The sequence below is a fragment of the Hyla sarda genome, unplaced genomic scaffold, assembly GCF_029499605.1.
Source record: "Hyla sarda isolate aHylSar1 unplaced genomic scaffold, aHylSar1.hap1 scaffold_264, whole genome shotgun sequence".
Lineage (NCBI taxonomy): Eukaryota > Metazoa > Chordata > Amphibia > Anura > Hylidae > Hyla > Hyla sarda.
This window is the reverse complement of record NW_026609332.1, coordinates 72720-144808: the sequence shown is the minus strand read 5'-3', so window position 1 is coordinate 144808 and position 72089 is coordinate 72720. Positions and strand designations below refer to the sequence as shown.

At 49.8% G+C, this 72089-nt stretch overlaps 1 protein-coding gene across 3 annotated transcripts; it reads right to left on the bottom strand.

Annotated features, from left to right (window-relative positions):
* Positions 1-28427: 28427 nt before the first annotated feature.
* PIK3R3 (phosphoinositide-3-kinase regulatory subunit 3) lies at positions 28428-63834 on the bottom strand. 3 transcript variants are annotated; one of them, XM_056553254.1, is made up of 10 exons: positions 63345-63834; positions 42709-42811; positions 42531-42629; positions 42133-42313; positions 41925-42050; positions 41570-41706; positions 41315-41491; positions 38005-38079; positions 37752-37922; positions 28428-28785 (listed from the first exon to the last, which is right to left on the bottom strand). In XM_056553254.1, exons 2-10 carry the CDS (start codon positions 42783-42785, stop codon positions 28557-28559), a joined length of 1272 nt encoding a protein of 423 aa, XP_056409229.1. In that variant the 5' UTR covers positions 42786-42811; positions 63345-63834; the 3' UTR covers positions 28428-28556. The 3 variants fall into 3 exon arrangements, with proteins under 3 accessions (XP_056409229.1, XP_056409230.1, XP_056409228.1); XM_056553253.1 differs by lacking the exons at positions 28428-28785; positions 63345-63834 and adding an exon at positions 32536-37147; XM_056553255.1 differs by lacking the exons at positions 37752-37922; positions 38005-38079; positions 63345-63834.
* Positions 63835-72089: the final 8255 nt, after the last annotated feature.

The window sequence follows — 72089 nt, the reverse complement described above, 5'->3', positions numbered from 1 at the left end:
CTGCTGAGGCCCTGGGGGATAGTGAACTGGATGAGGAGATTGGGAGGATCCACAAAGAGGGGGATGCTGTCTCCTCACTGTCCTCCCATGGTGAGAGCGCGGATGAGGACAGTGGGGGATGGGCAGAAACAAAGCGGGGTACTCGGAGGAATAAAAAAAGAGGAGATGTAATATCTTCTCCCACCCGCCAGATGCCAAAGGAAGGTACAACTGATCTCCCTCTGATTGGTCTCTCCAACCGGTTCCGAGCCCTCCGCGACATTTCCTCTTCGGAGGGGGAGGAGGCGGTGGGTGAGGTTCCGGATGTTGCGGGGGGGCTCACAGGAGACGCTGAGTCCTCTCTCCCTGGGGAATCTATGTCTTCAGGGGGGGGGAGACTGGCCCAGAGTCAGGGGACGAGGAAAAAGTATATAATGGGAAAATGGACACATCCATCTCACTAAAAAGGGGTAAACCATCATCTGATGAGGAGGGTGGTGGGGTGGATGGGAAGGATGGTGGGAAAAAGAAAGCTGTCTAACTCAATCACCCTTGATGGCGGCACCCTCTCCGTTGACTCTGGCATCCATTAATGTTGCCAGCATTAAGTCAGATACAGCTCGATTTGCGGCCTATGATTTTTTTGCCCATATTAATGCTGATATTTTATTTTTGCAGGAGACCAGGCTAACAGACATGTCATCTATCTACAAGGCTAAAAGAGAGTGGAGGAATGGGCCCTCCTACTGGTCTCTTGGGGCCGAGCCGTATAGCGGAGTGGCGGTCCTTTTTACCGCAGCGGTAGAATGCCGACGGGTTATCGAGTTAGAAATGGGGAGGTGCCTGATCTTAGATGTCCTCATGAAGGGACAAGAACTTCGCCTTATTAACATCTACGGCCCACAGTCTAAGTGGGACCGGAAGTGTCTCTTTATGAGGATCAAGCCCTATCTTTTTACAAGTCGGCAGGTGGTCTTTGGAGGGGACTTCAATGCTGTCACGAGGCCCCAAGACAGGGGAGGTTCCAGAGACAAGCTGACTTATGATAGCGTCGCCCTTAATAGCATAGCAAGTGAGGCTCGCCTGGTGGATGTCCACATCCGGTACACCCCAGGCCACGCGGGATTCACCTATCATAGGGGTAGTTGTAGGTCTAGGATAGACAGGTTTTATTTGAAGGAGGAAGCCGTCTCTTCAGCAGTGTCTGTTGTTGAGGTGGAGTTCTCCGATCACTGTTTAATTTTGTTTTCTCTGAATGTCACAGAGACCCCCCGGATGGGCAGAGGCTATTGGAAGCTGAATTCGTCTCTCTTGGAAGAAGCGGAGATAAGACAGTCCTTTGAGGATTTTCTTCAGAGCCAGGTACCATTGCTGGGCCTTTGTAGCAGTAAGTCAGAGTGGTGGGAGATCTTCAAGAAAAGGGTTGCAACATTCTTCCGCCAGCTCTCGGGCCTCAGAAGCCTAAACAGGTACCGTTTGTACCAGGGCCTGAGGAAGAAACTTGAGAACCTTGTCTCGACTGGAGGTAGTCGTGATGATATCTCCAGAGTGAAGTCCTTGCTGATGAAGTGCCAGTACGACAGACACGCATCTTTGGTTTTTGAGAGGGATTACGGGAAGTACCGCTCGCCCGACCCTTACAGAAACTGCAAGATGTCAGTGAATAGTAAAATAGTCTCAGGACTGATTGATAGTACGGGATCCTTGAAAAGGTCCAGATCAGGGATCCTGGAGGTCGTCAGATCCTTCTACTCGCACCTCTTGGGAAGGAAGGATCTAAATCGAGATAAGGTATCAGCTTTCTTGGCTGAAACCATCCCTGAACCAGGAGTAGACCCCTCTCTTGACGTTTTGACAGGGATGATCCGGGAAGAGGAAGTCAGGATGGCGATTGATGGGCTTGCCCTCAAGAAGTCACCCGGTCCGGATGGCTTAACATCTGAGTTCTACAAGACCTTTAAGGACACTTTGGTTCCCCTCTTGACTGCGGTTTTTAATGAGTGTCTATCCTCGGGCACTCTGCCAAAGACAATGAGGAGGTCAGCGCTGATCATCTTATCAAAGGGTAAAGACCCGTCCCACATTGAGAATTGGCGTCCCATAGCTCTTCTCAATGCGGACAGAAAGATTCTGGCAAAAGTGCTGTTTAACCGGCTGGTGGAGTTTGCACCCCGGCTCCTTTCGGGGGCTCAGCATTGCTCTGTTCCGGGCCGCAGTACATTTAGTGCTGTGCTCAGTGTCCGGGAGGCTGTGGAGCAGGGTAGGGCTGGCCACTGGAAGGGGTACTTGCTGTCCTTGGATCAGGCAAAAGCGTTTGATCGGGTTAACCATGAGTACCTTTGGTCTGTTCTTCTGAGATATGGCCTGCCGGGGGGGTTTGTTGATTGGCTTAAGACCTTGTATGCAGGGGCAGAGAGTTTCCCGCTTGTGAATGGTTGGATTGGTCGCTCCTTTGAGGTTGGATCTGGTGTCCGTCAGGGTTGTCCTTTAAGCCCTTTGCTGTACGTGTTTGCAATTGATCCTTTCCTTAGGAGGATTGATTGTGGACCGTTGGCGGGGGTGAGAATGGACCTGGCGGTGCCGGATTCGGCTCTGAGGGCGGTAGCATATGCTGATGATGTCACTGTGTTTGTCTCCTCACAAGAGGAGGTCAGATGGGTGATGTCAGAGGTGGACCGCTACTCGGAGGCATCCGGGTCCAAGATCAACCAGGATAAGTGTGAGAGTCTCTGGCTGGGAGGGGGAGATCCTAGTTTTGATCTCCCGGACGCCCTTCCAGAGCCCCAGGAATCTGCAAAAGTTCTCGGCATTGAATTTGGCCAAGGGGATTACCCCAAACAAAACTGGGACAGCAGGCTTAAGATCGCCGCTCAGAAGGTGGATCAGTGGAAGGGTTGGTCTTTGACCCTCCAGGAAAGGGTTAACCTGATCAAAACATTCCTGCTCCCTTTGTTGATATATCTGGGCAGTGTATGTATGTTGCCAGAACCTCTCTGGACCCGGGTCTACAGTGTGTTCTTCCAAATGTTATGGGGGAATAGACTGAACCTAGTGAAGAGGGAGGTTACTTACCGTACAAGGAGACTAGGGGGGTTGTGTATGGTCAACCCCGTGGTATTCCTAGTGAATACCTTTCTTAAGACCAATATAGCAAACCTCTGGTCAGAGAGGGCTCCTCCGTGGGTATCCTCCTGTAGGGGATGGTTTCGGCCTTTCTTCCAGGAATGGGAGACAGGAGGGCAAGTGAAGGATCTTCGCACACCACACGGGCATCTCCCGGCTTATGCTACCCCGGTTCTGAAGGTTATTCGTCGGTGGGGTCTGGGGATGGGGGAGATTAGGACTCTGTCGAGGAAATTCCTTGACAAGGGGGTCCTGTCTTCCCATTTCCAGAGGCCATTGGCGCTCAAGGACTGCCCAAGTCGGGATCTGGAGGAGGGTTTAGAGCTTTTGAATTCTATCAGGATCCCCTTGAAGTTTTGGGACTTGACTTGGCGCTGCTTCCATGGGAAACTGTGTGTGAGGGACAATCTGAAGTGCAGGAGCTCTGATGACCGGGGATGTCCCCGCGAAGAGTGTGGAGGCATGCTGGAAAGCATGGAGCATTTCCTGCTTCATTGTCCCTTTAACACAGAGGTTTACACCAGGGTGGGCGCTTCCATTGGTTGGCCTCGGCTGGCCAGTCTCTCCTATGCGGAATGGGCCTATGGGGCATTCAGAAACCTTGGAGGCTGGGACCGGTGCACTTTATTCCTAGTCAGCTCAGTGATCAGGTACTACACGTGGAACGCACGGTGTTTAGTGTCGACGCAGCGTAAAATCCTCCCTGTGGATGTGGTGGTTAGGAACATTCTCGGTGACCTGGTGAAGGTGCGTTCTCTGGAGTACGAGAGGCTGGGTGCTGGCAGGGCCTCTCGTCTGTGGAGGGGCTCTGCCTTTAAAGTGCCTTAGCCCGTTGTCTCCCCCTGGTGGTGGGCTGATGCTGGCACATTAGTCTTTTTGTTTTGAGCAGTTGGTTTATGGTAATATAGGGCTTGCAGGCGCTGAACTTGAGCTTTAGGGGTTTGTTGTTTGGCTTATAGTGTTATATGTATTTGTTATTGTATTTATTGTTGTAGTCTATTTGTATACTTATGTATTGTATATATTGTTAGTCTGTGTATATTTTATGTAATGTATATACTGTATATATTGTGTGATGCCACCTGGGGTTTGGGTTTAGTTTAGGTTGGGTGGTGGGTTAAAAGGGGGGAGGGGGTTTGTATGGGACTTTTATATATACAGAAAATCCTGGACTGGTTCATGGACGTCTGGTAACATGTACTGGGGGCATGGGATGCGGGACCAGCTCAGGGCCAAAAAAAAAAAAAAAAAAAAGTGGTGTTATTTTGTTTGTGTTGGTTTTTTATTATTTTGTATATATTATTATTGTTGTTGTTGTTATTCTTTTTGGTATATTATTGGTATTGGGTTTTTGGTATTGCAACTGGGCCAGGAAATTCACATTTAGTATTAGTGTATATTAGTGTATATAGTTTATTAGTATGGTATGGGTATTATGGGTATTATAGGAATATGTCTTTTGTAAATATTGTATATATTTGTTTGTGTGCAGGAATGAGTGTGGGGTGGACCGGTGTTGTATTTTATGCTATGGTGTTTGGTTTTACGATACGATATATTGATATGTTCTGTCGGATATGATATGTTTATGTTTTGTAATTTTTTTTTATTGTTATGTTTGAAATTTTAATAAAAGATCTACAGGATATAACTCAGGATCAGTACAGGATAAGTAATGTAATGTATGTACACAGTGATCTCACCAGCAGAATAGTGAGTACAGCTCTGGAGTATAATACAGGATATAACTCAGGATCAGTACAGGATAAGTAATGTAATGTATATACACAGTGATCTCACCAGCAGAATAGTGAGTACAGCTCTGGAGTAGAATACAGGATATACTCAGGATCAGTACAGGATAAGTAATGTAATGTATGTACACAGTGATCTCACCAGCAGAATAGTGAGTACAGCTCTGGAGTAAAATACAGGATATAACTCAGGATCAGTACAGGATAAGTAATGTATGTACATAGTGATCTCACCAGCAGAATAGTGAGTAGTTAGGCCTCCTCTGTGCCCCCTATAGTAGTTAGGCCTCCCCTGCACCTTCATATAGTAGATAGGCCTCCTCTGTGCCCCCATATAGTAGATAGGCCTCCTTTGTGCCCCAATGTAGTAGTTAGGTTTACCCTTTGCCTCCCATATAGAAGATAGGCCTCCTTTGTGCCCCCATATAGTAGTTAGGCCTCCTCTGTGCACCCAAATAGTAGTTAGGCCTCCCCTGTACCCCCATATAGTAGTTAGGCCTCCATGTGCCCCCATATAGTAGTTAGGCCTCCTTTGTGCCCCCATATAGTAGTTAGGCCTCCTCTGTGCACCCATATAGTAGTTAGGCCTCCTATGTGCTCCCATATAGTAGTTAGGTCTACTCTATGCCTCCCATATAGAAGTTAGGCCTCCTTTGTGCCTCCATATAGTAGTTAGGCTTCCCCTGTGCCCCCCCATATAGTAGTTAGGCCTCCTCTGCCCCCATATAGTAGTTAGGCCTTCTCTGTGCACCCATATAGGAGTTAGGCCTTCTCTGTGCACCCATATATTAGTTAGGCCTTCTCTGTGCACCCATATAGGAGTTAGGCCTCCTTTTTGCCCCCATATAGTAGTTAGGCCTCCTCTGTGCTCCCATATAGTAGTTAGGCCTCTGTGACTCAATATAGTAGTTAGGTCTACACTTTGCCTCCCATATAGAAGTTAGGCCTCCTTTGTGCCCCCATATAGTTGTTAGGCCTCCTTTGTGCCCCCATATAGTAGTTAGGCCTCTCCTGTGCCCCCATATAGAAGTTAGGCCACCTCTGTGCCCCCCATATAGTAGTTAGGCCTCCTCTGTGCTCCCATATAGTAGTTAGGCCTCTGTGCTGTAATATAGTAGTTAGGTCTACTCTTTGCCTCCCATATAGAAGTTAGGCCTCCATATAGTAGGTAGGCCTCCTCTGTGCCTCCATATAGTAGTTAGGCTTCCCCTGTGCCCCCCATATAGTAGTTAGGCCTCCTCTGCCCCCATATAGTAGATAGGCCTTCTCTGTGCATCCATATAGTAGTTAGGCCTCCTCTGTGCTCCCATATAGTAGTTAGGCCTCTGTGCCTCAATATAGTAGTTAGGTCTACTCTTTGCCTTCCATATAGAAGTTAGGCCTCCTTTGTGCCTCCATATAGTAGTTGGGCCTCCTCCTGTGCCCTCATATAGTAGATAGGGCTCCCCTGTGCCCCCATATAGTAGATAGGCCTCCCCTGTGCCCCCATATAGTAGATAGGGCTCCCCTGTGCCCCCATATAGAAGATAGGCCTCCCTTGTGCCCCCATATAGTAGGTAGGCCTCCCCTGTGCCCCCATATAGTAGATAGGCCTCCCCTGTGTCCCCATATAGTAGTTAGGCCTTCCCTGTGCCCCCATATAGTAGTTAGGCCTCCTCTGTCCCCCGTTTACTCTGCCTCCCATATAGTAGTTAGGCCTACTTTGTGCCCCCATACAGTAAAGTCCCCCATTATGCCTCCATAGAGTAATTAACCCCTCACACTCCCTTCATACAGTTCTTAGATCTTTTCTGTGCTCCCATATAGTAGTTAGGACTCTTCTACATAAAGTTTAGTAGTTAGGTCCCTCTGTGCCTATATAGTAGTTATTCCCTTCCTTGCCCTCATATAGTTGTAAGGTCTTCTCTTTCCTTTTATATAGTAATTAGGCTTCTTTTGTGCCCCAATGATGTAGTTAGGCCTCCTCTCTGCCTCCACATCAATCTCCTCGCTCCCCCACAGCTCCTCTTCTGTATGCCCTTTTTTTTGGTTCCTGTTAGAGACACTTTGTACCGGCAGCCTCATTACCTAATCCTCTCAACCGTGTGCATTTTAAAGACGCACATTGTCCTGAAAGCTTTTCTTGCCCAGGGATCCAGGACATGGTTGCTTGCCTTGGTCTCATCCTCTGTGACTACTGTGCCCCTTTCTTCCGTGTCCCTAGTACCTACTCTGGATATGCCCCCCGGCCCCATCCCTCCCCTGTCCCTGAAAGTTTTATTAAATTATTTTATGCATTTTAACCCCTTCCTGGGATCTTTGTCAGATGAAATGTATAAGTATAAAGGTCAATGCTGTATGTGCACTATATAGGGGTATAATCTTTGTTCACATTCGGAGTCACACAGCAGCTAATCTAGATTATACTTCAAAGTCTGCACTTTGGGTGGGGTACCATTTATAGGGTCCTCATCTGTCCCCGTGTCGCCCCCCCCTCCCCCCATCTGCTTGGAGACCCCGTCCAGTGTCAGTAGAGCTGTGCTCTACAACTGAAGGTTCACTCCCTGCAGAGCACCACACGGGGGCACTGCTGCCCTACTCATGGTGATGCTTCTCTTGTGATGTTAACCCTTCATGTGAGAGGATTTTGTTTCTTATACTGTAATGGTGGATGTTGGGTGGCTTCAGCTCTGGCCTCTGTGAGCTTCGGGATCTGTTCACACACAACAGATTTGTTGCAGTTTTATGTGTCCGAGCTGTTTCTGTGGTCGGTGCGGATTCTATAAACTCCACCATCCATTATGAACCCTGCAGAGTCTCCGTTATCTGCTCAGTGTCCCTAATGACCAATATTAAGGCTTCTCCTTAGTGCTGCCACGGACATTGCCTGATGGGACCAGACACATCATGGTGGATGGGCAGTCCTGTGGTCTCTGGCACTGCGGGGCAGGATGGGCGCTTGTTGTCCCTCAGTTTGGGCACGGCTCTGCCCCCTTGTGCTGCATCTTTGTATTGCCATGTAAAGGACTTTAATGGTCAATCGGGCGACAATCAGGACAACAATAAATACCATTACGGGCTCCATAACAATAAATCCTCATTACAAAGAAAAGGGAATAATATGGACGATCTGGTGACAGTGACGCCTGTCAGGGAGGATATATAAGAAGCATCTCCAGAGCGGCGGGTCCTGTGGGGTGTCCCCGGTATAAAGGGGTCTGTACTTACCAAAAGTAGCGGTCAGATTCTACAGGACATCACAGCTGTGTATGGGGCCCTGCAGACCGGTCAGATTCTACAGGACATCACAGCTGTGTATGGGGCCCTGCAGAGCGTTCAGATCCTACAGGACATTACAGCTGTGTATGGGGCCCCGCAGACCGGTCAGATCACACAGGACATCACAGCTGTGTATGGGGCCCCGCAGACAGGTTAGATCACACGGGACATCACAGCTATGTATGGGCCCTGCAGAGCGGTCAGATCCTACAGGACATCACAGCTGTGTATGGGGCCCTGCACACCAGTCAGATCACACAGGACATCACAGCTGTGTATGGGGCCCTGCAGACAGGTCAGATCACACAGGGACATCACAGCTGTGTATGGGGCCCCGCAGACCGGTCAGATCACACAGGACATCACGGCTGTGTATGGGGCCCTGCATACCAGTCAGATCACACAGGACATCACAGCTGTGTATGGGGCCCTGCAGACAGGACAGATCACACAGGGACATCACAGCTGTGTATGGGGCCCTGCAGACCGGTCAGATCACACAGGACATCACAGCTGTGTATGGGGCCCTGCACACCAGTCAGATCACACAGGACATCACAGCTGTGTATGGGGCCCCGCAGACAGGTCAGATCACACCGGGCATCCTCCCTATATTAGATCCCACCCTCTTTGCAGTGGGGATGCCACCCCTATGTTAGGCCCCTTCCTCTTTATAGTGGGAGCTCAACCCCTTATTTAGGCCCCTCCCTCTTTATAGTGAGAGCTCCACCCCTATATAAGACCACTCCCTCTTTATAGTGAGCGTCACCCCTCCCTATTTATAGCAGACACCCCACCTATATATTAGGCCCATCCCTCTTTATAGTGGGAACTCCACCCCTAACATTGTGGTCAGTGGGAGGAGCCTTGTCATGGGTGACTGGCCTCTGCTGTTGTACTCTTGGGTCCCCTCGTTCCTCTTTATTTTTCGCGGTGATGTCACTCTGTTCCGGTGGATTCTCCGCACTGGTCATGTGACTCATGTAAATCTCCTTTTCATTCTGTAAATGGAGGCGATGATCGTGGTGAAGCTCCCTGGACCGGCGCCCTTCTTCTGCTGTAATTAATGACTGTTTCACCTACAATACGATAAGGAAATAACAAACATTAACCCTTGGTGTTGCGGTGATGCATGATTTCTCCTCAGCAGAGTTTTGCTCCTGCAGATCTGGAGATGTTGTTGTGGTCGGAGCTCAGATTCCCGTCCTTACACATGGGACATCGGCCATAACTAGAGATGAGCGAATTTTTGAAAAATTTGATTCGGCCGAATTGTTCGAAAAAGCTAGTTTCGATTCAAATTTATTCGCGGTGAATCTATATTAAAAAAGGCTATTTCTAGCCTACATACAGCCTCTATAGGGGTATAGAACACTTTGCTGTGTTCTAACACGCATATGGAGTGTGCTGGGGTAGTGAAATAATACTGTTATTCAGAATAACATGCAGATTACCGGCATCGATTTTAGAATCACTGCCGCACAGCAGCACAATGACAGAGCCTGGTGGTGGCATCAGTGTGAGGAGACCATATAGTGACTGAATGACACAGCGTGGACGTGTTGGCAGCATGAGGAGACCATATAGTGGCTGAATGACACAGCCTGGAGGTGTTGGCAGCATGAGAAGACCATATAGTGACTGAATGACACAGCGTGGACGTGTTGGCAGCATGAGGAGACCATATAGTGGCTGAATGACACAGCCTGGAGGTGTTGGCAGCATGAGGAGACCATATAGTGACTGAATGACACAACGTGGAGGTGTTGGCAGCATGAGGAGACCATATAGTGTTTGTATGACAGTGTGGAGGTTTTGGCAGCGTGAGGAGACCATATAGTGGCTGAATGACACAGCGTGGAGGTGTTGGCAGCATGAGGAGACCCTATAGTGGCTGAATGACACAGCGTGGAAGTGTTGGCAGCATGAGGAGACCATATAGTGACTGACACAGCGTGGACGTGTTGGCAGTATGAGGACAACATATAGTGGCTGAATGACACAGCGTGGAGGTGTTGGCAGCATGAGGAGACCATATAGTGGATGAATGACACAGCGTGGAGGTGTTGGCAGCATGAGGACACCATATAGTGGCTGAATGACACAGCGTGGAGGTGTTGGCAGCATGAGGAGACCATATAGTGGCTGAATGACACAGCGTGGAGGTGTTGGAAGCATGAGGAGACCATATAGTGACTGAATGACACAGCGTGGACGTGTTGGCAGCATGAGGAGACCATATAGTGGCTGAATGACACAGCGTGGAGGTGTTGGCAGCATGAGGAGACCATATAGTGACTGAATGACACAGTGTGGAGGTTTTGGCAGCGTGAGGAGACCATATAGTGGCTGAATGACACAGCGTGGAGGTGTTGGCAGCATGAGGAGACCCTATAGTGGCTGAATGACACAGCGTGGAAGTGTTGGCAGCATGAGGAGACCATATAGTGACTGACACAGCGTGGACGTGTTGGCAGTATGAGGAGACCATATAGTGGCTGAATGACACAGCGTGGAGGTGTTGGCAGCATGAGGACAACATATAGTGGCTGAATGACACAGCGTGGAGGTGTTGGCAGCATGAGGAGACCATATAGTGGATGAATGACACAGCGTGGAGGTGTTGGCAGCATGAGGACAACATATAGTGGCTGAATGACACAGCGTGGAGGTGTTGGCAGCATGAGGAGACCATATAGTGGATGAATGACACAGCGTGGAGGTGTTGGCAGCATGAGGACACCATATAGTGGCTGAATGACACAGCGTGGAGGTGTTGGAAGCATGAGGAGACCATATAGTGACTGAATGACACAGCGTGGACGTGTTGGCAGCATGAGGAGACCATATAGTGGCTGAATGACACAGCGTGGAGGTGTTGGCAGCATGAGGAGACCATATAGTGTTTGTATGACAGTGTGGAGGTTTTGGCAGCGTGAGGAGACCATATAGTGGCTGAATGACACAGCGTGGAGGTGTTGGCAGCATGAGGAGACCCTATAGTGGCTGAATGACACAGCGTGGAAGTGTTGGCAGCATGAGGAGACCATATAGTGACTGACACAGCGTGGACGTGTTGGCAGTATGAGGAGACCATATAGTGGCTGAATGACACAGCGTGGAGGTGTTGGCAGCATGAGGACAACATATAGTGGCTGAATGACACAGCGTGGAGGTGTTGGCAGCATGAGGAGACCATATAGTGGATGAATGACACAGCGTGGAGGTGTTGGCAGCATGAGGACACCATATAGTGGCTGAATGACACAGCGTGGAGGTGTTGGCAGCATGAGGAGACCATATAGTGGCTGAATGACACAGCGTGGAGGTGTTGGCAACATGAGGACAACATATAGTGGCTGAATGACACAGCGTGGAGGTGTTGGCAGCATGAGGAGACCATATAGTGGATGAATGACACAGCATGGAGGTGTTGGCAGCATGAGGACACCATATAGTGGCTGAATGACACAGCGTGGAGGTGTTGGCAGCATGAGGAGACCATATAGTGGCTGAATGACACAGCGTGGAGGTGTTGGAAGCATGAGGAGACCATATAGTGACTGAATGACACAGCGTGGAGGTGTTGGCAGCATGAGGAGACCATATAGTGGCTGAATGACACAGCGTGGAGGTGTTGGCAGCATGAGGAGACCATATAGTGACTGAATGACACAGTGTGGAGGTGTTGGCAGCATGAGGAGACCATATAGTGTCTGAATGACAGAGTGGAGGTGTTGGCAGCATGAGGACAACATATAGTGGCTGAATGACACAGCGTGGAGGTGTTGGCAGCATGAGGACACCATATAGTGGCTGAATGACACAGCGTGGAGGTGTTGGAAGCATGAGGAGACCATATGGTGGCTGAATGACACAGCGTGGAGGTGTTGGCAGCATGAGGAGACCATATAGTGACTGAATGACACAGCGTGGAGGTGTTGGCAGCATGAGGAGACCATATAGTGGCTCAATGGCACAGCCAGTAGTTGGCAGCAGCATGAGGAGACACTAGGCCTTAACAATCCCTAAGATTATAAACTGAAGATTTTGGGTAGCTAGTTCTACCATAACAAAAGCTTTTATTCCCAGGTCCAGCAGCATCAGTAAACCATATATTGGCTGAATGACACAGCCTGGAGATGGCTGACGCATGAGGATACCATATGGTGTCTAAATGGCACAGCTGGTAGTTGGCAGAAGCACGAGGAGACCACTGAAATTTAAGAATTTTAAATAGAAATATAAGATTTTTACATTTAAATTGAGGGTTTTGAAATTGAACTTTTAACTCCCAAGTTTTAGTGTCCCGGGCCCTGGCGTGTGGGTACAAAGGACCAAATCTAACGAGTCACATGGAAGCACAATGACAGAGCCCGGAGGTGGCATCAGTAGGAGGAGAACATATAGTGTCTGAATGGCACAGCCTGGAGTTAGCGGCAGATGAGGAGACAATAGGGCCTCACATTCTCTAAGAATAAAAGATGAATTTTGACATTTCCATTGAAGATGTATGGTACCTAGTGCTACCATAAACATATATAGGTAATGTCCTAGGCTCAGCATCATCAGTAAGCCAAGTAGTTCCTGAAACAAACAGCCTGGATCAGGCGGCACTATGCATACATAAGAGGGCTTCACAACCCCTAACATTTAAAGATCAATGTTGAAATCTCTATTGAGCATGTATGTTTGCTAGTGCTACCGTAAAAAAAATTGTAGGTAATATCCAAGACAGTCCCAGCAGCATCAGAAAGATCTGTAGACTCAGGCTGCTGCTGATGGAGCTGGTACTACTCCTGCCACCCCACCCCTCCCCAGCAGCCATGGCAGTGGAGGGTGAGTGCAGAGGGCCCCCCGAATCAGACCTGCAAGAGGACGGATGATGGCGCCGATAGGCATCAGCCAACTGACTACGTAGGATCTCTCTGTTGTAGGTGAGTTTGTCTTCCCTCTCAGTGGGTGTAAAAAAGACCCCCATTTTGTGACAGTAGCGAGGGTCCAATAAGGTGGGGATCCAGAAGTCATCTCGCTGCCGAATGTTGACAATTCGGCGGTCACTACACAAGCAACTGAGCATGCATCATGCCATTTGTGCAAGTGACTCGGAGGGACTCCCTGCCTCCATCTCCACTGCATACTGCCACAGTGTGTCTGGGTCCTGTGTCTCGCCTTCCTCATAACCCTCTAGCTCCTCTAGTTGATCTTGCTCCTCCTCTCCTGTCAGATGACACCACCCATCTCATGAAACCTAAACTGTGCTCCACTGTGCCCCTCATCCTCCTCCTCCAGTTCAGCCCCCACAGGGCTCATGTGGCCGTGAGATGTAGGCGCAACGTCTCCATTGCCCTGACCAGCCATCGTTTCCGACACTTGTAGGAAATGAAGCAGTGGAATGACGTTGTTTATCCCGTAATCCTGGCAACTTACGTATAATGCGGCTTCCTCAAAGGGCCTGAGCAAACGGCAGGTGTAATGTATGAGCTGCCACTGGTTCACATTGAAGTTACACAGGAGAGTACCCCTATCCGCTTGGATCATCAAGAAATCGGTGATGGCTTTTCTCTGTTCGTACAGTCGCTCCAACATATAGAGGGTGGAATTCCAACGTGTGGCAACGTCACAAATCAGATTATGTTGGGGGATACCGTTCTGACGCTGCAGCTCAGAGGGTGTGCTTTGCAGTGTACGAGTGGCTGAAGTGCATGCAAAGTTTCCTTCCCATTGTTAAGATGTCTTGCAAATGGGGGGAACACTTCAGGAACTGCTTGACAACCAGATTTAATACCTGTGCCATGCAGGGTGCATGTTCTTCCCGTTGTCAGTCACCATGGTTCTCATTTCCAGTTTTCGTGGAGTAAGCCATGCACCGATTTCTTTACGAATTACTTTTAGCAGTTCCTCCCCTGTGTGACTCTTTTCGCCAAGGCAAACCATGTGAAGAACAGCTTGACACCGCCGTGCCCTACACACATGGTACGATGAAGGGCCACTTAGAATTGTCCGGGCAGTGGAGGCTGAGGACATGGTGGAGGATGAGGAGGTGGAGTCTCACACAGTCATAGGACCAACGGGCTTACAGCGTGGAGGAGGAAGTGGCGTGACCTGTCCAAGTTGGTGTTGTTGCTGTGCAGGAACCACATTCACCCAGTGGGCCGTAAAAAAAAATGTATTGTCCCTTACTGTAGTTACAGCTCCAGACGTCGTTGCTGCCGTGCACTTTGGTACACACCGCCAGGCTCAAGGACTGGTGCACAAAATTTTGCAGGGCTGGTATTGCCTTCTTTGCAAAGAAATGACGGCTTGGCACTCTCCACCTCGGCTTGGCACAAGCCATAAGTTTTCTGAAAGGTGCAGAGTCCACCACTTGAAAAGGGAGGGACTGCAGCACCAGCAACTTGGACAGGAGCACATTCCGCTTATGCACCGTTGGAGGAGTGGACACATACTGTTGTCTCTTGGACATGGCTTCGCGGATGGATTGTTGGCGGAATGGCTGACTAAAAGTAGGAGAAGCAGGAGCATCTGGAGCGACAGGAGTATTTGACACACAGCTCGCTTCGGCTGAGGTGGCGGAGCCTTGGCTGGATGAAGGAGGGATCGGATGACCACTACATCGGAGCCACGGTTCTCCGTGGCTGCTTTATGGTCGCAAAGCATTTGTTGACCCAGGGCCGTGGTGCCAACATTGGGACCCTGGCCACGCTTCACCTTTTGCCGACATATCTTGCATGTGGCTATGTGAACCTCCTCCGAATGCTTGATGAAAAACTGCCACACCGCCGTGTAGCTGATTTTTCCACCAATAGTCCACACTAATGCTTTTATGAAGAGGTGAGTAGAAGCCTTGACAGAGGAATGGCTGTGTATATAGTGTTCCTGGATTTTGCCAAAGCGTTTGATACTGTCCCTCACAGACGTCTAACAGGTAAGTTAAGGTCTTTGGGCCTGGAAACTTTAGTTTGTAACTGGATTGAACACTGATCATGGATCGTACCCAGAGAGTGGGGGTCAATGATTCGTACTCTGATTTGTCCCCGGTAATTAGTAGTGTACCCCAAGGTTCAGTACTGGGCCCGCTGTTGTTTAATTTATTTATCAGTGATATAGAGGATGGTATTAACAGCTCTGTTTCTATCTTTGCAGATGACACCAAGCTTTGTAGCATAGTACAGTCTATAGAGGATGTGCATAAGTTACAAGATGACTTGGATAGACTAAGTGTCTGGGCCTCCACTTGGCAAATGAGGTTCAATGTGGATAAATGTAAAGTTATGCATCTGGGTACTAATAACCTGCATGCATCGTATGTCTTAGGGGGGATTAAACTGGCAGAGTCACTGGTAGAGAAGGATCTGGGTGTACTTGTAGATCACAGACTTCAGAATAGCACAATGTCAGGCTGCTGCTTCCAAAGCCAGCAGGATATTGTCATGTATAAAAAGAGGAATGGACTCAAGGGACAGGGACATAATACTCCCCCTTTATAAAGCATTGGTACGGCCTCACCTGGAATATGCTGTTCAGTTTTGGTCGCCTGTTCATAAAAGGGACACTGCGGAGCTGGAAAGAGTGCAGAGACGCGCGACTAAACTAATATGGGGCCTGGAACATCTTAGCTATGAGGAGCGATTAAAGGAGTTACAATTGTTTAGTCTTGAGAAGAGACGTATAAGGGGGGATATGATAAACGTATATAAGTATATAAATGGCCCATACACAAAATATGGAGAAAAACTGTTCCAGCTTAAACCCCCCCAAAGGACGAGGGGGCACTCCCTCCGTCTGGAGAAGAAAAGGTTCAGTCTAAAGGGGCGACACGTCTTCTTTACCGTGAGGACTGTGAATTTATGGAACGGTCTACCTCAGGTCACAGCAGTAACAATTGACAGCTTTAATACAGGGTTAGATACATTCCTGGAACAAAAAAACATTAATGCTTATGCAGAATTATAAAACTACATCCCTTTCCCTTATCACCTTACACCCTTCACTTCAATTCCCTGGTTGGACTTGATGGACGTATGTCTTTTTTCAACCATACTAACTATGTAATGGACTGCTACTGCTGCCGTCTCCAGGAACCCCTGTTCCACTACCTCCCGGGAAGGTAGGCTGCCGCGAAGCAGGTGGTCTCCCCCAGGCATGTTTGGCTCCAGAATTTCCACTTCTGCCACCATGCTGACTGCAAACCATGCTACCGCATTGCTGGCTCAGCTGCTGCTCGTGACTGGCAACATGCAACTCTCTTCTCCTGATGATGATGAAACCCCTTCTGCACCCGGCTCCCAATTGCGATCAGCTTCATTATTATCGAGTTGTGCTTCAGGACCCTGAATCCTGGCAACACTGCCTCCCACGTCACTCTTCGCATCACTACTTGGCCGCCTAGCTGAGCAAGCGGCGCATGTCTCCTCCCCTTCTTGGCTGGACAGTAGCTGCTGACTGTACTCTATTAGGTCGTCCTCAGTAAATAGTGGAGCTGAACCCACAGCATAAGATACTTCTCTAGGAGAGGGAACAGCATAGGACAAAGGCAATGGGAGGACCAGGACTGCTCCCGGGCCCTGCCAACTGAGGGTTGTGTCTGAGGAACCCACCGACTGTTGACTGGGGGTGTCAGATGTCACTTGTGATGAAGTGGATGACCGTGTTAACCAATCAACCACGGCAGATGGGTTGCTGGTCAAGATATGACCGCTAGCTGATAACGGAAGCTCAGGCCTCTCGCTGCGACTTCTGCTGCCACTCGCCCCTAGTCTACTGCGACCTCTGCCTGAAGAATTTAGGCCTCTGCAACTCCTCTGTGCACGTCCTGGCACTTCTCTGCCTGACATACTTAGTGTGTATATGAGGGGAGTACAATGCGCTTCACTACGCTTAAAACAGTATTTGTCTGCACACCTGCTGCTGTTCTAATTTTGGCTGTCCTTTCACAGTATGTAGGCCCTTGACAGATTAACAGGAACAAAATAGTACACTACTTAGATGTAGGTATGCACTGATGAGGGCAGAAAAATGCGCTACAGTACACAAAAAAAAGTATCTGTGTACAACATTTGCAGGTGATTACTTTTTCCTGGACTTTCACAGCATATAGGCACTTTACATATTAAAGGAGTACTCCGGTGCGCACTTTTTTCCTTTTATCCCGTCCGGGCTGCAAAATAAAAGAAAACACTTTCTCTTACCTGCCAACGAGCCCCCGGAGCTCCGGTACAGGTGTTCGGTCCCCGGGCTGTATTCTTCTTACTTCCTGTTAGCCCGGCACGTCACACTGAGCTTCAGCCTATCACCGGCCGAGCGGGACATCGCTGTGGCCGGTGATAGGCTGAAGCTCCGTATGAGACAACAAACAGCTCTCTGCCCCTCTCTGTAATACTATGCTGTAGAAAGTGACTGGGAGTCACAGTCTGTCCGTCCTATCTCGCTGCAGTGTAATGAATGAAGTGGCTGGCCGAAATATGGTTGCCGATTATATAGGGCTGTGACATCACAGGGGTGACTGGCTGCTGATAGGCTGCATCCTGCATGTGATTCAGGGTCATCCTGTCTACTTCCCTTCCCTCCTTCCCAGCATCCCTTGCCCCATGAACTGACATGTGAATCCATCATTTTAGATGCCCTGGAGCCTGGAACGCTGTAAAATGGAGTTTAATGAAATGATTTGTATGATTGAATCGTGGCAATATTCGCATTCATTGCGAATCGAATATTTCCTGAAATTCGTAACGAATTGGGGTTCATCAGCTTCGATTCGCTCATCTCTAGCCATAACCTGCAGGGCCACCTGGTGATCCTGTGGTTAACTGCGCTAAGTGGTGGCCGGGTGTCATCCTCATTTTCCATGGGCTGAGTGATTGGTTTATTGTTAATCAGATTGAGACGCCTTCGATTAAGGGCCCGTTCACTACATTTTAGCTACAGTTTAAAATGTCTTCCCACAATTCCCTTGCTCATCCTGAGCTTTCTTCTTCATGAATAGATTGACAGAACTGCAGTGAAGACTGACACATTCTAGTAGGTAGAGGGAGAGGGTAACAGGGTGGATTCTTTGTCTTTTTGGGTCTGTGGAAGCAGTAATGGCCGCCCTTGTCTGACCCCTAAGATTGTCCTCTCCCGGGATGGAGCACACTGAGCGCGCTGCTTCTCATCATGAGGGGATTTGTGTCCTTGCTGCTGCGTCTCCCATCAGTCATGTGTTCAGCGTCACGTGTCATCCACCTGTTTGGATTTAGGTCATATATTGTCCATGATTTGGTGACTTCCATGTCACCTGGAGGCGCCACACCACCGCAGAATATGAATGGTCAAGGGCGAATGCACCATAGTGGAGACCATGTGGATCCTTCTGTGACATATATGAGAAGATGGTGGACGGAGGGTAAGAGACCTCTACACCCACCCAGGAGCAGAAGCGGCTTCTCTACTCTGCAGTCATCAGCACAAATGTAACGATTCTTTGCGCATCTCATGGACATTGATGGCATTTATTAGGAACGACGCGGACAGATATCGCCTGGAGAGCATGCTGGGAAAATAACGGCTGCTGAACAGTGGAAGCTATGATTGGACCTGAATCGAATAAATATTGTACAGCTGACGAGAAGATTGCGCCACTTTCTCTTTCCTGTGGAGACCCCTGCGCTGCTTTGCCGCAAATGGTGGAAATTATTTCCTTCTGGGATTTTTCTGCTGCTCTTTAGTTTGTCCATTTAAAAGTTCAGCATGTAAGCCATTAGTCGTTGTCATGGTCAGTCGTTTTTTAAAAAATTTTTTTTTGGTCAGTTGGTGTCTGCCCTGTCATGGTCAGACGTTTTTATGGTCAGTCGTTTGCACTGTCACGCTCAGTTGTTGTCATGGTCATTCGTCTGCCCTGTCACGGTCAATCATTGTCATGCTCATTTGCTGTCACTGTCAGTCCCATAATTGTCGCCCATTTCGTCATTGTCACTCCTCTTTTGCTCTATCATCCATTTTACTTTCAGGATCCATTTATTTTCATTGAGCAATAAACATTTTTCTGTAAAGCGTTACGGAGCGACTTTTGGTCAGTTGTTTCGTTTCATTGGACATTGTGTGTGGACGAGGTCTGCACCCCATCCCCCTCCTCCATCTTTGCTTTTGGCTTTGCACACAAGTTCCAGATGTTCAGACTTTGCTGGTTGTTTGGTGAGTTTCCTCTGAATCACCGCGCTCCTTATACGACTCCCCCCCCCCCCCCCCCCCCAGAAGCGGCTTCAAAGCAAACAGCACCCCCCCTCCCACCCTCCTCGAATCTCCTATATGTTCCCTTTGAAATCTTCATCTGTTTATGTTGGTTTTCACCCGTCTCATTTCCTACATCGGGGTGAGGAGTGGAGTGCGGTTAGGGCTGGGGCCATCACAGCTGCTCTTTCATTCGGGAGTTGGGCTCTATGTATACAGGTGCAGGGCAGATCAGCCGCCATGTTCCACCTCACATCCAGCATCAATGGACACATTGTACCCAGACGAGCGCTGACCACCAACCACACAGCCGCTCCGGCCTCCGACCTTGTGCAGCCACAAGAGTCCTCTTCATCATCACATCCCCTCAGGGATGATGGGAGTGATACATTGTATGGCATAGGAGATTAGATTGTGATCTCCTGGGGTCAGGGATGATGGGAGTGATACATTGTATGATAGGAGACTAGATTGTGATCTCATGGGGTCAGGGATGATGGGAGTGATACATTGTATGTGATAGGAGATTAGATTGTGATCTCCTGGGGTCAGGGATGATGGGAGTGATACATTGTATGGGATAGGAGATTAGATTGTGAGCTCCTGAGGTCAGGGATGATGGGAGTAATACATTGTATGTGATATTAGATTGTGAGCTCCTGGGGTCAGGAATGATGGGAGTGATACATTGTATGTGATAGATTAGATTGTGAGCTCCTGGGGTCAGGGATGATGGGAGTGATACATTGTATGGGATAGGAGATTAGATTGTGAGCTCCTGAGGTCAGGGATGATGGGAGTAATACATTGTATGTGATATTAGATTGTGAGCTCCTGGGGTCAGGAATGATGGGAGTGATACATTGTATGTGATAGATTAGATTGTGAGCTCCTGGGGTCAGGGATGATGGGAGTGATGCATTGTATTACATGTGACCGATTGTTAACTGGTAATGAAGGTGACATCGGGACTGCTGCTTCCTCAACCTGCGCAACTCCAGATGTTATAGGTAGAGATGAGCGAACTTACAGTAAATTCGATTCGTCACAAACTTCTCGGGTCGGCAGTTGATGACTTTTCAGGCATAAATTAGTTCAGCTTTCCGGTGCTCCGGTGGGCTGGAAAAGGTGGATACAGTCCTAGGAGACTCTTTCCTAGGAATGTATCCACCTTTTCCAGCCCACCGGAGCACCTGAAGGCTGAACTAATTTACGCAGGAAAAGTCATCAACTGCCGAGCCGAGAAGTTTGTGAGGAATCGAATTTACCGTAAGTTCGATCATCTCTAGTTAAAGGGTTAATTGAGTGACATCCGGTAGTTTCCTCCTTCCAGCAGGAATGATTGGGGGGGGGGGGGGGGGGGCACAGCATTTACAGCGTCTTCTGCTTCGTGCACTCTCACAAACTCCTTTGACACATTTAGCCGCGTTTATTAACAAAAACCCGAGCGGCACCATTTTTCTTATTGTCTCCAAATTCACCAAATTTAAAAGCCAAATTATTGTGCGATGGTTTACGATGGCAGCCGGCAAGTCCTGAGGTAAATATAGTAACAGGACCATCTATAAAGAGACATCACGTGACTGTGCAGAGCACCATTGTTATAATTCTTACTGATATAATTTGTTACTTGTGTATTTTGATTGGTGGACGTGGAGCTGAGGGTCACATGACTGTTTTGTTCCTTGAGACATGGGGTAGTATGGACATGAGATAACTTGCGCAGTGTGGTGTCTGGGGGAGGGGACGGTGGTCCTGGCCCCACCTGCTTCCTCCAGGATATGAGAGAATCGTCCATGTTCCACATTTGCTGGGGATGAAATAAACCTGCGCTCTGTGCGAGTTCCAGCGGATACACGGCGGTTTGTTTAGTTATCGGATGAATGGTGTCCTGTGTTCTCAGCTGCAGCTCTGGCCAAGAGATCCTGAGGAGGAGGAAATGTTCCTGCACTGGTGACATCTATACGTTATACCGAAGGCGCGTGTCCCACTGAACTGTCAGGACCTGGACACTAGTTCTGATTTTGCGCCATTTTTTCCTATATGTGGCGCTCAGTACAGATATTCTGCTCCATGGTCTCATGGGATAAGATCCCTCATTGTCTCACAGGTGATGATATAACCGGTGGTAATGCCAACAGTCCCTGGAAAGTGATGGGCATGCTGGGAGTTGTAGTTTTGCAATATCTGAAGGGGCCAATATAGTCGCAAGCACCACAGCGCAGGAAACTATGACCCCAGACGACCTCTATGCACTGGTTGACCTGTCACCACACAGGGCGCGCACATAATACACCACGCTAGCGCTCAAGGTGGGGGGGGGGGGGGAGGATTGGGCGGTAAATCAGGAGTTGGGGGATCGGTAAGTTATGACCATATTCCGCAGAACTGTACAGAGATCTGTCCCCACTGGAGCCCACAATCTAAATTCACCATCAGGATATTATAGGAGAAAAACACGGGGAGAGCATACAAACTCACAGATGGCATCCTTGGTCAGATTTGAATCTCAGACCCTAGTGCACTAGACAACAGTGCTACCCACCGAGCCTCCCTCCAATGCTAATGCTACCTGTCGGCTAACCGCTGAGCCACCATATAACGCTAAGGAAGATGTGTGATGGAGACGTGTGATAAGGCATCTCCGTTGTCACCTTGTCAAGGTCCCACTACTCCACCATTGAGTCTATTGTGGCTTCTCCTGTCCTGCCCTCCTTACATACAGCTGAACATTGTGGGCGACGTTCTATGGGATCCACAGCAGGTGCAGATATGGAGAGAAACGTGAGCTTCCACATGGGGGGGCTGAGCGTGCGGGGGAAGTCAAGAGACATCGCTGACTCATCGCTCCTATTTCTGCTTTATTGCACAATCTATTCAGATGAGCAAGTGCATAGATCACGCTCCAGAGGAGAACGTGGCCACCACGAATACCGGGAAATAGAGCTGTGACACAGGAGCCGAGACCACGAAATTCCCAAAGATTCATGACCTAGACCACAAGACCTGAAGCACCCTGGACCAGAAACCTCCACCCTGACCTGAAGACACCTAGAACATCCACCCTGACCTGGAGACACCTAGAACATCCACCCTGACCTGGAGACAACTAGAACGTCCGTCCTGACCTGGACACAACTAGAACGTCCACTTTGAGGTGGATCTGATACAAATTCCATTTAGAGCAGCCAAAGAGAACGAGTGCGCACCAAGCGTAGACCATCGGCTGACTGTGCACGGTATACAGAGGTCTAGGGACTGTGCACTGTATACAGAGGCGAGGGGAATGCACACTGTATATAGAGGCCCAGCAACTGTATACAGACCCTAGTGACATGAGCTATATGCAGAGGGAGAAAAAACAGGGAGACAGAGGACAGCGCCTCGTGTATTACCCTTAGCACCAGAACAACCAGGACAGGACTATAGTGACTAGAACTCTATAGAGTGGTCGCTCACCAGAGAGCGAAGAAAACAGGCATATCAACCACTTAAGGTTACTCAAACGAAGGTAGGTAGGTGGTGGTTAGCCGCAAACCCGAGGTCCAGATGGGAGAAGAAAACCAGGATCTCCCCCTCCGAGCCAGAGACTCTCACACTTACCTCAGTTGATCTTGAACCCGGATGCCTCCGAGTAGCGGTCCACCTCTGACATCACCTATCGGCACTCCTCTTGTGGTGAGACAAACACGGTGACATCATAAGCATAAGCTACCGCCTTTAGCCGAATCCGGCACCGCCAGGAACCAAAGTGTCCTTAAAGGTCTTATAAAATTTGGATGTTAAGCCATCCGGCCCTGGTGACTTTTTGAGGGCAAGCCCATCAATAGCCATCCTGACTTCCTCTTCCCGGATCATCTCAGTCAAAACGTCAAGAGATGGTTCTACTCCCGGTTCAGGGACGGTTTCAGACAAGAGAGGGGTCTACTCCTGGTTCAGGGATGGTTTCATCCAAGGAAGCTGATACTCCATCTCGAGCTAGATCCTTCCTTTCTAAGAGGTGCAAGTAAAAGGTTCTGATGACCCACAGGATCCCTGATCAGGACTGATTCAGAGATCCTGTACTATCAATCAGTCCTGAGACTACTTTAGAGACGTTTCCTCCTTTAAATAAAACCTGTCTATTCTGGACCTACAACTACCCCTATGATAGGTGAATCCCGTGTGGCCTGGGGTGTGCCGGATGTGGACATCCACCAGGCGAGCCTCACTCGCTATGCTATTAAGGGTGACACTATCATAAGTCAGCTTGTCTCTGGAACCTCCCCTATCTTGAGGCCTCGTGACAGCATTAAAGTCCCCTGCAAAGACTTGTGAAAAGATAGGGCTTGATCCTCATAAAGAGACACTTGCGGTCCCACATCTAAAAATCAAGCACCTCCCCATTTCTAACCCAAAAACCCATCTGCATTTTAGCGGTGCAGTAAAAAAGACCGCCACTCCGCTATATGGCTCCGCAGTAACAGATCAGTAGGAGGGGCCGCAATATATATATAGACCAGGAAAATAGATCTGTAGATATATATATATATATATATCTACAGATCTATTTTCCTGGTCTGTTTATATGGCTTAAAAAAATCAAAGGCAGCAAATCTTGCCGTATCTGACTTAATGCTTGTGAGATTAATGGACGCCAGTGTCAACAGAGAGGGTGCTGCCATCGAGGGTGTGTGAATTAGATGGCTTTCTTCTTCCTGTCGCCCTTTTCACCCTCCACATCAGAGTTTTTTTTTTGTGCAATAAAACACTCCCTATGAGCTGTGTACCGCTGGAGGGGGCGTTCCCCGGCAGGTACGACATCATCTGGAGCCCTCACTGCTGTATGCTCTGGACTCGGGAGCATGCATAGAACAGTGTTCCAATCTCCTGAATCCCCTCCTCTCTGTGTTGCTCATGCAGAGGAGGGGATTTAGAGGAAGCAGATTCCAGACGTCCTGGCACACACAGCGCTCACTCTGGCCTCCTTGATTGACAGAGCCGCTGTGTCTTCTCAGTTTCCAGACTTTTGTCTCCCCCCAGGACACAATCCTGCAGTCTAGGGGGAAATAAGCCTAATAAGGGGGACACTTAGGGCTGGGGCAAGGATTTTTGCCACCTTAGGCAAAAGCTTATTTCCGCCCCTTGACATGCCTCACTTTACTACTGGGGTGATACACTGTAACAATCCTCCTCATCATGTAATCACCTTACTACTGGGGTAACACACTGTAACAAACCTCCTCCTCATGTAATCTCCTTACTACTGGGGTGATATACTGTAACAAACCTCATATAATCTCCTTACTACTGGGGTGATACACGGTAACAAACCTCATCATATAATCTCCTTACTACTGAGTAGACACACTGTAACAAATCTCCTCATGTATTCTCCTTACTACTGGGGTGACACACTGTAACAAACCTCCTCCTCATGTAATCTCCTTACTACTGGGGTGACACACTGTAACAAACCTCCTCCTCATGTAATCTCCTTACTACTGGGGTAACACACTGTAACAAACCCCTCCTCATGTACTCTCCTTACTACTGGGGTGATGCACTGTAACAAACCTCCTCCTCATGTAATCTCCTTACTACTGGGGTGACACACTGTAACAAACCTCCTCCTCATGTAATCTCCTTACTACTGGGGTGACGTACTGTAACAAACCTCCTCCTCATGTAATCTCCGTACTACTGGGGTGACGCACTGTAACAAACCTCCTACTCATGTAATCTCCTTACTACTGGGGTGACACACTGTAACAAACCTCCTCCTCATGTAATCTCCTTACTACTGGGGTGACGCACTGTAACAAACCTCCTCCTCATGTAATCTCCGTACTACTGGGGTGACGCACTGTAACAAACCTCCTCCTCATGTAATCTCCTTACTACTGGGTGACGCCCTGTAACAAACCTCCTCCTCATGTAATCTGCTTACTACTGGGGTGACACACTGTAACAAACCTCCTCCTCATGTATTCTCCTTACTACTGGGGTGACACACTGCAACAAACCTCCTCCTCATGTAATCTCCTTACTACTGGGGTGATACACTGTAACAAACCACCCTCCTCATGTAATCTTACTACTGGGGTGATACACTGTAACAAACCTCCCTCCTCATGTAATCTCCTTACTACTGGGGTGACACACTGTAACAAACCTCCCTCCTCATGTAATCTCCTTATTACTGTGGTGACAAGATGGTGCTGGCTGGGCAGTTTTCCCATCTTGCAGCATGCAGAGTGGCACCCCCATTACGAGGGCGCTCTAGGTGGCTGCCTGTTTTGCCTATAGGTAGAACTGGCCCTACACCTAGTGGCCATAAATTCATGGCTTTATTTAATACATAAAAAGTTAGAAGTATATAAGAAGCATAAATGGTCACTGTCAGATATAAAACCTTTTGATATGTTGTAAAGCATGTATATAGAATAGTATAACCAATAGGTTTTGCAATTGCTTTCATTAGAAAATTTTCAGTATTTCATAGTGAAAAATCCAGACAAACAACTGCCCCCTGGAATGCATTCAGTACTTTTGTCTACACTGCTTCGTCCTGGACTCCAGGACATTTTGGAGAGGGGGAGGGGCTGTACACACTGCAGACTCATGAGAAGAGGAGGAGAGGGCAATCACAGTGTCTTGTCAGCTGATCGGGACACAGAATTTCTCATTACACCGACTCTCACACCGCAGACATCAATGAGAGAGGCAGAAACACATTGCAGACGAAAGAGTAAGTGTCCCTGCATGTATGTGTGTGTATATCAGTGTGTCTATCTAATGTGTAAGAATATATGAAGCCTGTGTGTGTAATAAAGGGGGACTACAATCATATCCTCCAGCTGTTTCAAAACTAAAACTCCCAGCATGCCTGCACAGCCAAATGATGTGTGGGCATGCTGGGAGCTGTAGGTTTGCAACAGCTGGAGGCGCCCTGGTTGGGAAGCACTGGACTGAGAGGGAGGGGGAGTGGTTATCACAGTGAGTACCCGCCCCCCTGCTTCTGGTGGACAAAATTAAGGTATTTCAGAAATAAAGCTAATTCTGAGAGAAATGTAGGTCACAGACACATACAAAGTACATGATCGGGAGGAGATACTGAGCAACATATAACAGTTTAGTTTTTTTGAGTGATCTGGCGGGTACGCTTTAACTTTCCATTAGGTCTAATTTATAAATGTTCATAGATGGTGACAGGTACATTTTAATCCTTTTTAGGGAAACCAAAGTATCCATCCTTTCCATGTCTCTGGACTCTAGGCCAGTCCCCCCACCCCCGAGGACAAAAGGACTCTGTGCCCCCCTGAAAACCCCACCGTCACCTTCACCCTCCTCCTCACCAAGGGATCAGAAACGATTGGGTCAGTTTTGCTTTCCTTCGGGTGGGAGATTTCCAATCTCTGTTTTCTCTATCACCATAGACTAAGGAGATGATGCCCTACTCATTCTGGATCTGACCTGTCATCCATTAGGGCCTCAGCAGAAAGGTCGCCTCTGGGACAGGATCAGAGGTTGTCTCCATAACTTTCCCTTTGGTGTTTATCAAGATGTTTTAGTTGGGCTGGTGTCTTTTTCTTGCTGTTCCTCACTGATCCCTTAATCCTCTCCCCTGCAGATTCTGGCTCCTGATCTTCACCCGCTGGGGCCAAGACCCCATTAGCAAAAGAATGAGGACGACTGAACAGGTGTCACCTAATCTCTGCACAAGATGCGACAAGATGGCCTAGACCCCCACACAAGGCACATTTCTGCACCGCACAGTTTACACTGAAGTATGTGGGGTCACCACACCTGTGACAGAGCTTCGGCTGACCCCGGTAGAAAATCTGGATACGATCCCTACCGAGAAAGGCAGAGGATGGAATATGGGTAACTGTGTTTCCTGAATCCCTGTTCTTTTGGGGGAACTCCGATAACCTCGCTGTACTGTCCTAACCAGGTGATGTTGTCTACTTGAGAGTGATTCTGCTCATAACGGTCAATGCCTGCACAGCAAAGTCTCACTTGCTCATTCTTTACCAATTCATTATTTGAGCAGAAAAGCTCAAGCCCCTCCAGCCGAACAAAACTGATATTGAATTCAGGAGAACCTTAGGGATCAAGGAGTAGATATCAAAAGCCCATCTTCAGCAAGAGCTCAACCACTATGGTCCTTGATGGACACATATCTTTGTCCTGCTACCGAAGACGAACCACATTCCTACAGTTACTACCTGGCCCGGCTGTTGGGAGGGACCACACAGTATCCCCCCCCCCCCCCTTTCCTCTCGGAAAGGCAGAGACCATGCCTCTCTATCCAGAATGACAGATCAACTGCTCTCCCCTCTACATTAATCGACCTTTCCCCCATTTTGAGAGCCCTCAGGAGACTTTGTTGCAATAAACCATCCCCAGTCAGGAGACAAGGACACTTCCTCCAGCAGTAACTAGGGTTTGTCACCACTGGGGGGAGGGGGCAACCGGATAAGACCCTACGCTTAACATTACACTTATACCCAATGACATCACCAACACCCCCAATAACATTATCCCTATGCACATCTGTTCTCCATCAATCTCCTCCACATCATCCACCTGGCTCTTAGGATGCAGTCCCATCAGCCTTCTCTCTCTGTTATCAGCCATCTCTCTGAAGTGGTCTTCATTTTGCAGCTTCCTGTTAAATAGACCACTTGTCTCAGATTACTGCTTTCTGCTACCCCAAAGCTCTAATTTCCGTCTGGAATCTATTTACCTCTGCCTACATTTTTTGGGGCCACATCGTCCCAGAGTCTCCTAAAGGATTTACTCAAGTCTTCGTACTTACAGAGGGGACTTATGACCCTCGAGCCATAGGTGGAAAAACACTCCTAGGCCTTCTGTACTCCCCAACCTTTGTTACTCTTTCCTCCAGAAGAACTCCGCTTTCTGCTGGCAGCACCCAGCTTTCCTGAGGTGGATTCTTCCTGGAAACCTTTCAACATCTTGCCTCAGTGGGGAGAGTTGGAGCTACGTTGTTGTGGCTCCGGGTTTAACTCCTCACCCCCAAATCCTCCAATGTACTGGCCGCTTGCTGGCCTCCCTCGCTCATACAAGATGATGAATAAGCTCATATCGTAGAAAGTTACAGAAACTATAGATTTTTTTTTTAGGGTATTTTATTTCTGCAGTTTTCTTCGCTCGTCCATCGTCCACAGCCGCACCAGAATGTAGTCGAGACGTTTAGACAGATGATGCTCTGGTTCCTCTAATCTCCCCCTACAACTGAATACGATTCAGGCTCCGGCCACATGACCATTCAGGGTCAACATTAACAACAATGGAGAGGAAATAATCCGCTGGATCCTGGAGAAATCCTCCTGTGTTCTGTATTCTCTGCAGATTTATCCCATTGATATTTTGTTGCAAATTTTTCTGTGTAGTCGGAGGATCCAGGTCTTTGTTGTTGCTTTTCAGGGTCTTACACTTTTGCTGGATTGAATGGAAGCTGCAAAAAAATAAGTTGATCAGAAATGGCAGGAAGAACTATCTGAGGAATCGGATCCAGGATGTGTGAGAGAAAGAACTCTGAGGGATCTGATCTAGTGCAAATGACAGGAAGAATTCTGAGGGATTTGATCCAGTGTGAATGACAGGAATAACTTTCTGAGGGATCTGATCCAGTGTGAATGACAGGAATAACTTTCTGAGGGATCTGATCCAGTGTGTGTGTCACACGAGGGACTCTCTGAGGGGTCTGATCCAGTGTGTGTGACATGAGGGACTCTCTGAGGGGTCTGATCCAGTGTGTGTGACATGAGGGACTCTCTGAGGGGTCTGATCCAGTGTGTGTGACATGAGGGACTCTCTGAAGGGTCTGATCCAGTGTGTGACATGAGGGACTCTCTGAGGGGTCTGATCCAGTGTGTGTGTGACAGGAGGGACTCTCTGAGGGGTCTGATCCAGCGTGTGTGACACGAGGGACTCTCTGAGGGGTCTGATCCAGTGTGTGTGACATGAGGGACTCTCTGAGGGGTCTGATCCAGTGTGTGTGACATGAGGGACTCTCTGAGGGGTCTGATCCAGTGTGTGTGACATGAGGGACTCTCTGAGGGGTCTGATCCAGTGTGTGTGACATGAGGGACTCTCTGAGGGGTCTGATCCAGTGTGTGTGACATGAGGGACTCTCTGAGGGGTCTGATCCAGTGTGTGTGACATGAGGGACTCTCTGAGGGGTCTGATCCAGTGTGTGTGACATGAGGGACTCTCTGAGGGGTCTGATCCAGTGTGTGTGACATGAGGGACTCTCTGAGGGGTCACCCCCTTTTCCCATAAAAAAAACAATGTAAATAAAAATATATGGTATCGCCGTGTGCGGAAATGTCCGAATTATAAAAATATATCTTTAATTAAACCGCACTGTCAATGGCGTATGCACAAAAAAAGTTCCAAAGTCCAAAATAGCGCATTTTTGGTCACTTTTTATTACATGAAAAAATGAATACAATGATCAATAAGTCCTATCAATGCAAAAATGATACCGCTAAAAACCTCAGATCACGGCGCAAAAAATGAGCCCTCGTACCGCCCCGTATGCGGAAAAATAAAAAAGTTATAGGGGTCAGAAGATGACAATTTTAAACGTATTAATTTTCCTGCATGTTATGATTTTTTCCAGAAAACGACAAAATCAAACCTGTATAAGTCGGGATCATTATAACCGTATGAACCTACAGAATAATGATAAGGTGTCATTTTTACCGAAATATGCACTGCGTAGAAACGGAAACCCCCAAAAGTTACAAAACAGTGTTTTTTTTTTAAATTTGGTCTCACAATTTTTTTTTTTTTCTGTTTCACCGTAGATTTTTGGGTAAAATTAGAGATGAGCCAACTTACAGTAAATTCGATTCGTCACAAACTTCTCGGCTCGGCAGTTGATGCCTTTTCCTGCATAACTTAATTTAGCTTTCAGGTGCTCCCGTGGGCTGGAAAAGGTGGATACAGTACTAGGAGACTCTCTCCTAGGACTGTATCCACTTTTTCCAGCCCACCGGAGCACCTGAAAGCTGAACTAATTTATGCAGGAAACTCATCAACTGCCGAGCCGAAAAGTTCGTGACGAATCTAATTTACTGTAAGTTCGCTCATCTCTAGGTAAAATGACTGACTTCATTACAAAGTAAAATTGGTGGCGCAAAAAATAAGCCTCATATGGATTTTTAGGTGCAAAACTGAAAGAGTTATAATTTTTTAAAGGCAAGGAGGAAAAAACTAAAATGCAAAAACTGAAAAACTCCGGGTCCTTAAGGAGTTAAATCAGAATACTGAGGTTTAAGTTTAGAAAAAACATCTCATACAGCTTCCATAACTAGTTAACATCTTTTGTGTGTGTTTGAGGGGTGATGTGTGTGTGTGTGTGTGTGGTAGGGATCGACCAATATCGATTTTTTTAGAGCCGATACACTGTGGAGGTTAGGGCCGATAGCCGATAACTTATACTGATATTCCGGTATAAGTTATCGGCTATTTATCCCCCCCCGCGACACCGCTGCAGATCATTGATTTAAAGCGGGCGCTTTAAATCAATGAACTGCAGTGGCTTTTGCGGTGCCAGAGACCGCCACCCGCTTCTACCACCCTCCCTGTCCTGGGGTCCTGAGTCCTATGACCACCGCCACCTCATTGCCTCCCCCATCCCCGGTTTAATAATTACCTGTTCCCAGGGTTCCACGCTACTTCTGGCACCGACGGCATCCTCCTGAGTTGTCACTGTGTGCACTGACGGTGACGTCACGTTGAGTGTAACGCAGGACTCAGCAGGAGCCAGGAGTAGCGTGTACCCCGGGCCCAGGTATTTATATAACCGGGGATAGGGGAGGCAATGGGGCAGCAGTGGCGGTGGGGGGTGCAGGGCATTATCGGCAAGGTAATTGCAGATAACGTGCAAAATTGTGAATATCGGCCAAACGCTCATTTACTTTTAACAGTGATCTTCCCCCCCCCCCCCCCCCCCAACTTTGGAGAAGGAGGGGGGGAGGACACAGTCAGCCCTGGCGGTCCAGTGGTAAGTATGGTTTCTTCCGCGCAGAGTGCTGTGTGGCGCAACGCTTTTCCACAGACTGACGGATCTTTTCCGATTCCTCCTCCAATCTTCCGGGTAGCATAGCGGAAGTCCGGTGCTGGTGTGAGATGGAAACTTGTGACCCGTGCAGACTTGCGACCGCTCCTCCCCTCAGCTCTCCGAAGCTAGAGGCAGAGGACGCAGGTCTGCATGGGAGAAAGAAGGCAGAGCAGGGGAGAGAGGACGTACACGGCTCCTCATCTCCCCTCCCTAATGATTTCTATGTGTGAAGGGGGACATATTGCACGGGCGGGGGGGGGGACATCACAGACTGGGGATGATTTCCACCCGTACAGTATGTCCCCTTCACACATAGAAATCATCCCCAGTCTGTGATGTCTCCCCCTTCTCCCCAGTCCGTGCAGTATGTCCCCTTCACACATAGAAATCATTAGGGAGGAAGATGAGGAGCCGTGTACGTCCTCTCTCCCCTGCTCTTCTGTTTACTTTTCCCCGTGAAAACTCGCGTCCTCTGAAGGCAGAGCAGGGGAGATAAGGAGCAGTGTATGTCCTCTCTCTCCCCTGCTCGGCCTTCTTTCTCTCGTGCAGATCTGTGTCCTCTGGGAGGGTGAGATGAGGGGGGCGTGGCTTCTTTCTCCCGTGCAGACCTGCGTCTTCTGCTCTGCCTTTTCTCCACCCAGCTCTAGCTTCGGAAACCTTCAGAAAGCTGAGGGGAGGAGCGGTCGCAAGTTTCCACCTCACACCAGCGGAGCACATCAAAAGGCATCCACGGCGAACTATGGCCGCGTGCCCACAGAGGGGGCTCGGTGTGCCACAGGTTCGCCATCACTGGCCTATAGCAATATATTATGATTCTAGATATGCACAATATGGGGTACCTTTCATACTTTTATGACTTTGTTTTTCTGTGACTCATCCTTATTCAGGTACGATGTCTCTGAATAAGAACTTTTGGGTCTGCATAAAAATGGTGTTTATAGACTGATCGATATCCGATTAATATTCCTACAAACGCAATCTCCTGATAATCAATCCTATACAGGGATCTGGGTGGAGTATTGATCATTGACCTCTGCTGCGTCACCTCAATCTTCATACACTACGTCAATGACTGACGAAGCAATGTCCTGCATAAGATATAAAGAGCAGTAAAATAAGACGCTGCAGCCAAAATAGTCAAGAAAATATCTTCTGTTTTATTCTGCAAGACAGGCAAGTATTATGGAACCACGTAAATGTTGTACACAGATCTGCCCCCCATGACAAAGGGGTACAACACAGCCAAGAGTATTGAACAATTAGAAACAAGTTCACTTGTAACAACAGCGCACCATGGTACCAAACCAAAATCAAATACTGAGCGGTAAACACGAGTCACCAGATGGGGCAGCACAGGAAGGGAAACCAGATAACATCCGGCAGTGACACCACGTAGGGAAGTGCTATGGAAGCAAGATGGTCAGAAATGGGGTCTCATCCGGGATCTGGCTGACACCATGTAGTACACAGAGGCCCAAACCGCCCCCCCAGTGCTGGCGACAGCTGGTGGCTAGCATTTGTAATGAGAATCCTGCCTAAACAGCTACAGCATGATCTGTTGGAGAAACACTAAAACGTACACTTTGTTTCTTGTGAAAACCATTTAATCTAGCTACATGATTTCCTCATGACACCATAGAAAGACGGAACATTTTACACAAACAGTCAGTAACATAGTACCAAAGTCACATGCTGAAAAATAGGAAGAAAAGTCTGCGAAGAACCAGAAGTGAGGAGCAACGTCCTGATCAGACCAGAAATGTGTACAAAAGTGCTGAAGAGTTTGTTCCTTTGTGTCATCTTCTAGTCCTGTTACCCCAGAAACCCCCCGCCCCCCGGTCCAGGCATTAAAGACGTGCCAGGAATGTTATGTGCAAACTTGTACTGCATCGTAATAGCTTATCGGGTTCTACTTCATGGAAACATGTTGCATATTCCTCTTCCTAAGCTTTATTAAAATGAAAAAGCTTTCTGCCCCGCAGAGAACAAAACAATAGCAAACAATATAACAGGCTCCGCGTCCTCCCTGTGACATGTGAGGGATTCTGTCTCCTCCACAACTGGAGCAGGGCCACTAAATAAATCTTAAAGACTACAGTGATCTACACCCGCGGCAGTACCCAGTGATTCGTGGTGGGTCAAATCTGTCCCGTAGACCTTTGTGTCCTGACATCAGTAATCTAGAATGTGTGGCTCTCTAGTTGTTGCAAAACTATAACTCTTAGCATGCCCTGATAGCCATAGGCCATTACGTTAGGAGTTCTAGTTTTGCAACAGATGAAGAGCCACAGCTTAGAAATCACTATCTAGAGCATTGTTTGCCGACCAGGGTGCCTCCAACTCTTACAAAACTACAACTCCCAGCAAAACAGCCTGTGGCTGTCAGGGGATGCTAAGAGTTGTAGTTTTGCAACAGCTGGAGGCGCCTTGGATGGAAAACACTGCTCTAGGGACAAGAGGCCTTTACTACCAAAACTGCTGTAAAAGGGCACACTTCACACAGAAAACCTTGTGATCCCGGCCTTTGCCCTCATGCACAGTATTACAGTTCCATACAACCTCAGAGCTGTAATCCCACAGAGTTTACTGGTCCTCTGCTGCACCTCCACAGGCCTTGGCTTACATATAAGCTGTATAGACACTGTATTATAGGGGTATTGGCAGCACGGCTTTTGTGCGACACTGCAGATCTGTGCATGAGGGCCACAGCTTGACGCTGCGTCTATAACGGGAAATCACTGGTGGGAAACTCCATGGATCATAATGCAGATACAATGCCTATGTGCTATGTACTAACTGGGGCAATGTATAAGTGCTGATATACTGCATCCCTCCCCTCCTTGTTGATGGAAATTAAAGTGCAAGCTCTTTGGCCCAGTGAACAGTAAGACTATGGCAGTTCTGCAGCTGGTCACAGTCCTGTTTTCTTCCCTGCACCTTGACATATCTATAGCAATCCGGCCCCTAGGGGCCCAAGCACCAAGACATATGGAGTCTGGAAGGGCCCCTGACCAGTGCACAAAGTCACATCTGGGCCACTAATGTTATTGCCTCCCAGTTGTGGCACAGCAGGAAGTGGAAGCCACCAATGATACAAGATTGGGCCCTAAACTGTGATCGTGTCACATCAGCCTCAACAACTGGAAATGGCTGCAAAATACCAGAAGCTTCTACCGGCCCAGGTGCCAGGGCATCTGCTGCCACCTGTGCAGGGACACAACCAATGCCTCCTCTGCTGGAGCTCCCCTTTATGTTGCGTTGAACATAAAAGTCTAGTTAAGGCCAAGTCGTTTCTGGACTGAAGCCATTTATTGGTTTATTGCAAATGCAAAAGCCACAGGAGGCTTCTTATAAGGGGAGGGTCAGCGCGGGCCGCGTCCAGATACAACATGGGAAGTAACCCATGAAAATTAAGAAAAAATAAAAGGAAAACAAAAAAACTAAACTTACAAGTTACTTAAAAAACAAGCTAAAACTCATAGGCTTAGGATTCCCCTGAAACTGCAGAAATACAGCAAAATGTTGAAAAACTCCCAACATCCTATAAAAACAGATCCTTACAGATTGTTCAAGTACCAGGAATTCATTTGTCTTCAATTACAAGACAGAAAACTATTTCCACCTCATGGTGACGATCACCAGACCTTTTCCCTTAATTTTTAAATGACAGCAGAGGGCAGGGTAATCCGCCTGCACAGCACCCACAGCACAGAGGTTTTCAGCTCTGCCTGGAGTGACAGGGGTCAACTCCAGGGGTTTGAAGTCCCCCCCCCCCCCCCCCCCTCCAAATTAAGAGACTGTGCATGATTATTACAGAACCGCAGCCTCCAGTCAGTCGCGTGGCCCTTGCGCTTTGCAAACATTAAGAGACACAAAACCAAACATAATGCTGACTTGCATTATCCTGGTCAATGGAAGAAGCGGGCTAAATGGCAGCTGTGAAGTGCAGGGACACACGCCCGACGAGGATACACAAACCAGCAAGACATAGAAGTCATCTGACGTTTCATATTGCACAGTTATTTTCATGAGCCGTTTATACGACAAAGGATGAATGAGACTGAAATCAGAGGCCGCAAAATCTTACGGGTAATAGACTTTGATCTGTGAAATAAATGGTGTCCTGATGTTCTGTAATCTTAATGGTAGCGGTCCCTGCAGCCCCGACTCCTCTGCTCTAGTGCATTACTTTTGGGAGTTTTCGCATTCATCATCTTTTGCCTTTTGCCCATTTTGTACCAAGCGCCGAATGAGTGCAAAAAAAAATAAGCGCGAGTCGCTGTGCATCGGCCATAAGTATCAAATGGGCAGAGACCATGCAAGACAGAGAACACTGGAAGAGGCGGCAGATGCTTCTAGATGGCTTCATCCGCTCCGCACACAAGTGGTCCTTAGGGTCACAACGTTCCACCCTTGTTCAGAGAATAAATTATATAATCTGGTGAAGTCACCGGAACAGACAAAACAAATATATAAAGAAACAAAGCGTCACGTAGCTGCCATGATCAGATATCAAACCTGTGTCTAAGAGAAGAATCCATAGATAGCCAGGCCGCTGCGGGAGCCGCCCTTACAAGGGACTCTTAAAGTGCACCCCCTTCATAGAGAACTACCAGGGTAATCTGTCCCAATATTGAGGAGCCCCAGACGGTACCCACAGCAATACGAGGTCCTCCCTATAAAGCAGCTGTGGAGGGGGTGATGGCCGCCATGTATGACGCACACCCGCGTTACCCACCTTGCTCTACAGTGGAGGAATAATTTAATATTGCGAGCCATCTAGAAGCACTGACCTGACAGTACAAAACAACGTTACGGGAGCGCCAGCTCCTCATCATTTACAATCCAAAGTAAAGCATCCATTGTAACAAACTTTGGAAAAAAAGAAACATAAAAGGAAACAATGTAACGTTGCGGATGGAGGTAGGGTCATTACATCATGTAACGTGCTAGGCAACCACCACCCAGAGCGCAAAAAAAAAAAAAAAGAGAGAAACCATAAGTGACAGATTAGTTATTTTCTTTCAAACCACCTTTTTTCTTCAAGTTTTGGCATAGAAATCTGTGCAGGTGCCACGCACGTCCCTCTTAAGTGCTTGATCCAGCAACAAAAATCATTTTGGTGGTTGAATTTGGTTAGAACTACTGATGTTTCCTCAATTTAAGAGTTAGTGCGGTGGAAGCCAAAACTTTGTTTACTGTTGGAAAAATAAAGCGACTTTATTAGTAGTTCACGTTTCCATACAGGAAAAAAAAAAGTGAATCTGAAGAATCCTTTGGTCTTCGTTCCCAAATCTCAAGCTCCATCCTCTACTGTGGCGGAGCAGAAGGTCAGCAGGTGGTGGCGGCTGTGAGGAGAACGCTGAAGGCGCCTGACTCTTCCGGTCTCACAGAGGCAAGAGGAGCCCTCCGATCTGTGCCGCATCACCCTTCATTTCACATTCACTTCTTGTGCAAAACAAGCAGTCTTAAGTAGAAAGAATGCCCACGTAAATCTAGTATAAACTGTAGAAAAGATCCAGAATAGCCATCGTCCTCCCCAGGGGCTTATCTGTACAGGGAGGACATGTGTGCGTAGACGGGATAGGCCAGCCTGACGTTCAGAGAATCGTTGTGTTGGATGAGGGATGTGTGCTGGTAGTGAAGCACCAACTCCTTAAGTGTGCTGTACAGATTGTAAGGCTCTGCAAACCCGTATCCCCGGGACGTGCTGTATATAACGCAGTGCTTGACATCACTGTCCGCCCTAGACAAGAAGGAGACAATTATTATCTGAGGGGAACATCTGATATACACATGAACAGCTGATTATATGTTCAGCATGCAAAACTACACCCAGCAGTATATCATTTTACGTAGCCTAAGAAAAAGTGAATTAAAAGGGATATTCCGGCATAAGAATATTGTTAAATAAAGCTATTACCCTAATAACTTACTAATGCAATGTTATCATTAATTGTACTGGTTTCAGCATCTTTGTGGTTCTCCCCCCCCCCCCCCCTTCAGCCTACATCATCTCTCTGTCATATACATGTATATCTCTCTATTGGGACATTTAGGGAAGAATGAGGTGTGGTTACAGCATGCTGCTTTGTGTTGAACAATACCACAGGCAGAGGAGCAGACAGGGAACAATTACAACAGGGGCTGCAGACTGTTCTGCTCTGTAGTTCATTAATGGAAACAGCAAACTTCGACAGATCAGAAATACAACTTCTCCATATAATGACTCAGACTGCAGAGGTCTATGGTTGGACAGAGCCTATAAAGGGATTGGAAGGTGTGGGCCCAGCTGCCCATGTCAGGACCCACTATGGTGAGAACAGAAACCAATAAGAATGGTCACTCACACCACAGAACAGGCATAACAGCCCTTCTTGCTACTTTCTCGGATAAGAAATGCGCCATCAGGCTTCCCTTGCAGTAACTCTTCTGCCTGTATTCGGTTGATGTCCCCAACAAACCAGGTCTTCTCATCATAGTGCGGCAGATACTCATCCTCCTCACATAGGAAGTACAGCCTGGAGCGGGAGAATGAGAAGCCGGTCAGGGGGTGAATATATAGACAACGCTCTGACCACAGCGCTGACACCGAGTACTCACTCATCAAGAGTCTCAGTCTTCATTCCCAGCCACTCATTGATTCTCTTCTGCCGCACACCCTTGTGATTCAGCCACCTGAGGGGAGAAGAGAAATGGTCTATTACAGGTCAGAGCTGGGGGGTCCAGGAACACAACGGGGGACACAATTAAAATTGTGAGATTGTCACATAATGACGAACATTTGATGCAAAACTTAGTACAAAGTGGCACAAAAATCACTAAATTTTTTAAGAGTTTCCAGAAAAAACAAAACAAAAGTTTACAGGATGCGATGACCTGTGCGGGATTTATGCTGATTACAGGACATTTTTATAAGAAAATTCGGCCACAAATTTCACAAGGCCTTTGTTTTGTAATGGTGTGAAAATGTAAAAAACTGAATTTTTTGTTTTTGTTTTCCTAGTTACATATTGCATTTTTTTTTAAGTTGACGTTGCAAATAGGTATTTAACCTCTTAAGGACCAAGCCCATTTTGACCGTAAGGACCAGGCCAATTTTTGTTTTCACACTTTAGTTTTTTCCTCCTCAACTTCTAAAAATCAGAATGCTTTCAATTTTGCACCTACAGACTCATAAGGGCTTGGTTTTTTTGCGCCACCAATTCCACATTGTAATGACATCACTCATTTCACCCCAAAATCTACTGCAAAACAAAAAAAAGTATATTTGTGAGGTGAAATTGAAAGGAAAAAAAAAAAAAGCTATTTCGTAACTTGTGGGGGCTTACGATTCTACTCAGTGCACTTTTTGGTAAAAATGACCCCTTATCTTTATTCTGTAGGTCCATACAGTCACAAGGATTCCCAATTTATGTAGGTTTTATTTCATTTTACTACTTTAAAAAAAAAATGTACATGCACCAAAATTAGTATGTTTAAAATTGTCATCTTCTGACCCCTATAACTTTATTTTTCAGCGTACGGGGCTATATGATGGCTCATTTTTTGCGCCGTGATCTGTAGTTTTTGTCGGTACCATTTTTGTTTTTACTTTTTGATTGCTTTTTATTAGTTTTTTATGGTATATGAAGTGACCAAAAATGCACAATTTTGGACTTTGGTATTTTTTTCAAGTGTACGACCATCAACCATGTGGTTTAGCTAACCTTATATTTTAATAGTTCGGACATTTACGAACGCGGCGGAACCACACATTATTATTTTTAATTACATTATTTTATTTAAAAAAAAAAGGGAAAAGGGGGGTGACAAACTTTTGATAGGGTAGGGTTTTAGCCGTGGGTCCTGGCTGCCCATAGCAACAGGGACCCACCAGGTTTAACCTGTCCTCCAGTCGTGAGAATGGTTTAAACCCCGTTAACAGGACCAGGGCGTACAGGTACGCCCTTGGTCCTAAAAATTCCCATTAAAAAATTTTTTACACTATTTTTTTTGTCTTCAGATTGCATAAACTGTTCTGTGCCATAGCATAGCATTGATCAGTGTTATCAGCGCGCTGTTGCTCCAGCCTGTATTGTTGGGAGCAGAAAAGTGCCAAACGGACATCAAGGAGGCAGGCTAGGACCCTCCTGTTGTTCACTCAGCTGATCGAGACCTGCGATGTTGCTGTGGATGTTCCAATCAGCTCCACTGAGCTACCGGCACCGTCAACCCCGCATTTTAGATGCCGTGATTCACTTTGAGCGTGGCGTCTAAAGGGTTAATGCCGGGCATCCGCCCGATCGGCGGTGCCCGGCATTAGCCATGGGTCCTGGATGCCTGTAGCAACAGGGACCCATCAGGTTTAACCTGTTCTCCAGTAGTGAGAATGATTTAACCCTTTCCCTTTTTTTTTCATTTTTTGCGCCGTGATCTGAAGTTTTTATTGGTACCATTTTTGTATTGATCAGACTTTATCGCTTTTTATTCATTTTTTCATTATGAATAAAATACACTAGTTTTGACCGTGCAGTTTAAATAATTATATATTTTTATAATTCGGACATTTCCGCATGCGGCGATACCACATATTTTTTTTTTACACAGTTTATTTTTTTTAAATGGGAAAAGGGGGGTGGATTCAAACTTTTATTAGGGAAGGGGTTAAATGATCTTTATTCACTTTTTTTTTGCAGTGTTATAGCTCCCATAGGAGACTATAACACTGCACACACTGATCATTGTTATCCCATAGGGGACTATAACACTGCCCACACTGATCATTGTTATCCCATAGGGACCTATAACACTGCACACACTGATCATTGTGATCCCATAGGGGACTATAACACTGCACACACTGATCTCTTACATTGATCAGTGGTTTTTCATAGGAAACCATTGATCGATGATTCTGCCACTTGACTGCTCATGCCTGGATCTCAGGCACTGAGCAATCATTCGGCAATCGGACAACATGGAGGCAGGTAGGGACCCTCCGGCTGTCTTGTAAGCTGTTTGGGATGCCGAACAGCTCCCTGAGCAAACCGGAAACGTTTTAGTTTCACTTTAGACGCGGCGATCAACTTTGAACGCCACCTCTAAAGGGTTAATAGCGCGTGGCACTGCGATCAGTGCCGTGCGCTATTGGCCACGGTCCCGGCCATTGTTAGAGGCTGGGCCCGACCTGCTATGATGCGGGGGGCACGCCGTGGCCCGCGTTATAGAACGGGAGAGAACTCATGACATACTGGTACATCATGGGTCCTTAACAGGTTAAACCGTGTTAACAGGAGCAGGGCGTACAGGTACGCCCCAAGTCCTTAAAAGGACAAGCCTTATGCTAGAAAACTGATCCCCTATCAGAAGGATAGGGGATAAGTTTTAGATGGCGGGGGTTCTGAGTGCTGGGGGCCCCTGCGATCGCCTGTACAGAGCCCCTGTGCTTTAGCACAGGAGCATGTCACGACCCCCGCCCCTCCATAAATCTCTATGGAAGAGCCGGAGGTTGCCAAACAGCTCTCCCATAGAACTATATGGAGGGGGTGTAATGGCCTCAGCTTCGGGTGGGGGTCGTGACGCGCGCCTATGCAAAAGCACAGGGGCTCCGTACAGGCAATCGCGAGGGGCCTCAGCACTCTAGCATGAGACTTGTCCTTTAAGTCCCAGGATGCGAGTGCATACCTGTAAGCCCTTGGTCCTGGTGGGCTTAAGCATTGTCCAGATACATTTATTTATTTTACTGAGCTGGAGGCAGGTTTGTTTTTTTGGTAATGTTGTGGTACCACACGTATTTTTGCAGAAAATGACAAGAAAAATGCTGCAAAAAAAGAGCACCATTCACAAATTTGCTAAATTCTTAGTGATTTTAGAATATTGTGGTAAACACAGACGTTTGTGTGAACACCAGATATAACGAGCAGTCACTTACACCAGGTGCTGGTCACGGATCTTGCGCAGTTGGATCAGGTCGGGTTTGATGCTGTTCATCTTCTTGTCTATTTCCCGGTTGTTCATCGCTTGTTTCTTCAGGTCCTGCTCCAGTCGCATTTTGCTGTCATGAATCTCCCCCAGTCGAGATTTCAGTTTCTCATAGTTGATCATTATTCTAGAAAAGCAACGAGACGTCAGAAGGGGCAGCAATGATTCTGGAGTCAGATGTCCTGGAGAGGCCGTGCACACTAACCTCTCTATCTCATGGTCCTCTCGGTGGACACAGTCTACGATTTTTTTACTGTATCGCTCCTGGGAATGGCACTGCTCCTCAAAGATCTTGATGGTCTCATTAAAGGCCTCGATTGCCGTCCGTTTCATCTGAATCTCCTGTAAGACGCAGATGTGACATTGCTCGGGTTAAAGGGGGCAGAAAAAGATGCCCAGAAGGGCTTGCACCTATACAGTGGGTCCATCTGTGGTGAGAGGACACTCCTGTATCCAAGTGGGGGTCATCTGCAGTGTGAGAGATCACTCCTGTATATAGGCAGGAGCAGCACTGATGTGGGAGAGGCCACCCCTATAAATAAGCGGGGGGCGGCACTCACCTGAGATGTCTTGGTGTACTCTTCATACAGCCCGTCATACTCTTTACTCTTGTCCTGGTACTGGCTGTGATATTCCTGGAGCTTCTTCCCCACGGCGTCGATGTTGTCCTCCTCCACCAGCTGGTCCTGCACACAACAAGGAGGGGAAGACCGTTACCAGGAGCTTAATATGGTCGGCGCCGATGGTGGTGGTGTGGGGATCACTCACCAGCTGGTAACGTGATACGGGATACAGCAGCTTCACATCCAGCTTGGGATTGTACTGGGCCAGAGACTCGTGTCTGTAATGGTTGATCAGCTCCACCACAGATATAAAGGTCAGCGGATCAGAGAAGCCATATTTTCCATCCCGGTGGTAAATCTTTATCAGTTTGTTGTTTCCACCCTTCCTACAATAAAGTGAAATGATAAGAGTGTGAGGGAAATAACTAAATCTGGGCAGATGAGAATACAATGGTCGCAGAGATCACCCATCCCCCTGGCGGCTTTACCCCTCAGTTACTTCCAGGGCCGCTATATAGAAGAGACCATAAGAAATCCCTAACAAAAGGCATCTGTACAATGAAGGCAGGGCTTATCTTGTGCATGTCATTTGTTACCACCTACCGAAGGGTGAGCGTGTAGTCTCCTTGCATCTTGGTGGAGGAATCGCGAACCAGAAACGTCCCGTCCGGCATATCCCGCAATTTATCATTGACTTCTTCCCTGGAGACCGAAAGCAATGAGATGAGACTCAGCAGTACAGCGCAGTGCAGGGGACTGCAGGGGCCTCAGGCTCACTTACCTTGAGATGTCTCCCCAGTACCACTCCGCATCCTCCAGGGGCGCCGTGCTGGAACTGTCCTTACACACAGGACCCATAGACTTTAGGGGCTTAGGAGGAAGAGCTGCAAAATCCCAAATGGAAATTCTCATTAGACAAAATGTCCAAATTGGGAAAGCAGCAAATTACTACAAAAGGTGAAGGGTGGGGGCATGATATGCTTTGTGTCTACCAATGAGTGCCTTCATACCTATTGTTGATGACCATGTTATTTACTGTTTGTAGGCCATGTGGCCGATATTGGTAACTTTTCAATAAAACAAATAAAATAAATAAATAAAAAAGGTGAAGGGTGGGGGTTACCAGTGTTTGGGTGTAACAGGTGAGGAGGAAGGTCAAGATCTAGGGCAGTGGTTCTTAACCTGGGTTCGGCGAGTCAGTCCCAGGGGTTCGGCGGGGGAGGTCGCAACAGGACAGGCAAACCAAGCAATTGCTTGGGGCCCCGAGCAGAGCCGGTGCATTGCCGTGGAATGAGATTTGCCATAGAATGAGATGGTCCGCCTCCATCACATCCTATTGGCTCTCTCTTGTCACGTGACATATTTAAACTTCACGCATCGATGCGAACAGTAGTCTCAGTTTGGCTATCACAGGGAGAGGATCTCCTCACCCTGTGATAGCTGAAGCTGCACGGAGCTAACATGGGCTCTGTGGCCCGACAGAAGTTCACATATTTACGCAGCTCATACGGCTGCCTCATTTACTGGTGATCCACAGCGCTATCGGGATCCCGATGCCCGATGGCGCTGTCATCCGTGTGCGTCCCCGCGAGCGCCCCACGCCCGCAGCTCTACTCCCCGTCCCCCGCAGATGTACTCCCCGTCCTCCGTCCCCCGCAGCTCTACTCCCCGTCCCCTGTGAACGCTCAGGGAGCGATCCACAGCGCTATGGGGATTCCTACGCCCGATGGTGCTGTCATCAGTGTGCGTCCCCGCGAGCGCCCCACGCCCGCAGCTCTACTCCCCGTCCCGTTAACGCTCAGGAAGCGGGGAACAGAAAGTAGAGCATCGGGTGCAGGAAAAGTTATTCGCGTAGTGCTGCGCATGCGCAGTACTACTTTATCTGCGCCCGATGCTCTACTTTCTGTTCCCCGCTTCCTGAGCGTTAACGGGACGGGGAGTAGAGCTGCGGGCGTGGGGCGCTCGCGGGGACGCACACTGATGACAGCACCATCGGGCGTAATCCCCATAGCGCTGTGGATCGCTCCCTTGAGCGTTCACGGGGGACGGGGAGTAGAGCTGCGGGGGACGGGGAGTAGAGCTGCGGGGGACGGGGAGTAGAGCTGCGGGCGTGGGGCGCTCGCGGGGACGCACACTGATGACAGCGCCATCGGGCATAGGAATCCCGATAGCGCTGTGGATCAACAGTACATGTAATAATAGAGTATGTGTATATGAGGCAGCCGTATGAGCTGCGTACATGTGTGAACTTCTGTCGGACCACAGAGCCCATGTTAGCTCCGTGCAGCTTCAGCTATCACAGGGTGAGGAGATCCTCTCCCTGTGATAGCCAAACTGAGACTGCTGTGCGCATCGATGCGTGAAGTTTAAATATGTCACGTGACAAGAGAGAGCCAATAGGATGTGATGGAGGCGGACCATCTCATTCTATGGCAAATCTCATTCCACGGCAATGCACCGGTGTTTGCCCGTCCTGTAGCGACGGGACAATTTCCCCCATCACTATTAACTCCCTGCGGCCACGCGTTAAGTTTAAAAACGCAGGGCCACTGGGACATAGCGCACGCCGGGACGTCACTGATGTGCCTAATGTGAGGAAGTGGGGGAAGGCCGCAATCTAAGGGGTGAGGAGGTGGGGGAAGGGTGAGATCTAAGGGGTGAGGAGGTGGGGGAAGGGCGGGATCTAAGGGGTGAGGAGGTGGGGCAAGGGCGGGGACTAACCAGTGATAGGATGATAACAATTCCCTTTGTAAAGTTTTGGGGTTCTAACAATTCTGAATTTTTGGAACCTTACAGGAAAGACATCCAGAAAACTACAACCGCAAGACCAGGGATAACAATATAGAGCGATATAACGTATTAGAGTGTAATATAGAACAATATAACGTATTAGAGTGTAATATAGAGCGATATGACGTATTAGAGTGTAATATGACGTATTAGAGTGTAATATAGAACAATATAACGTATTAGAGTGTAATATAGAACAATATGACGTATTAGAGTGTAATATAGAACAATATAACGTATTAGAGTGTAATATAGAACAATATAACGTATTAGAGTGTAATAGAGCGATATGACGTATAAGAGTGTAATAAAGAACAATATAACGTATTAGAGTGTAATATAGAACGATATAACCTATTAGAGTGTAATATAGAGCGATATGACGTATTAGAGTGTAATATAGAGCCATATAACGTATTAGAGTGTAATATAGAATACAACGCATTAGAGTGTAATATAGAACAATATAACGTATTAGAGTGTAATATAGAACAATACAACGCATTAGAGTGTAATATAGAGCGATATAAGGTATTAGAGTGTAATATAGAACAATACAACGTATTAGTCTAATATAGAACAATATAACGTATTCGAGTGTAATATAGAACTTTATAACGTATCAAATACGTCATATCGCTCTATATTACAGTCTAATACGTTGTATTGTTCTATATTACACTCCGATACATTATACAATTCTATAGTACTCTGAATAACATGGAACGATATAGCGTATAAGAGTGTAATATAGAACAATATAACGTATTAGAGTGTAATATAGAGCCATATAACGTATTAGAGTGTAATATAGAGCCATATAACGTATTAGAGTGTAATATAGAACAATATAACATATTAGAGTGTAATATAGAACGTATTAATTATTAACGTTTTGGAGTGTAACAGATAACTTACTGTATCTGATACATTATATCATTCTTACGTATTAGTGGTGCACTCGGACATGTATGTTTTATACGTTGCGCACACACATCAGGCAACGCTCTCAAACTTGATGGTAGCGTCTCATCCCCCACAATATAACATTAGAGAAGTTGTGAGGCTTCCAGTCACATCCGTGCGGCGCTCGGGTTACATGCAGGAGGCGCTGGGCAGCTTATTCCTCCATGTAACCCTAATCCTCCTCCTCCTCCTCTCACATCCAACCTGATTTCTCTTCTAAATCCCAAATCAGACGCCGTTGGCAAAAAGTAATCTCTGAATGGAGACAGCGCAGCAGCCAATCAGAGGTGCCGGAGGAATCATAAGTTCCTGACGCTCGGCTGCATGAAGTGAATGTGCGGGGGAAGCAGCAGCTCGTCTGCGCACAGTTAACGCTTACAGGAGAAGCTCAGTTATGTTCACACCTGCAGCTCCGTCCTGTCCAAACCCCCCAAAAAAGTTACTTAAAGTGACCAAACTAGACCCTGAGGGTACACCCCAACGCCCAGACCGGAACCACACTGCACTGAGACCTCAACATGAAGACACTGTACAGAACCCCTATATATACACCCAGTGCCCCCTTCATCCTGACACTGTACAGAACCCCTATATATACCCCCAGTGCCCCCTTCATCCTGACACTGTACAGAACCCCTATATATACCCCCAGTGCCCCCTCCATCCTGACACTGTACAGAACCCCTATATATACCCCCAGTGCCCCCTTCATCCTGACACTGTACAGAACCCCTATATATACCCCCAGTGCCCCCTTCATCCTGACACTGTACAGAACCCCTATATATACCCCCAGTGCCCCCTTCATCCTGACACTGTACAGAACCCCTATATATACCCCCAGTGCCCCCTTCATCCTGACACTGTACAGAACCCCTATATATACCCCCAGTGCCCCCTTCATCCTGACACTGTACAGAACCCCTATATACACCCAGTGCCCCCTTCATCCTGACACTGTACAGAACCCCTATATACCCCCAGTGCCCCCTCGATCCTGACACTGTACAGAACCCCTATATACACCCAGTGCCCCCTTCATCCTGACACTGTACAGAACCCCTATATATACCCCCCAGTGCCCCCTCCATCCTGACACTGTACAGAACCCCTATATATACCCCCAGTGCCCCCTTCATCCTGACACTGTACAGAACCCCTATATATACCCCCAGTGCCCCCTTCATCCTGACACTGTACAGAACCCCTATATATACCCCCAGTGCCCCCTTCATCCTGACACTGTACAGAACCCCTATATATACCCCCCAGTGCCCCCTTCATCCTGACACTGTACAGAACCCCTATATATACCCCCAGTGCCCCCTTCATCCTGACACTGTACAGAACCCCTATATATACCCCCAGTGCCCCCTTCATCCTGACACTGTACAGAACCCCTATATATACCCCCAGTGCCCCCTCCATCCTGACACTGTACAGAACCCCAATATATACCCCCAGTGCCCCCTTCATCCTGACACTGTACAGAACCCCTATATATACCCAGTGCCCCCTCCATCCTGACACTGTACAGAACCCCTATATATACCCCCAGTGCCCCCTTCATCCTGACACTGTACAGAACCCCTATATATACCCCCAGTGCCCCCTTCATCCTGACACTGTACAGAACCCCTATATATACCCCCAGTGCCCCCTCCATCCTGACACTGTACAGAACCCCTATATATACCCCCCAGTGCCTCCTTCATCCTGACACTGTACAGAACCCCTATATATACCCCCCAGTGCCCCCTCCATCCTGACACTGTACAGAACCCCTATATATACCCCCCAGTGCCCCCTTCATCCTGACACTGTACAGAACCCCTATATATACCCCCAGTGCCCCCTTCATCCTGACACTGTACAGAACCCCTATATATACCCAGTGCCCCCTCCATCCTGACACTGTACAGAACCCCTATATATACCCCCAGTGCCCCCTTCATCCTGACACTGTACAGAACCCCTATATATACCCCCAGTGCCCCCTTCATCCTGACACTGTACAGAACCCCTATATATACCCCCAGTGCCCCCTCCATCCTGACACTGTACAGAACCCCTATATATACCCCCAGTGCCCCCTTCATCCTGACACTGTACAGAACCCCAATATATACCCCCAGTGCCCCCTTCATCCTGACACTGTACAGAACCCCTATATATACACCCAGTTCCCCCTCCACACTGTACAGAACCCCTATATATACCCCCCAGTGCCCCCTTCATCCTGACACTGTACAGAACCCCTATATATACCCCCAGTGCCCCCTTCATCCTGACACTGTACAGAACCCCTATATATACCCCCAGTGCCCCCTTCATCCTGACACTGTACAGAACCCCTATATATACCCCCAGTGCCCCTCCATCCTGACACTGTACAGAACCCCTATATATACCCCCCAGTGCCCCCTTCATCCTGACACTGTACAGAACCCCTATATATACCCCCAGTGCCCCCTTCATCCTGACACTGTACAGAACCCCTATATATACCCCCAGTGCCCCCTTCATCCTGACACTGTACAGAACCCCTATATATACCCCCAGTGCCCCCTTCATCCTGACACTGTACAGAACCCCTATATATACCCCCAGTGTCCCCTTCATCCTGACACTGTACAGAACCCCTATATATACCCCCAGTGCCCCCTTCATCCTGACACTGTACAGAACCCCTATATATACCCCCAGTGCCCCCTTCATCCTGACACTGTACAGAACCCCAATATATACCCCCAGTGCCCCCTTCATCCTGACACTGTACAGAACCCCTATATATACCCCCAGTGCCCCCTTCATCCTGACACTGTACAGAACCCCTATATATACCCAGTGCCCCCTTCATCCTGACACTGTACAGAACCCCTATATACCCCCCAGTGCCCCCTCCATCCTGACACTGTACAGAACCCCTATATATATACACCCAGTGCCCCCTCCACACTGTACAGAACCCCTATATATACCCCCCAGTGCCCCCTTCATCCTGACACTGTACAGAACCCCTATATATACACCCAGTGCCCCCTCCATCCTGACACTGTACAGAACCCCTATATATACACCCAGTGCCCCCTCCACACTGTACAGAATCCCTATATATACCCCCAGTGCCCCCTTCATCCTGACACTGTACAGAACCCCTATATATACCCACAGTGCCCCCTCCATCCTGACACTGTACAGAACCCCTATATACACCCAGTGCCCCCTCCGTCCTAACACTGTACAGAACCCCTATATATACCCCCCAGTGCCCCCTTCATCCTGACACTGTACAGAACCCCTATATATACCCCCCAGTGCCCCCTTCATCCTGACACTGTACAGAACCCCTATATATACCCCCCAGTGCCCCCTTCATCCTGACACTGTACAGAACCCCTATATATACCCCCAGTGCCCCCTTCATCCTGACACTGTACAGAACCCCTATATATACCCCCCAGTGCCCCCTTCATCCTGACACTGTACAGAACCCCTATATATACCCAGTGCTCCCTTCATCCTGACACTGTACAGAACCCCTATATATACCCAGTGCCCCCTCCACACTGTACAGAACCCCTATATATACACCCAGTGCCCCCTCCATCCTGACACTGTACAGAACCCCTATATATACCCCCAGTGCCCCCTCCATCCTGACACTGTACAGAACCCCTATATACACCCAGTGCCCCCTCCATCCTGACACTGTACAGAACCCCTATATATACACCCAGTGCCCCCTTCATCCTGACACTGTACAGAACCCCTATATATACCCCCCAGTGCCCCCTCCATCCTGACACTGTACAGAACCCCTATATATACCCCCAGTGCCCCCTCCATCCTGACACTGTACAGAACCCCTATATATACCCCCAGTGCCCCCTTCATCCTGACACTGTACAGAACCCCTATATATACCCCCAGTGCCCCCTTCATCCTGACACTGTACAGAACCCCTATATATACCCCCCAGTGCCCCCTCCATCCTGACACTGTACAGAACCCCTATATATACCCAGTGCCCCCTCCATCGTGACACTGTACAGAACCCCTATATATACCCCCCAGTGCCCCCTCCATCGTGACACTGTACAGAACCCCTATATATACTCAGTGCCCCCTCCATCCTGACACTGTACAGAACCCCTATATATACCCCCAGTGCCCCTTCATCCTGACACTGTACAGAACCCCTATATATACCCAGTGCCCCCTCCATCCTGACACTGTACAGAACCCCTATATATATACCCAGTGCCCCCTCCATCCTGACACTGTACAGAACCCCTATATATACCCAGTGCCCCCTCCACACCGTACAGAACCCCTATAACCAGTGCCCCCTCCATCCCGACACTGTACAGAACCCCTATATATATATATATATATATATATATATATATACCCAGTGCCCCTCCATCCTGACACTGTACAGAACCCCTATATACACCCAGTGCCCCCTCCATCCTGACACTGTACAGAACCCCTATATATACACCCAGTGGCCCCTCCATCCTGACACTGTACAGAACCCCTATATATACACCCAGTGCCCCCTCCATCCTGACACTGTACAGAACCCCTATAACCAGTGCCCCCCATCCTGACACTGTACAGAACCCCTATATACACCCAGTGCCCCCTCCATCCTGACTGTACAGAACCCCTATATACACCCAGTGCCCCCTCCATCCTGACACTGTACAGAACCCCTATATATACACCCAGTGCCCCCTCCACACTGTACAGAACCCCTATAACCAGTGCCCCCCCATCCTGACACTGTACAGAACCCCTATAACCAGTGCCCCCCCATCCTGACACTGTACAGAACCCCTATATATACCCAGTGCCCCCTCCATCCTGACACTGTACAGAACCCCTATATATACACCCAGTGCCCCCTCCATCCTGACACTGTACAGAACCCCTATATATACACCCAGTGCCCCCTCCATCCTGACACTGTACAGAACCCCTATATATACACCCAGTGCCCCCTCCATCCTGACACTGTACAGAACCCCTATATATACACCCAGTGCCCCCTCCATCCTGACATTGTACAGAACCCCTATATATACACCCAGTGCCCCCTCCATCCTGACACTGTACAGAACCCCTATATATACACCCAGTGCCCCCTCGATCCTGACATTGTACAGAACCCCTATATATACACCCAGTGCCCCCTCCATCCTGACACTGTACAGAACCCCTATATATACACACCCAGTGCCCCCTCGATCCTGACACTGTACAGAACCCCTATATATACCCAGTGCCCCCTCCATCGTGACACTGTACAGAACCCCTATATATACCCCCCAGTGCCCCCTCCATCCTGACACTGTACAGAACCCCTATATATACCCCCAGTGCCCCTTCATCCTGACACTGTACAGAACCCCTATATATACACCCAGTGGCCCCTCCATCCTGACACTGTACAGAACCCCTATATATACCCAGTGCCCCCTCCATCCTGACACTGTACAGAACCCCTATATATACCCCCCAGTGCCCCCTCCACACCGTACAGAACCCCTATAACCAGTGCCCCCCTCCATCCTGACACTGTACAGAACCTATAATATATATATATATATATATATATATATATATACACACACCCAGTGCCCCCTCCATCCTGACACTGTACAGAACCCCTATATATACCCAGTGCCCCCTCCATCCTGACACTATACAGACCCCCTATATATACCCAGTGCCCCCTCCATCCTGACACTGTACAGAACCCCTATATATACCCCCCAGTGCCCCCTCCACACCGTACAGAACCCCTATAACCAGTGCCCCCTCCATCCTGACACTGTACAGAACCCCTATATATACCCAGTGCCCCCTCCACACTGTACAGAATCCCTATATATACCCAGTGCCCCCTCCATCCTGACATTGTACAGAACCCCTATATATACCCCCCAGTGCCCCCTCCACACCGTACAGAACCCCTATAACCAGTGCCCCCTCCATCCTGACACTGTACAGAACCTATATATATATATAATATATATATATATATATATATATATATATATATACACACCCAGTGCCCCCTCCATCCTGACACTGTACAGAACCCCTATATATACCCAGTGCCCCCTCCATCCTGACACTATACAGACCCCCTATATATACCCAGTGCCCCCTCCATCCTGACACTGTACAGAACCCCTATATATACCCAGTGCCCCCTCCATCCTGACACTGTACAGAACCCCTATATATACCCCCAGTGCCCCTCCATCCTGACACTGTACAGAACCCCTATATATACCCAGTACCCCCTCCATCCTGACACTGTACAGAACCCCTATATACACCCAGTGCCCCCTCCATCCTGACACTGTACAGAACCCCTATATATATACCCAGTGCCCCCTTCACACTGTACAGAACCCCTATATATATATACCCAGTGCCCCCTCCATCCTGACACACTGTACAGAACATATATATATATATATATATATATATATATATATATATATATATATATGTGTATATACACATACACACAGGCATACAAGCTAATCATCAGACCCTATGAGCAGACAATCAATTCAGGGACTACAACTCCCAGAAGACATAGAGCGGGTGTAGAGTTAGGATGTCCACCTGGAGGAGTCACCAGTCCTGTCGGCAGCGGCCATCGCTCTGAGAGTGGCAGACTCAGGGTTAACCCAGTTACCATGACGTAACCAGAAAGAAACGGAACAAAAGCATCAGGCACGGAGGACAATGCAGCGAGTGGAGCACCCCGGGGCCACAGAGCGGGCGCAGTAATTTATGTAACCAGAGACTGCGCCAAACTCCTCCACTGATAAAAACCTAATATACAACCATCACCCACCTACAAAGTTACTCCAGACCACAGCAAATTAACCCCCCCCCCCCCCCCCACAAGGGCACCTGAGGGGAGTCGGGCCCCCAACACAATAGCCAGCAGTGGCCCCCGCCATGACGTAATCCATCCAGTGACCTTTCTGCAAGAGGCGGGTAATAACTGCATCAGTCACACACCGCGGCCCCAGAGCAGAGAAGTTGGGGGACAATGAACCCCAGGGGCCAGACAACACAGGAAGGCCACAGGGTACAGTCATGTGATCAAACAGGAGTGGGGTGCACAGCGCTGTGGGAGGGAGGAGGCTTCAGCACAGGTTGGAGGTAAACTCATGGTATCTATAGGGAGATGGGTGCACTTAGGGTACATATATATATATGGGGAATACATTTAGGGTACATATATATGAGGGTGCACTCGGGTACACATATATATATATGGGGAATACATTTAGGGTACATATATATATGAGGGTGCACTCGGGTACAGGTATATGGGGAATACACTTAGGGTGCATATACCTGAGTGTGCACTCAGGTACATATATACACACACACAAACGGGGAATACTCTTCGGGTATTTGCGCAAAAAAACAGCTCTTGTGGCAAAATTTTTGGTGTAAAGGAAAAGTACGCAGTTAATAAATCCATGTGTACTATAGATGTCACTCCAAGGTACCCCGATTAGGCCACATCTGGAGGACATGCTCTACCAAAACGTGCGCAAAAAAATACACACAAAACAGGGGTAAAATCTTTGATACATGTCCCCCAGTGTACCTATACATGAGCACTCAAGGTAACTATGTATTGGGGGATCTACACTAAGGGTGCGTCCAAACTGCGGAATTTCCACTCGTGGAATTCCGTCTGGCAGCTGCCTCCGAAAATACTTCGGCGCTAGGGCCATGCTTACGGAATCCGCCAAAAAAATGTACATGTTCTTTCTATGCGCGGAACAATTTCAGCGGTGAAATTGTCTGGCGCTGAAGTTCCGCAGTGCGAACGGGTCTCGCGGAGACCCATTCACACTAATGTTAAGTTCACACCGCAGAATTACGCTCGCGGACTCAGCATGTGGAGTTCCGTACCTATATATTGAGAGGGGGGTTGCACTCAGGTTACCTATATATTGGGGGTTGCATTTAGAGTAGCTATAAATTGGGGGGGGGGAGGGTTAGTCAGGATACCTATTAGGGTGCAGCAGGTCATGGTGTAGGAGAGGGGTGCTTTCATGGCTCATTATTCGGGCTGGGGGAGTCCTATTTACCTGGCAAAGGAGTGCACTCAGGATATTGGGGTGCAGTCAGGATGAATACACATTTGGGGGATTTAGCAGGTGGGGCTATATATGGGAGTGCAGCCGCTCTTGGTGTGTGTGATTATATATATCTATCTCACACACACCAAGAGGGGCTGCACCCCATATATATATGTCACACACCAAGAGGGGCTGCACCCCATATATATATGTCACACACCAAGAGCGGCTGCACCCCATATATATGTCACACACCAAGAGGGGCTGCACCCCCATATATATATGTCACACACCAAGAGGGGCTGCACCCCCATATATATATGTCACACACCAAGAGCGGCTGCACCCCCATAAATATATGTCACACACCAAGAGCGGCTGCACCCCATATATATAGGTCACACACCAAGAGCGGCTGCACCCCATATATATAGGTCACACACCAAGAGCGGCTGCACCCCATATATATATATATATATATATATATATATATATATATATATATATATATATATATATGTCACACACCAAGAGCGGCTGCACCCCATATATATATATGTCACACACCAAGAGCGGCTGCACCCCATATATATATATGTCACACACCAAGAGCGGCTGCACATGTATAATGTAGAGAGGGGAGTGCAGCCTCTCTTTGTGTGTGACATATATATATATATGGGGTGCAGCCGCTCTTGGTGTGTGACATATATATATATATGGGGTGCAGCCGCTCTTGGTGTGTGACACATATATATGGGGTGCAGCCGCTCTTGGTGTGTGACATATATATATATATGGGGTGCAGCCGCTCTTGGTGTGTGACACATATATATGGGGTGCAGCCGCTCTTGGTGTGGGACATATATATATATGGGGGTGCAGCCGCTCTTGGTGTGTGACATATATATATATATATGGGGGTGCAGCCGCTCTTGGTGTGTGACATATATATATATGGGGGTGCAGCCGCTCTTGGTGTGTGACACATATATATGGGGTGCAGCCGCTCTTGGTGTGTGATATATATATATATATATATATATATATATATATATGGGGTGCCGCCGCTCTTGGTGTGTGACATATATATATATGGGGGTGCAGCCGCTCTTTGTGTGTGACATATATATATATATATATATATGGGGTGCAGCTGCTCTTTGTGTGTGACATATATATGGGGTGCAGCCCCTCTTGGTGTGTGACATATATATGGGGTGCAGCCGCTCTTGGTGTGTGACATATATATATGGGGTGCAGCCCCTCTTGGTGTGTGACATATATATGGGGTGCAGCCGCTCTTGCTGTGTGATATATATATGGGGTGCAGCCGCTCTTGGTGTGTGACATATATATGGGGTGCAGCCGCTCTTTGTGTGTGACATATATATGGGGTGCAGCCGCTCTTGGTGTGTGACATATATATGGGGGTGCAGCCGCTCTTGGTGTGTGACACATATACATGGGGTGCAGCCGCTCTTGGTGTGTGATATATATATTTAGGGGTACAGACGCTCTTTGTGTGTGCGATATATATGAGGTTGCAGCCACTCTCTGTGTGGGGGATAGCAGAGGTGAGTGAAAAAGTGTGTTAGGGTCCCATCCGAGTTGAGGCCACTCCGCGTGGTGGATGGGGGACACGTTTTGATCAAAAAGTGCGCTAAGAGCCTCCATTTTTTTTTTTTACCAAGAGTGTAGTGTGTGTGTGTGTGGCCTCCACGTGCCCGTCTGACCTCCGTACAACGCCTGGGCATGCTCCTGATGAGGTGGAGGATGGTCTCCTGAGGGATGTCCTCCCAGACCTGGACTAAAGTATCCACCAACTCCTGGACAGTCTGTGGTGGATGGAGCGAGACGTCCCAGATGTGCTCAATCGGATTCAGGGGAACGGGTGGCCAGTCCATAGCATCAATGCCTTCCTCTTGTAGGAACTGCTGACACACTCCAGCCACATGAGGTCTAGCATTGTCTTGTATTAGGAGGAACCCAACCGCATCAGCATATGGTCTCACAAGGGGTCTGAGGATCTCATCTCGGTACCTAATGGCAGTCAGGCTACCTCTGGGAAGAACATGGAGGGCTATGCGGCCCCTCAAAGAAATGCCACCCCACACCATTACTGACCCACCGCCAAACCTGTCATGCTGGAGGATGTTGCAGGCAGCAGAACGTTCTCCATGGCGTCTCCAGACTGTCACGTCTGTCACATGTGCTCAGTGTGAACCTGCTTTCATCTGTGAAGAGCACAGGGCACCAGTGGTGAATTTGCCAATCTTGTTGTTCTCTGGCAAATGCCAAACGTCCTGCACGGTGTTGGGCTGTAAGCACAACCCCCACCTGTGGACGTCGGGCCCTGATACAACCCCCACCTGTGGACGTCGGGCCCTCATACCACCCTCATGGAGTCTGTTTCTGACCGTTTGAGTGGACACATGCACATTTGTGGCCTGCTGGAGGTCATTTTGCAGGGCTCTGGCAGTGCTCCTCCTTGTACAAAGCCGGAGGTAGCGGTCCTGCTGCTGGGTTGTTGCCCTCCTACGGCCTCCTCCACGTCTCCTGATGTACTGGCCTGTCTCCTGGTAGCGCCTCCATGCTCTGGACACTACGCTGACAGACACAGCAAACCTTCTTGCCACAGCTTGCATTGATGTGTCATCCTGGATGAGCTGCACTACCTGAGCCACTTGTGTGGGTTGTAGACTCCGTCTCATGCTACCACTAGAGTGAAAGCACCGCCAGCATTCAAAAGTGACCAAAACATCAGCCAGGAAGCATAGGAACTGAGAAGTGGTCTGTGGTCACCACCAGGAGAACTACTCCTTTATTGGGGGTGTCTTGCTAATTGCCTATAATTTCCACGTGTTGTCTGTTCCATTTGAAATTGATTGTCAATCAGTGTTCTTCCTGAGTGGACAGTGGGATTTCACACAAGTGTCAGTGACTTGGAGTTACATTGTGGTGTTTAAGTGTTCACTTTATTTTATTGAGCAGTGTATATATGGGGGTGCACTTGCTCTCTGTGTGTGGGATATCTATCTATGGGTGCAGCCACTCTCTGTGTAGGGGGAGACATATATATATATATATATATATATATATATATATGAGGTGATTTTTGGGTGAACCATTCGGGCGTGGATCTCACACACATTAATACACATATATACACACACACATATATACTGTATTTTTTAGGCAAATTTTTTTTTTTGCCTAAAGTCTATGTGCGTGTTATACGCCGATACACCCCCAGGAAAGGCAGGGGGAGAGAGGCCGTCGCTGCCCGCTTCCCTCCCCCTGCCTTTCCTCGGGTCTAGAGCCCTGCTGCCGGCCCTTCTCACCCCCTGGCTATCACCCCCTGACAGCCAGGGGGAGAGAAGGGGCAGCGGCACCCATTGCCGGCGCCGCTGCCCCCCCCCATCCCCGGTGGCATAATTACCTGGGTCGGGTCCGCGCTGCTGCAGGCCTCCGGCGTGCGCCCCCTGCGTCGTTGCTATGCACGGCACGGCGCACTGACATCATGCGCCGCGCAGCGCATAGCAACGACGCAGGGGACGCACGCCGGAGGCCTGCAGCAGCGCGGACCCGACCCCGGCAACAGGTAATTATGCCACCGGGGATGGGGGGGAGGCAACGGGGCAGTGGCGCCGGCAATGGGTGCCGCTGCCCCTTCTCTCCCCCTGGCTGTCGGCGCCGCTTCTCTCCCCCTGGCTATCGGCGCTGGCAATGGGGCGCGGCACCGATAGTCAGGGGGACAGAACGGGCAGCGGCGCCGATAGCCAGGGCGTGAGAAGGGCCGGCAGCAGGGCTCTTTACCCCAGGAAAGGCAGGGGGAGAGAAGCGGGCAGTGACGGCCTCTCTCCCCCTGCCTTTCCTGGGGGTGTATCGGGGTATACACGCGCACACACGCACCCTCATTTTACCATGGATATTATATATATAAATAGTGATTTTGGGGCCACCATTGGGGCATGGATTATATATACAGTCATGACTGTAAATGTTGGCGCCCATGAAATGTTTCTAGAAAATGAAGTATTCCTCACAGGAAAGGATTGCAGTAACACATGTTTTGCTATACACATGTTTATTCCCTTTGTGTGTATTGGAACTAAACCAAAAAAGGAGGGAAAAAAAAGCAAATTGGACCTAATATCACCAAACTCCAAAAATGGTCCAGACACAATTATTGGCCCCTTAATTTAATATTTGGTTGCTCACCCTTTGGAAAAAATAAGTGAAATCAGTGTCTTCCTATAAGCATCAATAAGCTTCTTACACCTCTCAGCCGGAATGTTGGAGCACTCTTCCTATAAGCATCAATAAGCTTCTTACACCTCTCAGCCGGAATGTTGGAGCACTCTTCCTATAACCATCAATAAGCTTCTTACACCTCTCAGCCGGAATGTTGGAGCACTCTTCCTATAAGCATCAATAAGCTCCTTACACCTCTCAGCCGGAATGTTGGACCACTCTTCCTTTACAAAATGCTCCAGGTCTCTTATTGGACGGCGCCTTTTCCCAACAGTAATTATAAGATCTCTCCACAGGTGATCAATGGGATTTAGATCTGGACTCATTGCTGACACTTCAGAACTCTCCAGCGCTTTGTTGTCATCCATTTCTGGGGCTTTTTGATGTATGTTTGGGGTCATTGTCCTGCTGGAAGACCCAAGATCTCGGACACCCAGCTTTTTGACACTGGGCTGTACAGTGCGACCCAAAATCCATTGGTAATCCTCAGATTTCATGTCTCTTACACATTCAAGACCCCCAGTGCCAGAGGCAGCAAAACAACCCAAAACATCACTGACCTCCCCCATATTTCACTGTAGGTACTGTGCTCTTCTCTTTGTAGGCCTCATTCCGTTTTCGGTAAACAGTAGAATGATGGGATTTACCAAAAAGATCTATCTTGGTCTCATCTGTCCACAAGACGTTTTCCCAGAAGGATTTTGGTTACTCAAGTTCATTTTGGTAAAATGTAGTCTCTTTTTTATGTCTCTGTGTCAGCAGTGGGGTCCTCCTGGGTCTCCTCCATAGTGCGGGTCCTCCTGGGTCTCCTCCATAGTGGGGGTCCTCCTGGGTCTCCTCCATAGTGGGGGTCCTCCTGGGTCTCCTCCATAGTGGGGGTCCTCCTGGGTCTCCTCCATAGTGGGGGTCCTCCTGGGTCTCCTCCATAGCGGGGGTCCTCCTGGGTCTCCTCCATAGCGGGGGTCCTCCTGGGTCTCCTCCATAGCGGGGGTCCTCCTGGGTCTCCTCCATAGCGGGGGTCCTCCTGGGTCTCCTCCATAGCGGGGGTCCTCCTGGGTCTCCTCCATAGCGGGGGTCCTCCTGGGTCTCCTCCATAGCGGGGTCCTCCTGGGTCTCCTCCATAGCGGGGTCCTCCTGGGTCTCCTCCATAGCGTTTCATTTCATATAAATGTGGACGGATAGTTCGCGCTGACACTGATGCTCCCTGAGCCTGCAGGACAGCTTGAATATCTTTGGAACTTGTTTGGGGCTGCTTATCCACCATTCGGACTATCCTGCAGTGACACCTTTCATCAGTTTTCTCTTCCGTCCTTGCCCAGGGAGATTATCTACAGGGCCATGGGTTGTAAACTTCTTGATAATGTTGCGCACTGTGGACAAAGACAAATCTAGATCTCTGGAGATGGACGTGTAACCTGGAGATTGTTGATATTTTTCCACAGTTTTGGTTCCCAAGTCCTCAGACAGTTCTCTTCTCCTCTTTCTGTTGTCCATGCTTAGTGTCGCACACACAGACACATAATGCAAAGACTAAGTGAACTTCTCTCCTTTTTCTCTCCTTTCAGCTGTGATTTTTATATTGCCCACACCTGTTACTTGCCCCAGGTGAGTATAAAGGAACATCACAGGCTGGAAACAATCTTATTTATCCACAAATATGAAAGGCGCCAATAATTGTGTCCAGAACATTTTTGGAGTTTGGTGACATTAGGTCCAATTTGCTTTTTTTTACTCCTTTTTTGGTTTAGTTCCAATACACACAAAGGGAATAAACATGTGTATAGTAAAACCTGTGTTACTGCAATATATATATATATATATATATATATATATATATATATATATATATATATATATATATATATATATATATATATATATATATATATATACAGAGGAGAGGAGGTCTATATATCGTATTTATCGGGGTATACCACGCACCGGCCTATAACACGCACCCTCATTTTACCAAGGATATTTGGGTAAAAAAAGTTTTTTACCCAAATATCCATGAAAAAATGAGGGTGCGTGTGTGCGCGTGTATACCCCGATATACCCCCAGGAAAGGCAGGGGGAGAGAGGCCGTCACTGCCCGCTTCTCTCCCCCTGCCTTTCCTGGGGTCTAGAGCGCTGCTGTCGGCCCTTTTCACCCCCTGGTTATCGGCGCCGCTGCCCGTTCTGTCCCCCTGACTATCGGTGCCGGCGCCGATAGCTAGGGAGAGAGAAGCGGCGCCGACAGCCAGGGGGAGAGAAGGTGCAGCGGCACCCATTGCCGGCGCCGCTGCCCCGTTGCCTCCCCCCCATCCCCGGTGGCATAATTACCTGAGTCCGGTCCGCGCTGCTCCAGGCCTCCGTCGTGCGTCCCCAGCATCGTTGCTATGCACGGCGCGGCGATCTGACGTCATGCGCCGCGCCGTTCAGCGCATAGCAATGACGCCGGGGACGCACTACGGAGGCCTGGAGCAGCGCGGCCCGGACTCAGGTAATTATGCCACCGGGGATGGGGGGAGGCAACGGGGCAGCGGCACCGGCAATGGGTGCCACTGCCCCTTCTCTCCCCCCTGGCTGTCGGCGCCGCTTCTCTCCCCCTGGCTATCGGCGCCGGCACCGATAGTCAGGGGGACAGAACGGGCAGCGGCGCCGATAACCAGGGGGTGAGAAGGGCCGACAGCAGCGCTCTAGACCCCAGGAAAGGCAGGGGAGAGAAGCGGGCAGTGACGGCCTCTCTCCCCCTGCCTTTCCTGGGGGGTGTATCGGCGTATAACACGCACACACACTTTAGGCTAAAAATTTTAGCCTAAAAAGTGCGTGTTATACGCTGATAAATACGGTATATATATATATATATATATATATATATATATATATATATATATATATACACACACACACACAAAGGGAATAAACATGTGTATAGCAAAACCTGTGTTAGGCTGGGTTCACACCACGTTTTGTTAAATACGGCTCCCGTATACGGTTGGGAGGAGGGGGGCGGGGCTAAATCGCGGCGCCCGCACTCAGCCGTATTCGGGAACCGTATTTAATGTATGTCTATGAGCCGACCGGAGTGAACCGCAGACTTCGTTTTCAGCCGTATGTGGTTTCCCGACCGCAGGCAAAAACGTGGTGTGAACCCGGCCTTACTGCAATCCTTTCCTGTGAGGAATACTTCATTGTATAGAAACATTTCAGGGGGGACAACATTTACTGCCATGACTGTATGAGGTGATTTTGGGGTGTGGCTTATGCATATATGAGGTGATCTTGGGGGGCACCATTGGGGCGGGGATTATATAAGGGGATTTTGGGGCACAGAATTATATATTAGGGGATTTTGGGGCGCACCATCCAGAGGGGGGGGGGGGGGAGACACATATCTATCTATCAGGGGATTTCGGGGCGCACCATTCGGGGGGAGAATATATCTATGAGTGAAGGGATTTTGGGGCACCCCATTCGGGGAGGGGGGAGGATATATAGATCTATCTATGAGGGTATTTTGGGGCGCGCCATTCGGGGGAGGGGGGATATATATCTATGAGGGGATTTTGGGGCACACCATTCAGGGGGGGGTGTATATATCTACCTATGAGGGGATTTTGGGGCGCACCATTCGGGGGGGATATATCTATATATCTATGAGGGGATTTTGGGGCGCACCATTCGGGGGGATATATATATCTATGAGGGGATATTGGGGCGCACCATTCGGGGGGTGTATATATCTATCTATGAAGGGATTTTGGGGCGCACCATTCGGGGGGGATATATATTTCTATCTATGAGGGGATTTTGGGGCGCACCATTCGGGGGGATATATATATCTATCTATGAGGGGATTTTGAGGCGCACCATTCGGGTGGGGATATATATCTATGAGGGGATTTTGGGGCGCACCATTCGGGGGGATATATATATGTATCTATGAGGGGATTTTGGGGCGCACCATTCGGGGGGATATATATCTATGAGGGGATTTTGAGGCGCACCATTCGGGTGGGGATATATATCTATGAGGGGATTTTGGGGCGCACCATTCGGGGGGGAGATATATATGTATCTATGAGGGGATTTTGGGGCGCACCATTCGGGGGGGGGATATATATCTATGAGGGGATTTTGGGGCGCACCATTCGGGGGGATATCTATCTATAAGGGGATTTTGGGGCGCACCATTCGGGGGGGATATGTATCTATGAGGGGATTTTGGGGCGCACCATTCGGGGGGATATCTATCTATGAGGGGATTTTGGGGCGCACCATTCGGGGGGGATATATATCTATCTATGAGGGGATTTTGGGGCACACCATTCAGGGGGGATATATATCTATGAGGGGATTTTGGGGCGCACCATTCAGGGGGATATATATCTATGAGGGGATTTTGGGGCGCACCATTCAGGGGGATATATATCTATGAGGGGATTTTGGGGCGCACCATTCAGGGGGATATATATCTATGAGGGGATTTTGGGGCGCACCATTCAGGGGGATATCTATCTATGAGGGGATTTTGGGGCGCACCATTCGGGGGGATATCTATCTATGAGGGGATTTTGGGGCGCATCATTCGGGGGGATATATATCTATGAGGGGATTTTGGGGCGCACCATTCAGGGGGATATATATCTATGAGGGGATTTTGGGGCGCACCATTCAGGGGGGATATATATATATCTATCTATCTATGAGGGGATTTTGGGGCGCACCATTCAGGGGGGGTATATATCTATCTATCTATCTATGAGGGGATTTTGGGGCGCACCATTCAGGGGGGATATATATCTATGAGGGGATTTTGGGGCGCACCATTCAGGGGGGGTATATATCTATCTATCTATCTATGAGGGGATTTTGGGGCGCACCATTCAGGGGGGATATATATCTATGAGGGGATTTTGGGGCGCACCATTCAGGGGGGGGGGTATATATCTATCTATGAGGGGATTTTGGGGCGCACCATTCAGGGGGATATATATCTATGAGGGGATTTTGGGGCGCACCAATCAGGGGGGATATATATCTATGAGGGGATTTTGGGGCGCACCATTCGGGGGGATATCTATCTATGAGGGGATTTTGGGGCGCACCATTCAGGGGGGGGATATATATCTATGAGGGGATTTTGGGGCGCACCATTCGGGGGGATATATATCTATGAGGGGATTTTGGGGTGCACCATTCGGGGGGATATATATCTATGAGGGGATTTTGGGGTGCACCATTCGGGGGGATATATATCTATGAGGGGATTTTGGGTGCGCACCATTCGGCGGGCGGGAGTGCCGGGTACCTGGCGGGGGGGGTGTCCATCTCGATGTAGAAGATGAGCTCGGTGGCGGTGCAGTAGGTCATGCTGCTGAGCTCCGGGTGTGCATCCTCCGCGCTCCCCGCTCCCATCTCCGCTCTCCGCTCATCACATTTCATTATAAGAGCAGCGTGCGCCAACCGGCAACCTGCCGGACCGTACCACCACACCTGTCGGGTGGGAGGGGGCGGTTATATACCGTGGACCGAGCCGTGCACTTGTCGCTGAGCTGCACACGTACTGACAAAACGGCGGACGCAGAGGGAAAGCCTCCGAGGAGCTCCGGTACCGCCGCACAGCCCGCGCAATCTATCGGTGGTGCAGGTGCCTCGAGCCGTACACCCCCGCAACAGTGAGGGAGGTGGGTACACTTGGTACGGTCCGAAAACTGGCCCCGAGCCAAAGCCGATACAGGGGGGCCAGAACTTAGAGACGCTGGAGCAAAAAGACGATTGGCTGAAGTAGAAGCGCGATGGGAGTGGAGCGGAGCGCTCATTGGCTGGAAGGAATCCATGGGCGGGGCGTTCTTTCAGCTCGCTGTCTTTGTCTGCCTGGAGAACGCGAGAGCTGGTGAAATGAGAAAATCTGTCCGCTCCGCCCCCTTACTGCTGCAGCCAATCAAATGGCAGGGCGTCCCGACGGCTCTTCTGATTGGTCAGTGCAGTTACTAAGAGGACAAAGGGAGAAGATAAGGGTTTGAGAAGTCAGAAGCAAAGAAGGCGGAAAGTCCGCGGGAAAAGGGGGAAGAAGAAATGGAAGGGGGAATATAGAAAGAACAGGGGGGAGAGAGGAGGAAGAGCAGGGGGAGGAAGAGCATGGGGGAGAGAGGAGGAAGAGATGGGGGGAAGAGAGGAGGAAGAGCAGGGGGAGGAAGAGCATGGGGGAGAGAGGAGGAAGAGCATGGGGGAGAGAGGAGGAAGAGCATGGGGGAGAGAGGAGGAAGAGCAGGGGGAGGAAGAGCATGGGGGAGGAAGAGCATGGGGGAGAGAGGAGGAAGAGCAGGGGGAGGAAGAGCATGGGGAAGAGAGGAGGAAGAGCAGGGGGAGGAAGAGCATGGGGGAGGAAGAGCATGGGGGAGAGAGGAGGAAGAGCAGGGGGGGAAGAGAGGAGGAAGAGCAGGGGGAGGAAGAGCATGGGGGAGAGAGGAGGAAGAGCAGGGGGAGGAAGAGCAGGGGGAAGAAGAGCATGGGGGAGAGAGGAGGAAGAGCAGGGGGAGGAAGAGCATGGGGGAGAGAGGAGGAAGAGCAGGGGGAGGAAGAGCATGGGGGAGAGAGGAGGAAGAGCAGGGGGAGGAAGAGCATGTGGGAGAGAGGAGGAGGAGCAGGGGGAGGAAGAGCATGGGGGGGAGAGGAGGAAGAGCATGGGGGGAGAGAGGAGGAAGAGCATTGGGGGGAGAGAGGAGGAAGAGCATTGGGGGGAGAGAGGAGAAGAGCAGGGGGGAAGAGCATGAGGGGAGAGAGGAGGAAGAGCAGGGGGAGGAAGAGCATGGGGGAGAGGGGAGGGGGAGAGAGGAGGAAGAGCATGGGGGGAGAGAGGGGAAGAGCAGGTGGAGGAAGAGCTTGGGGGGAGAGAGGAGGAAGAGCATGGGGGGGAGAGAGGGGGAAGAGCATGGGGGGGAGAGAGGGGGAAGAGCATGGGGGGGGGGGAGAGGTGGAAGAGCAGGGGGTGAGAGGAGGAAGAGCAGGGGGTGAGAGGAGGAAGAGCAGGGGGTGAGAGGAGGAAGAGCAGGGGTGAGAGGAGGAAGAGCATGGGGGAGAGAGAGAGGAGGAAGAGCAGGGGGAAGAGCATGGGGGGAGAGAGGAGGAAGAGCAGGGGGAGGAAGAGCATGGGGAGAGGGGAGGAGGAGCAGGGGGAGGAAGAGCATGGGGGAGAGAGGAGGAAGAGCATGGGGGGAGAGAGGGGGAAGAGCAGGTGGAGGAAGAGCTTGGGGGGAGAGAGGAGGAAGAGCATGGAGGGGAGAGAGGAGGAAGAGCATGGAGGGGAGAGAGGAGGAAGAGCATGGAGGGGAGAGAGGAGGAAGAGCAGGGGAAGAGAGGTGGAAGAGCAGGGGGTGAGAGGAGGAAGAGCAGGGGTGAGAGGAGGAAGAGCAGGGGGTGAGAGGAGGAAGAACAGGGGTGAGAGGAGGAAGAGCAGGGGGGGAGAGGAGGAAGAGCATGGGGGGAGAGGAGGAAGAGCAGGGGGAGGAAGAGCATGGGGGAGAGAGAGGAGGAAGAGCAGGGGGAGGAAGAGCAGGGGGAGAGAGGAGGAAGAGCAGGGGAGGAAGAGCATGGGGGAGAGAGGAGGAGGAGCAGGGGGAGGAAGAGCATGGGGGGAGAGAGGAGGAAGAGCATGGAGGGGAGAGAGGAGGAAGAGCATGGAGGGGAGAGAGGAGGAAGAGCATGGAGGGGAGAGAGGAGGAAGAGCATGGAGGGGAGAGAGGAGGAAGAGCATGGAGGGGAGAGAGGAGGAAGAGCAGGGGAAGAGAGGTGGAAGAGCAGGGGGTGAGAGGAGGAAGAGCAGGGGGTGAGAGGAGGAAGAGCAGGGGGTGAGAGGAGGAAGACAGGGTGAGAGGAGGAAGAGCAGGGGGGGAGAGGAGGAAGAGCATGGGGGGGAGAGGAGGAAGAGCAGGGGGAGGAAGAGCATGGGGGAGAGAGAGGAGGAAGAGCAGGGGGAGGAAGAGCATGGGGGAGAGAGGAGGAAGAGCAGGGGGAGGAAGAGCATGGGGGAGAGAGGAGGAGGAGCAGGGGGAGGAAGAGCATGGGGGGAGAGGGGGAAGAGCATGGGGGGGAGAGGAGGAAGAGCATGGGGGGAGAGAGGAGGAAGAGCATTGGGGGAGAGAGAGAGGAGGAAGAGCAGGGGGAAGAGCATGAGGGGAGAGAGGAGGAAGAGCAGGGGGAGGAAGAGCATGGGGGAGAGGGGAGGAGGAGCAGGGGGAGGAAGAGCATGGGGGAGAGAGGAGGAAGAGCATGGGGGGAGAGAGGGGGAAGAGCAGGTGGAGGAAGAGCTTGGGGGGACAGAGGAGGAAGAGCATGGGGGGAGAGAGGGGGAAGAGCATGGGGGGGAGAGAGGTGGAAGAGCAGGGGGTGAGAGGAGGAAGAGCAGGGGGTGAGAGGAGGAAGAGCAGGGGTGAGAGGAGGAAGAGCATGGGGGGGAGAGAGGAGGAAGAGCATGGAGGGGAGAGAGGAGGAAGAGCATGGAGGGGAGAGAGGAGGAAGAGCAGGGGAAGAGAGGTGGAAGAGCAGGGGGTGAGAGGAGGAAGAGCAGGGGGTGAGAGGTGGAAGAGCAGGGGTGAGAGGAAGAAGAGCAGGGGGAGAGAGGGGAGGAAGAAAAGGGGGAGAGAGGGGAGGAAGAAAAGGGGGAGAGAGGGGAGGAAGAAAAGGGGGAGAGAGGGGAGGAAGAAAAGGGGGAGAGAGGGGAGAAAGAAAAGAGGGAGAGAGGGGAGAAAGAAAAGGGGGAGAGAGGGGAGAAAGAAAAGGGGGAGAGAGGGGAGAAAGAAAAGGGGGAGAGAGGGGAGAAAGAAAAGGGGGAGAGAGGGGAGGAAGAAAGGGGTGGGGGAGGAAGAAAGGGGGGATATAGAAAGAACGGGGGAGAGAGGAGGAAGAGCAGGGGGAGAGGGAAGAAAGAAAAAAGGGGAGAGGAGGAAAAGCAGGGGAGAGAGGATGAAGAAAAGGGTGGGAGAAGCAAAAACGGGGGAAGAAGAAAGGAAGGGGGAGAGAGGAGGAAGAGCAGGGGGAGGAGAGGAGGAAGAGCATGGGGGAGGAGGAAGAGCAGGGGAAGAGGGAAGAAAGAAAAAAGGGGAGAGGAGGAAGAGCAGGGGGAGAGAGGACAAAGAAAAGGGTGGGGAAAGGAAAAACGGGGGAAGAAGAAAGGAAGGGGGAATATACAAAGAACAGGGGGGGAGAGGAGGAAGAGCATGGGGGAGGAGAGGAGGAAGAGCATGGGGGAGGAGGAAGAGCCAGGGGAGAGGGAAGAAAAAAGGGGAGAGGAGGAAGAGCAGGGGGAGAGAGGACAAAGAAAAGGGTGGGGGAAGGAAAAACGGGGGAAGAAGAAAGGAAGGGGGAATATACAAAGAACAGGGGGGGGGAGGAGGAAGAGCAGGGGGAGAGGGAAGAAAGAAAAAAGGAGAGGAGGAAGAGCAGGGGAAGAGAGGAGGAAGAAAGGGGTGGGGAAGGAAAAACGGGAAGAAGAAAGGAAGGGGGAATATAGAAAGAACGGGGGAGAGAGGAGGAAGAGCATGGGGGAGGAGAGGAGGAAGAGCAGGGGGAGAGGAGGAAGAGCAGGGGGAGAGGAGGAAGAGCAGGGGGAGAGGGGAGAAAAAAGGGGGAGAGAGGAGGAAGAGCCTGGAGGGGAGGAGAAGAGGAAGAGCAGGGGGACGAGAGGAGGAAGAGCAGGGAGAGAGAGGAGGAAGAGCAGTGGGAGAGGGAAGAAAGAAAAATGGAAGAGGGAAGAAAGAAAGGGGAGACAGAGGGGAGGAAGAAAGGAAGGGGGAATATAGAAAGAACAGGGGGGAGAGAGGAGGAAGAGCAGGGGGAGAGGGGAGAAAGAAAAGGGGGAGAGAGGGGAGGACTAAAGGGGTGGGGGAAGGAAAAACGGGGGAAGAAGAAAGGAAGGAGGAATATAGAAAGAACAGGGGGAGAGAGGAGGAAGAGCAGGGGGAGAAAGAGAAGGGAGGAAGAGCAGGGAGAAAAGAGGAGGAAGAGCATGGGGGGGAGAGAGGAGGAAGAGCAGGAGGGGAGGAAGAAAAAGGGGAGAGAGGGGAGGAAAAAAGGGGTGGGGGAATGAAAAACGGGGGAAGAAGAAAGGAAGGGGAAATATAGAAAGAGCAGGGGGGGAGAGGAGGAAGAGCAGGGGAGAGGGGAGAAAAAAGTGGGAGAGGGGAGGAAGAAAGGGGTGGGGGAAGGAAAAACAGGGGAAGAAGAAAGGAAGGGTGAATATAGAAAGAACAGGGGAGAGAGAGGAGGAAGAGCAGGGGGAGGAGAGGAGGAAGAGCATGGGGGAGGAGAGGAGGAAGAGCAGGGGGAGAGAGGAGGAAGAGCAGGGGGAGAGAGGAGGAAGAGCAGGAGGAGAGAGGAGGAAGAGCAGGGGGAGAGGAGGAAGAGCAGGGGGAGAGGATGAAGAGCAGGGGGAGATATGAGGAAGAACGGGGTGAGGGGAGGATGAACGGGGTGGGGGAAGGAAAAACGGGAGAAGAAGATAGGAAGGGGGATATAGAAAGAACAGGGGGGGAGAGAGGAGGAAGAGCAGAGGGAGATGGGAGAAAGAAAAGGGGGAGAGAGGAGGAAGAGCAGGGGGAGAGAGGAGGAAGAGCATAGGGGGAAGAGAGGAGGAAGAGCATAGGGGGAAGAGAGGAGGAAGAGCAGGGGGAGGAGTGGAGGAAGAGCAGGGGGAGAGGGGAGAAAGAAAAGGGGGAGAGAGGGGAGGAAGAAAAGGGGGAGAGAGGGGAGGAAGAAAGAAAGGGGGGAGAGAGGAGGAAGAGCAGGGGAGAGGGGAGAAAGAAAAGGGGGTGAGGGGAGGATGAACGGGGTGGGGAAGGAAAAACGGGAGAAGAAGATAGGAAGGGGGGGATATAGAAAGAACAGGGGGGAGAGAGGAGGAAGAGCAGGGGGAGAGAGGAGGAAAAGCAGGGGGAGATGGGAGGAAGAGCATAGGGGGAAGAGAGGAGGAAGAGCAGGGGAAGGAGAGGAGGAAGAGCAGGGGAAGGAGAGGAGGAAGAGCAGGGGGAGGAGTGGAGGAAGAGCAGGGGGAGAGGGGAGAAAGAAAAGGGGGAGAGAGGGGAGGAAGAAAAGGGGGAGAGAGGGGAGGAAGAAAGAAAGGGGGGAGAGAGGAGGAAGAGCAGGGGAGAGGGGAGAAAGAAAAGGGGGTGAGAGGGGAGGAAGAAAGGGGTGGGGGAAGGAAAAATGGGAAGAAGAAAGGAAGGGTGAATATAGAAAGAACATGGGAGAGAGAGGAGGAAGAGCAGGGGGAGGAGAGGAGGAAGAGCAGGGGGAGGAGAGGAGGAAGAGCAGGGGGAGGAGAGGAGGAAGAGCAGGGGGAGGAGAGGAGGAAGAGCAGGGGGAGAGAGGAGGAAGAGCAGGGGGAGAGGAGGAAGAGCAGGGGGAGAGGAAAGAAAGAAAAGGGGGAGAGGAGGAAGAGCAGGGGGAGAGAGGAGGAAGAGCAGGGGGAGAGAGGAGGAAGAGCAGGGGGAGAGAGGAGGAAGAGCAGGGGGAGAGAGGAGGAAGAGCAGGAGGAGAGAGGAGGAAGAGCAGGGGGAGAGGAGGAAGAGCAGGGGGAGAGGAGGAAGAGCAGGGGGAGAGAGGAGGAAGAACGGGGTGAGAGAAGGAAGAACGGGGTGAGGGGAGGAAGAACGGGGTGAGGGGAGGATGAACGGGGTGGGGGAAGGAAAAATGGGAGAAGAAGATAGGAAGGGGGGATATAGAAAGAACAGGGGGGGAGAGGAGGAAGAGCAGGGGGAGATGGGAGAATGAAAAGGGGGAGGGAGGAGGAAGAGCAGGGGAAGGAGAGGAGGAAGAGCAGGGGGAGGAGTGGAGGAAGAGCAGGGGGAGAGGGGAGAAAGAAAAGGGGAAGAAAGGGGTGGGGGAAGAATATAGAAAGGGGGAGAGAGGAGGAAGAGCAGGGGAAGGAGAGGAGGAAGAGCAGGGGGAGGAGTGGAGGAAGAGCAGGGGGAGAGGGGAGAAAGAAAAGGGGGAGAGAGGGGAGGAAGAAAGGGGTGGGGAAGGAAAAACGGGGGAAGAAGAAAGAAAAGGGGAGAGAGGAGGAAGAGCAGGGGAGAGGGGAGAAAGAAAAGGGGGTGAGAGGGGAGGAAGAAAGGGGTGGGGGAAGGAAAAACGGGGGAAGAAGAAAGGAAGGGGGAATATAGAAAGAAGGGGGAGAGAGGAGGAAGAGCGGGGGAGAGAGGAGGAAGAGCGGGGGAGAGAGGAAGAGCAGGGGGAGAGAGGAAGAAGAGCAGGGGGTGAGAGGAGGAAGAGCGAGGGGGGTGAGAGGAGGAAGAGCGGGGGGGTGAGAGGAGGAAGAGTGGGGGAGAGAGGAGGAAGAGCGGAGGAGAGAGGAGGATGAGTGGGGGAGAGAGAAAGAAAAGGGGGATAGAGGGGAGGAAGAAAGGGTGGGAAAGGAAAAACGGGAGAAGAAGAAAGGAAGTGGGTATATAGAAAGAACAGGGGGGAGAGAGGAGGAAGAGCAGGGGGAGAGGGGAGAAAGAAAAGGGGAAGAGAAGTGAAGAAGAAAGGGGTGGGGGAAGGAAAAACGGGCAAAGAAGAAAGGAAGGGGGAATATAGAAAGAGCAGGGGGAGAGAGGAGGAAGAGCAGAGGGAAAGAGGAGGAAGAGCAGGGGGAGAGAGGAGGAAGAGCATGAGGGGGAGAGGAGGAAGAGCAAAGGGAGAGAGGAGGAAGAGCATGAGGGGGAGAGGAAGAAGAGCAAAGGGAGAGAGGAGGAAGAGCAGGGCGTGAGAGGAGGAAGAGCATGAGGGGGAGAGGAAGAAGAGCAAAGGGAGAGAGGAGGAAGAGCAGGGCGTGAGAGGAGGAAGAACGGGGTGAGAGGAGGAAGAGCGGGGGGTGAGAGGAGGAAGAGCGGGGGGGTGAGAGGAGGAAGAGCGGAGGGAGAGAGGAGGAAGAGCGGGGGGTGAGAGGAGGAAGAGCGGGGGGTGAGAGGAGGAAGAGCGGAGGGAGAGAGGAGGAAGAGCGGGGGAGAGAGGAGGAAGAGCGGGGGAGAGAGGAGGAAGAGCAGGGGGAGAGAGGAAGAAGAGCAGGGGGTGAGAGGAAGAAGAGCAGGGGGGTGAGAGGAAGAAGAGCAGGGGGTGAGAGGAGGAAGAGCGGGGGGTGAGAGGAGGAAGAGCGGGGGGTGAGAGGAGGAAGAGCGGGGGGGTGAGAGGAGGAAAAGTGGGGGAGAGAGGAGGAAGAGCGGAGGAGAGAGGAGGATGAGCAGGGGAGAGAGGTGGTAGAATGGGGTAGAGAGAGGAGGAAAGGGACAGAGGAAGAAGAACGGAGGGACAGAGGAGGAAGGATGGGGGAAGAGAAGGAAGAACAGAGGAGGAAGAACAAGGGGGAGAGAGGAGGAAGAACGGGGGAGAGAGGAGGAAGAACGGAGGAGAGAGGAGGAAGAACGGGGGAGAGAGGAGGAAGAACGGGGGAGAGAGGAGGAAGAACAAGGGAGAGAGGAGGAAGAACAAGGGAGAGAGGAGGAAGAACAAGGGAGAGGAGGAAGAACAAGGGAGGGAGAGGAGGAAGAATGGGGGTAGGAGGAAGAAGGGGGAGGGCGGAGAGGGGAGAAAAAACAGGAAGAGGAGGAAGAACTGGTAGGGGAGAAGGTAGAACAAGGGGGGTAAAGGAGGTAGAACAGGGGGGAGAGGAGGAATGGTACAGAGGAAGAAGAACAGGGAGGGACAGAGGAGGAAGGATGGGGGAAGAGAAAGAACGGGAGAGAGAAGGAAGAATGGGGGAGAGAGGAGGAAGAACGGGGAGGAGAGAAGGAAGAACAGGGGGAGAGGAGGAAGAACAGGGGGAAGAATGGGGAGAGGAGAAAAAAACGGGGAGAGGAGGAAGAGCAAGAGTAATGGAGGAAGAACGGGGGGGGGGGGAGGAGGAAGAAGAGGAAGAGCAGGGGGGAGAGAGGAGGAAGAGCAGGGGGAGGGAGGAGGAAGAACAGGGAGGAGAGAAGGAAGAACAGGGAGGGAGGGGAGGAAAAACGGGAGATGAGAATGAAAGGGGGGATGAACAGGGGGCAGAGGAGGA

Excerpts from the sequence above, each read along its gene's own strand:
- PIK3R3 (XM_056553254.1), bottom strand. The coding sequence starts at position 42,785 with ATGGGTCCTGTGTGTAAGGACAGTTCCAGCACGGCGCCCCTGGAGGAT. Across the intron at positions 42,051-42,132 it reads CCGTATCACGTTACCAGCTG|GACCAGCTGGTGGAGGAGGA; the intron begins GTGAGTGATCCC and ends TGTTGTGTGCAG. Across the intron at positions 37,923-38,004 it reads AAGACTGAGACTCTTGATGA|GCTGTACTTCCTATGTGAGG; the intron begins GTGAGTACTCGG and ends CTCCCGCTCCAG.